Source organism: Vicia villosa, linkage group LG1 (genome assembly GCF_029867415.1).
Source record: "Vicia villosa cultivar HV-30 ecotype Madison, WI linkage group LG1, Vvil1.0, whole genome shotgun sequence".
NCBI lineage: Eukaryota > Viridiplantae > Streptophyta > Magnoliopsida > Fabales > Fabaceae > Vicia > Vicia villosa.
In genome coordinates, this window is record NC_081180.1 from 42,403,402 (window position 1) to 42,465,374 (window position 61,973).

Genomic DNA, 61,973 nt, shown 5'->3' on the forward strand with positions numbered 1-61,973 from the left:
TAGTTAGTTTTAGACTTCTGCTAAGAGGAGTAACTAAAATACCTGGGACCATGTATTCTTTAGCTTCCTAAGATAAAAATATGAATAAAGAAACTTCAAACTGTCGCAAATGTCATTTTCACTTAATGAATGCAACCGATTCAGACACTTATAGTAACATGTATTATATTATTTAGAGTATAGTATAAAATGAATTCTCACATTTTTATTTTGACCATCTTTTTGAAGTCTAAGTTTTTTTTTTAAAACAAATGCTGTGCAGATATCTTTTGTATGGAGACATAACTACTAAGGCAGCTCACATGCTATCACTCCCTAAGGTATTTCTAACCAAATATATATTGTTTGCATATTAGTTTATTAAGCTTTATAAGATAAGATATTATGAAGTCTGTTTACAATAGGACCTAGGAGCTATTTATTATCCATGTTTTTCTCTTATTTCACTGGAACTGTTCATAATTTATTCTGCATGACCCTCAGGTTACAGATTTCTTTGCAAAGCTAATCCAGAGAGTTTCTCCAAAGAGTTATCAGCAGGCTTTTTCTGAAGTTTTTGTGACACAAAAGTTTCTAGAGAATTTCTGCGGAGATCAGGTACATCAAAACTAGGTTTGCCATTGTTAAATGAGTAATATCCTAATTACAAATCTATCATTCTCTGAGAGGTTTCCCCGTAAAATTATAAAGCTCATATCATTCTTTTGTCGATTTCTCCTTTGTCATTTATTCATTTCAACAAATCTTTGGCAGGTTCGCTTCCTGGCTAGGTCTTTTTCAGTACCTGGAAATCATCTTGGACAGCAAAGTCATGGTTTTCGTTGGCCATATGGTCCGGTAAGGATTGTGTTTTTTTTTTTTAATTTTAATTTCCATAACCTATTCTGAAGGGTGAAATAGTAGTCTTTGTTATTCTCTCATCACTTATACCTTTGCTCCAAAATTATCAACTATGTTGAGATTAGTTTACAGAAGTAATTGATTTGAGCTCACTTTTATTATATTTAATTTGACCCTGTAAGAGATAAAAAAAATGAAAAATTAAATTTAAGAGCAAGGTTTTCAAAATAAAACCTTGTAACAAGTAATAATTCTGCGGCTCTGATTCAGTATTAAGGTGGGCATAATACAACTGTTTGATATGCCAATTCAGTTCAATATGTATATCAAGACAACATATTAATGACCTTGGTCAGAGTATAAAATTTCCTTTGTGGTTATTAAAAAAAGATTGTACCCCAAAAATAAAAGATAAAGAAATACTTCCAGAGGTTTCAGATAGTTTCATATGATGGAAGCGTAAAATTGCATGTTGATTTTGATGTTCTTGCTTACAAGAGCTCAGTCTTTATAACATAAATGTTTTCTTTGATGTTTTATGAAGAGAAATGTGTGTGTGTGTGTGTGTGTGTGTGTGTGTGTGTGTGTGTGTGTGTGTGTGTGCGACTGCGCGCGCACGTGTGTGAGCGGGTGGGTGGCTGGTGTTAAATTGTTTCTGATGTGGTTTAGAGTAGCGGTGCCATATATGTAGTTATTCAATGAGTGTCTCTTTGTGTAGTTTATAAAGTGAATCTTTAAATATTTTCACACACTATTGCCGTTGACCTTTCCGCCCTTGTGTATTGTAATCTCATAGGTGAAAGTTTGTTTTGCAGGTGGCAATTATTACTCCTTTTAATTTCCCCCTAGAGATTCCAGTCCTTCAACTAATGGGTGCACTTTATATGGGCAACAAGCCAGTCCTTAAAGTCGATAGCAAGGTAACTTTTGGCTTTGATTTGAGGACTTATACGAAATTATAATAAAATATTGATACAAGAGGATTGGCTATCTTCTAGACTACATGATATGTTGACTGCTAATACCTTGGTGAAAATAGTTTTGATGCAATGGTTTGTCTTCTTTGGGATGAGGGAGACTTTGCATCCCCAATGCAAGAGTACCTGAATTGGTAGATTTTTTTATTCGGTTTTAAAATCCATTGTGTCTATTGCTATTATGCATTCTTATTTTGCTTTGCTTCTATTGAATTTTGAAAATAATAATACTAGCCTTTAAAAAAATTAAACATTTCTGCAGTATAGTTTTGAACCATTAACTCAATCTATTGTTGTAGGTGAGCATTGTTATGGAACAAATGCTGCGCCTTCTTCATTCCTGTGGCTTACCTACAGAAGATGTAGACTTCATAAATTGTGATGGAAAGACAATGAACAAGCTGCTGCTAGAGGTTGGCTGTTTGATACTTTTTTTCTCATTCAAACGTTGATTCTGAGAAGCTGATATATTGCTGAAATATTACCAATTTACTTTATGATTATTTCATGATAATCTCAATTTTCAACTCATACTGTAATTTTATTGGGTCTTATTGTCTTTTGAGCTCCTTTGTTTTGCAATTAACATATATCTATACCTGTATGTGGCTTACATGTTCCTTTTATATTGATGTTTGATCATGAAATGATATTATATTTACAGGGAAATCCAAGAATGACCCTTTTCACTGGTAGTTCAAGAGTGGCAGAGAAGTTGGCTGGTGACTTGAAGGGCCGTGTTAAATTAGAAGATGCTGGGTTTGACTGGAAAATATTGGGCCCTGATGTTCATCAGGTTTCTTACAATATTTTGTGTATTCCAGAATTACACTGATTCGGTTTTCAGTTGTATAATATTTTCTCTATTGTTTCTTGATTGCAGGAAGATTACATTGCATGGGTATGTGACCAGGATGCATATGCATGCAGTGGTCAAAAGTGCTCAGCACAATCGTTGTTAATTATGCACGAGGTTAGTCACCTAGGTTTTTGTTTTGTTCTTTATTCAAGGTTGAATGTTCTCAAGAACTAGAGTAAAATTGTAACTTTGATATGCCTTATGTACTGTGTCTTTACTAACTCTAGGGTTTCAATTTCCTTTGTTCAGAACTGGTCCAAGACTTCCTTGGTATCTAAGTTGAAAGAACTTGCTGAGCGAAGAAAGCTAGCAGACTTGACAATTGGCCCAGTCCTTACTGTAAGTATTGATGTAGTATTTTAGTATTTTACATTTAAATTAAGTTTATGTAATTCTTCTTTTTAAAGTACTGAAAGCCAAAACAACTAATATCTCTTAAACTTTATTATATGAAAGAATTCTAGTGTAATTGTGATAAGTTAGATAAATTAGTTATATATCTTTATTTATTATTTGATTTGATGACGAGTCAAAATCAAAGTTTGTCTTAGCTGATATAGATTTCTGCATTATGTTTTTGACATTCTCAGTGACGAACCCTTGACATCCGCAACTGGACTAATTTGTTTATAAACCATTTCTTCCAGTTTCGAATTTGGCAGAATATTTATCTGCTTTATTTATGTAACTATACTTCATTTAAATTTCTTATGGGTATTTACTCAATTGTTGCAGTTTACAACTGATGCATTGCTAGAGCACACAAAAAATTTACTTGCGATACCAGGATCAAAGCTGCTCTTTGGTGGTCAGCCTTTGGAGGACCATTCAATTCCACAAATTTATGGTGCTATTAAACCAACTGCAGTTTATGTTCCTCTTGAGGAAATTGTGAAGGATAAGAATTATGATCTTGTGACAAAGGAAATATTTGGTCCTTTTCAGGTGTGAAAAGAGAGATTTAGAACCTGAAAAAATATAGCTATTCTGAAGCCTTTATTATCAAAATATAATGCAAGTGTTTCTTCACAAGATAAAACCTTTTTTTTCTTCTTATTTCCAGGTTGTTACTGACTACAAAAACCATCAACTACCTATTGTGTTGGAGGCTTTGGAAAAAATGCACGCACACTTAACTGCCGCTGTAGTTTCAAACGATCCCCTATTCTTACAAGTAAGATCTTTATTACACAAATTTATTTTGGTATGTTATATGTCTCGAAGTTAGTAGGACTCCTGTCATATCCGACATGATTATTTATGGGTAAATTTTGTTTTGCAGGAAGTGATTGGGAATACAGTAAATGGCACTACTTACGCAGGTCTAAGAGCAAGAACAACTGGAGCTCCACAAAACCATTGGTAAGTAGATTTCTTTCAAGTGATTTATTTGTTGTTTGGAACCAAAAACATATACTCATGTGTCAATTTATGAAAAACAATGAATGTATTATGCAGGTTTGGACCTGCTGGTGACCCTAGAGGTGCAGGAATTGGAACACCTGAGGCTATAAAACTTGTATGGTCTTGCCATAGAGAAGTGATTTATGATTATGGACCAGTATCAAAGGGTTGGGAAATTCCTTCTTCAACATGAAGAGTCCTATGTAAGAGACTACTAAGTTAGATGGCTGATATTAGTATTTAGAATAAATTTTAGGGAATCCGGCTTTAGAATAAATTTTAGGGAACCCGGCTTTGATTAGCAGTAGAAAATGAGGTGATATTTCCTATCACAGTTTTATATTTATATGTATTTTAGAATAAACTTAAGTACATTGAATGTTTATTTAGCTCAAATTAGTATTTTCCTTTCATTTACACATCTGACTATCATGATAAAAATAAGTTTTTTTTTTTCTTAATTAAGAATATTAAACTGATTAACGACAAAAATAAGAAAACCAAGGGAACTTCTTCTATACTCTTTTTTTTAGTTTTTAAAAATTAAAAACTTGTTTGTATTTTTTTTTATAAAGGCAAGTATATTCTAAAAGAGAGATTGATACATAAAGGAACTAAGGAAGTAGAAGTCTCGAATGTATTAGAAAAAAATGGTGCAACTATCGTCATCGGTGAAATGATAAAAGTCATTCTAATCTAATGCATGCTTCGCCATCTATCTGCTATTCCTTGAGGCCATGTTGGCCATGTTTGGGAGCTTAGAAGGGAGAGAAAGTGAGGGCTTTGAAAATTGATTTTTTTTTAAAAATATAGAATTTTTTTTAACATTTTATGAATTTTTTTTAGAATAATAGAATAATATTTATCATGTATATTTACCTTTTGAAATACTATAATAAAAATTATATTTGAATATTTTGTCTAAGTCTTCCAAAATCCTCTTTTAATATAAATTTTGAGTTTTCTCAAATTAGGGGGGTTTTGGTTAGGGGTGCTCAAAACCAAACCAACCCAATAGAAAACCGCAAACCAAACCAAATCAAACCAAAACCGCAAAAAACCGCATTTGGTTCGGATTAGTTTGGGTCATTTTTTAACAAAACCGCACGGTTCGGTTTGCGGTTTGTATTTTGTAAACCGAACCAAACCGAATCAAATCGCATTATGTTACGATCTAAATTTTACTTAACTCACATCCAACCCAAAATTAAACCTATTATACATTAGCTTTATGAATACGAACAATTTTCTCATCCTTACACATATAATTTGAGTCCCGATCTTCTCAAATCTCTAATAACATTATTTCACCTTCTTTGCCACATACATCTTCCCTCTTCTTCTATAATCTTTACTCTTCTATATTCTTTCTTTTTCACCTTCTCATTATTATGTAAATGTTCCGTATTTCAGTTTCATTTTTATCGCACTTCTTCTTCTCTAATCTCTCAACACTTTTTCTTTTTCTTTTTCACCTTCACTAATCTTTCGTCTCTTCTATTTTTTTGTTTCATTATAATAATTTTATATTTTTTATGCTATTATTTTATGTTTAATATTCCACTTTTGTCTAATTTAATTTTTACATATTACATGGAAAATAAAACCCAAAATATGACGAGTTTTGTTGTTATTTGTTAGTATATGAATGTCTAAATATAAAATTATGTTGTCATATATATGTGTATGTATGGCTCAATAAAATATTTGTAAAAAACCGAACCAACCGAACCGAACCAAACCGCATTAGTTTGGTTTGGTTCGAATTTTTTTTAAAAGTCAACCAAACCAAACCGCACTATTTTTTCTCTTGCGGTTCGGATGATTTTTTTCGTCAAAACCGCCCAAACCGCACCGCGAGCACCCCTAGTTTTGGTGTTATGAAGAAAATTAAATCCTCCAAGACCCTCCTCCAAACTAAATTTTTTTTTATTTTTTCTCCCGATCCTTTCTATTTTTCAAAGCTCTCCCCCTCTAAAATCCCAAACATAGCCTAAGACTTTGTTTGGGAATTTGAAAGGAAGGGAAGATGAAGGTTTTCGAAAATGAAATTTTAAGAAAATATTCTACATTTAAAAAAAATGATTTTGTTTAGAGAGATAAAAGAGTCATTATCATTATATTTGAAAAACTTATGTAAGCTTTGGAAAACTTATGTAAGCCTTTCAAAACTCTCATTCAATATAATTTTCGAGTTTTTCCATATTATAGTGTTTTTAGTGTTATAAATAAAATGAAACTCTCATATTCAAAATCTTTCTATTCTTTTAACTCAATCCTTTCTATTTTTTAAAGTCCTCCCTTTCTTTTTCCTCAAAGATTTTGTTTGGGAGTTTGAAAGGAAAGAGAGTGGTGAATTTTGAAAAATGTGAAGGATTGAGTGGAAAGAATTAAAGAATGGGTTTTGGAGGGTGTGTTTTTATTCATAACACCAAAAATCTTCTAGTTTGGGAGAACTCAAAATTTGTATTGAAGAAGGACTTTGGAGGGTTTACATAAATTTTTCGAGTATCTTTTATGTTGTTATAGCATTCTGAAAACTAAAATACAATAATGAAAAACACTATTTTATCATTTTATACAAAATCATTTTTTCAAAAAATGTCAAATATTTTTCAATACTTTTTTAAAAATTCAAAATTTTTTCTTTTTCCTCCCCTCCAAACTCGCAAACAAAGTCTAATTGTCAAGACATTAAATTAGAATTGGCATTAGCAAAAATCTTGACAACTAAAGAATATTTTGATTTCATCCTTTGTCTTTAGTTATCTCAATCAATTTTAAAACACTACAAAATTCAACTAAAAGTGGGACTCCAACAATACTCCAATTTCATCCTTTGTCTTTTGTTATCTCTATTGATTTCAAAACACTTCAAAATTCAACCAAAAGTGGGACTCAAATATGGACTAGATGTTATATACACTATCAACATTGCTCTTGGTCAAATCTAAATAAGGGGGACTCCAAATCACTTATACTAATTGAAGGGGCCTTTGGAGGTTCGGCTGTTGTATTGAATGCTTTAAGAATGACAAAATTCACCATAGAGGATATAAAAGTTAAAATAGATTTGCTAACTGTTAACTTAATTGAGCCAAGATTTTCGTGCAAATCAAATGATTTTTGAAAATTGCATTGTTCCTAGTATCCCAAACTGCATCGATGATAAATATCATGGCAGCTTTTAAAGTGATAGCACATTGAGGGAATCTATCGTTAGTACTGAAGTTCCCAAGGTCCTCCGTAGAATTAAAGTGTAGATTACGCATAACTGTTTTGCTAAGCCAAAGGCAAATCTTGATAGCAAAGTTGAAGAACATGTACTGATTGGAATTAATGTGATTTTTGTAAAGACAACATATGGAAGAGAATGAAAAACATCTTGATAAAAGCATCTCATGAATAGGCATTTTATTATGCATTAATCTCCAAACACTAAATCATTTAGAAGGTGGAATGTAAAGTGCCCAAAGGGAATTTCTTATTCCACCCCATGTCTAAAAGAAAGACCCTACGCAATTTCTAAAATGCTCTTATGAAATCGGAAGTATATTTTTGGTACGCACATTTTATAAGTTGCACTTACGTAAAATCAAAAATGCACTTCCAGTATAACAAGCTCATGTTTGTAAAGTATTGAAAGAAATGTGTCATGGAAATCCGAAACAGTTTCTTCAATAGCAATTTGTTGTGGCAGATAACTAGAACTAAACCTAATTTTTCCAGCCTAAAGAGAAAATATGAATTTGATTTGTTTTCCAAAATCAAGAGCCCTAGAATTGAATAAAATCAAAAGGTATTGTTGATTTATGAACAAGGAAACAAAAAGATTGAATTTTTAAGACAATCAAGCTTTAACAGTAACATCTTTGATCTGAACATGAAAGCTGATGAAGAACAAGAAGAAGAGGTTGAAGATAGCCCTATTTCAAGTGATTTAACTGTAAATGATATATTGAACTCAAAATAGTTTCTTGATCCAATTGAGAACAAGTTTGACTTCAACACAAACTCAGACAAAGACAGAGAAAAGATAAAAAAATTCTGTCTAGGATCAAAGGGTCATTTGAAGAGGTTAGTGGTAAGAACAATGTGGTGAATTTTAGTATAGATGAGAAAGTGATTGAAAACATGTGCGTTAGGTGTTGTTTTCCGATTTTCAGGGTCTTTTTGAAATTTCGCATAGTGCGCTAGAAAAGCATGAGATGAAATAAGAAATCCCCGTGCCCAAATTGCTTTAGCCCAAAGAGTGCCCAAATTGATTTAGCCCAAAGAATGTTTGGATAATCACGAGTTTACCTAATGGAGCATTTTACCTGCCACTTCCACACTTATATCTAGCACCCCCATTTTTTGGCGTTTTTGTGTTAATGCCATTACTGGATGACTGTTTTTTTTTAAAATTTACTGGTAAATATCAAAAGTTTCGTAAAATACCAGAAATTTCAATAATGTTACTGTTTTTTTACCGTGGGAGCTAACGAAAATTTAAATAATCGATATCGGAAATTTCAAATTTTCGGTGAGTAGTTAAAATATATCAGGAATTTACCATTTCCAATAATACTGATGTTTATGTTTTTTCTTCTTTTTTAATTAATTTTTCTTGAAAAATAAAATCGGAAAAATAATTACCCGATATAATATATATGTGATCAATGTATGGATGTATGAAAGCAGGAAACTATGACAAGTAAATATCTCTTAAAGATTTGGTGGAATGTTGGCTACCAATAGGCTGTTGACTTGTTGCTGGTTTTGTGCATGATCTCTTCGTAGTCTACTACCTTACGAAGCCTTAACATACTCCCACTGGCTAGTATCATGATGTACATCACTCTCTTGACCCTTTCTACTCTTCTGAACTCCTCTTATGGGCTTGTGCTTCAACACCCTTTGACATACAATATCTAAAATACTGAAATATCTCTTCACACTCTTCTTCCAAATTCCACTTTTTACTACTCTCATCATGACTGGACTCATGATCTACAATGTGCAATTTCATCCAGAATATATGAATTGAGTCTAAAGGAATAGGGTTACCTAGATTTTGGAAACCTGCACGCTAAGACGCATACGGTAACCCATGAGTTGTTCTAATGAAGCAACCACATCTCTATTTGGTTGAATCAACAAAATTTACCCTTTCTAGTTCCTTTCCAATGAGTTGTATACATTGTCTTGAGACAAAACTGTGCAACCGAGCATATAATAGAGTGTTACACCGATGTTCAATGTTGACAATATTTTTTTTGAAACGACACTTTGATGGAACCAAGCTGTAACTTCAATATGGTGTCCAGCGGCTTCCATGAGCTTGTCGAAAATGTAACTGATGCTTTAAAAGTCGTGCATACGGATGCGAAGAAGAAACATTGCAAGGCTTTGTATTGCATTCAATCAGCGGTATATTCAGTAAATTTCGATAGGATCTCTCATGTTGAATTGACGAAGGAGGCAATATATATTCTTGTTAAGTATTATGAAAGGAGTGAGAACGTCAAAGTTTTTAAATTGTAGACTTTGTGAAGACAATATGAAATGTTTTTTATGGGAGAAAACGAAAAGATTGCAGGCTATGTGTCGAAGGTTCAGAAACTCGTCCATCTTATGAAAGGTTATGGTGAAACCCTAATTAATAAGATGATAGTTGAGAAGGCAATGCGTACGCTGACCTCTCACTTTGATCAGGTTATCGTAGGTATTCAAGAATCCAATAATCATGGGTTACCGTATGCGTCTTAGCGTTGCCGACCACAAGGATAGTTGATTATGGCATTTGAGATTTGACTATTTAAATTTTCGGTCACTCAATTAACTAATTATTCACGAGATGGTAAATAACATACCAAGTCTTATGATGCACGATAAACTCTGTGAAGGTTGTTTAGTTGGAAAGCAATCTAAAAATTCTTTCATTTCAACTATGTGAATGAGTAGGGGGTGTTCGCTGGCTGATTTGGTTTGGTTTTGAGGAAATCTGATACTCAAACCGATTAAAATTATATGGATTGGATTTGCAAATATTTTCGATATAGTCCAAGTCGAACCGAGAAACAACGAGTTGGTTTAGGTTGAATTGATCGTGTAGATTAAAATATTGCAAAAATATTTATAAAAAAAACTTATTTATGTAAATTAATTTTTCATAATAATATAAATAAATATAGTATTAATAGTGTTCAATTATAAATACTACACTAACAACTTTTCCATAATAGATTCAAAAATATATAACAAGAAAAACATCTTATATAAATACTTTTGAATCTACAATTAGTCACTTAAATTAGTATGATAATAAATGTGTGTTGTAGCTCAGTTAACACAATACACTAAAAATTTCCTAATGACAAATTAAAATAGTATAACTTGTCCACATACGTCTTTTATCTTTTTTTTCTTCTTGAAGTTGAATGCTTGATAGTAATTTTCATGACAGCTAATTATGGTTGGTTCGGGTAGAGGGGTTTGTGGGTAGAAAATTAAAAATCCGATGCCCGAACCAATTGTCAACAGATTTCGTTGGTTTGGTTCTTGTACGAACTGAAAAAATGCCCGATCCAAACAATATGGTTTGATTTGGATTCCAATTTAGTTTGGGTTTTCCCAAATCAATGAACACCCATACCAATGAGACCCTCTTGCATACTCGAAGTTGTACATTCATATGTATGTGGACCTCTCGAGGAGCATACTATTGGTGGAAACATGTATTTTGTTTCTTTTATCGATAAGTATGGTTCAAAACTCTGGATCTATGTGATTAAGCGAAAATGCGAAGTGTTTGAAATATTTAAGAGATACAAAAAGCTTGTCGAAAATTAGAGTGAGAAGAAGATCAAATTTCAACGAACAGATGGAAGTGGCGAATACACATCAAAGATATTTGAAGAATTTTATGCAGAACATATGGTGTCGATCATGAGGTAACTACTCCCTGTACGCCTCAACATAATGGAATAACAGAAAAAAGAAACATAACCATATTGGATGTGGCGAGATGCATGCTGAAGTGGAAGAATTTGCCAAAATCTTTATAAGATGAAGTCGTTTTCACTGCTGTTTATATTTTGAACAGGCGCCCTATCAAAAAGTTGAAGAACAAGATTTCAGAAGAAGTATGAAGTGGAAAACGACCATCAATGAGTCATATGAAGGTGTTTGGATCTATTTGTTACAAACATGTTTCTGATGCGAGAAGGAAGCTTGATGACAAGATTGAACATATGATTCTCGTAGGATATCATAAAACAGGTGCATACAGTCTATTCAATTAAAGAGAAGATCACGATGAGTCAAGATATTTTAATTGATGAAAATTCTGCCTGGGATTAGAATTCTAGCGATGCAATTAACAAGCCATTGATTAGCCATGTCTTCGACGAAAAAACTGATGAAGTCAAAGTCGACGAAATTGCAGATATTCTAGTCGAAGTCGAAGCAGTTCTTAACATTCTCGTCACATTCAAAGTCAAAAAGGGTGTGGTTGGTACAAGACAAAAGACCTTAAAGAACTAGAGCTCGTTCATCAAGACTTCAAGACTATGAAGTGACTGGTGATAATGAAGTAACACTAGAGGAAGAATTTGTTCATTTTATTTTACATGTAGGTGCTGAACCAATTAACTATAACGAGGATTTAAAGAATAAACAATGAAAGTCTAGTATGGTCGAAGAGTTACAAACAATCGAAAGAAATGACACACGGGAGTTAGTTAAATTGCCAGCACATACAAAAGCTATCAAAATAAAGTGAGTGTTCAAGTTGAAGCACAATGTTGATGTGTCAATAACAAGACATTAAGAGAGATTGCTAGCTCGAGGATTTCTTCAGAGAGCAGGACTCAACTACTATGACGTATTTTCACATGTCACAAGATTGAAGACAGTCATATTGGTTGTCGTCTTGGTATGCAAGCAAGGCTGGTCGACATTTCACTCAGATGTGAAATTAATATTTTTGAATGGACCCTTAAACGAAGAAGTCTATGTCACACAACCTCTAGGGTTTGTGATTCAGGAGGAAGCATGTAAGGTATATGTTGCACAAAGCGCTCTATGGCCTCAAACAGACACCTAGGGCATGGAACAAGAAGATCGACTTATACTTAGTCGAATTGGGAATTGTCAAATGTAAAATTGAGTATGGTGTTTATGTCCAGGTTGTGGCACAAGATATAAAAATCATTTACCTGTATGTCGATGACTTCCTGGTAACTAGAAATAGTTTCGAAAACTTGTCGAAGTTCAAAGAGCTAATGGAATTTCAAATGTCAGATATGAGAAATGTGTCGTATTTCCTAGACACGAAATTTCAAATGTCGAAGCAAGGTATGATGCTATATCAAATAGAGTATGTCAAAAAGATACTCAAGAGATTTATAATGGATGAGTCGAATCCTGCATTCTCACTAGTCGAACCAAATTTGAAGTTGGAGAAGCATGGAGAGAAAGTCAGAGTCGAAAAGTTTTAAAAAAATAATGACTGAAACTATATGTTTAAAAATTTTGTAAAGACTAAAATATGTCATTTTTTTTCTTAAAGACTTAACAATAAAATTTGAGATATTTATTAAAACCAATTTTTTTTACCTTATGCTTTTTAATTTTTTAATGCATAGTTTTAAAAACCGGACCGGACCGGCCGGTTGAACCGGGAACCGGACCAGTAACCGGTCTGATTCGAAAGCTTGACCGGGATTGACGCAAAACCGGTGGAAAAACGAAAAAACCGGGTTGGACCGGATAAAACCGGTGGTTTCCGTAAACCGGCGGTCCAATGGCTGACTTTTTTTAAAAAAAAAAATTTTCTTCTCAAAACGACGTCGTTTTGAGTTTTAGAATTAAAAAAAAAATCTGATTTTTAGTTTTTCTGTTCCATCGTATTGACGAAAGAAAAAGGAACTCAGATTCAGAACTCAACCTAGCTTATATTCCCACCACTGCGCTGTCGCTTCCTTCCAGCTGCATCACCGTCACTTTCCAGGTTCAATATTCCTTCTTTTTCCATTCATCTTTGATCTATATTGTCATATATGTGTTAAAGATTAGGTTAGTTTAAGTTTTAGGGTTAGTTTAATTTTTAGGATGTTTTTTGTTTCCTTAGTTTCCATTCATCTTTCATCTGCAATTAAGTGTTTGTTTGCTGGAAATATAAATCCTTCAAAGCAATGCAGATTGCAGCCCCTTTCCCTGTTTCACGGTTCACGCCTTGCTGACAAACTCTTTCTAATTCTATCATTCTTTTTTTTTTACTATCTTGATATACAAATAATTTATGTACACAAATCTAAGCATTAGATAAATTAGTTTAATATGGTAGGGATGTCACGGTTCACGCCTTGCTGATATGGATTCTGTGGAATTTTTGTTGTGTTGCTCATGAATGGATTCTGTGGAAGTTGTTCATGCCTACGCCACACATGAATTCAACACTATGAGTCAATGTACAAATGTCTCGGCACCAACAAGTGAGGAAGTTACTAGTGGCAAAATTGATTTCATCAACCAATTAAAACATCTTTTCTATATTGCAGATTCTTTTCCTATGCCTTGATAATAATTGTTATGGTAGAAAGAAATGTAAATAGAAAGAATGAAAAAACGGTTAGAAGTTTAAGTTTCAGACCCAATTACTAACAAATGTGAATCTTTTTCAATTATTTAATTTCAATAGTTATCATATATATTACATTCAATCAGCACAGGATCCAAATAGTTACTAATCTTATGCTAAATATTATTACTAAATGACTCTATATTATTACTAGCATGCTGTTACTAAATGACTCTATATTGAATTGCTTCTAATAAGTATTATAATGAACTATTTTATTTTTATAGGAAAATGACATCTTCTGAAACACCATCATAAAAAATTACCAAATACATATATAATTATTGTTTTGCATTGTATTTGATGAGACAACATACAGGTGGAAGAGAAATACTCCGTCCCGCTCCAACCCGCTTTGCTACTAATTTCATTGCATTGCAAAGTATTCTGTCTCATAAAGATGCACTAAGAGCCATGGTAACATCCAAAGAGTGGACAACCACAACTTATTCCAAAGATGTCAAGGCAAAGCAATTTGTGGAACAAGTCTTAGACTCAAGATTTTGGTCTAAATGTGCTGACATAGTGAAAATTACAGAACCTCTTGTACGTGTGTTGCGCATTGTTGATAGTGAAGATAAACCGGCTATGGGATATCTCTACCGAGCTATGTATAAAGCAAGAGAGGAGATTGAGAAGAGGTTTAGAAGAAATAAGTTGAAAGTATAGCCTTATTTGAAGATCTTGGATAACCGTTGGGATGCACAACTTCGCAAAAATCTTCATGCGGCTGGTTATTGGTTAAATCCATCTGGTAGATTCAATCCAGAATATGAAAAAAACAAGTCCACCACTGAAGGCCTTTTGGATGTCATTGAAAAGTATGCTTATGATAGCAAGGACTTGCGATCTAAATTAACTGCTGAGATGACTTCATTCAAAAATTGTGAAGGTAGTTTTGGAAGGACAACAACTGTAGAAAACCGAGATGAAGTTTTGCCAGATAAAATTATATGATAACCTTTATGTATTTTTGTACAATGTCATTGATATGTATTTTAAAATGTTTTGTAATTTTTTCACATGCATTATTCTAGATCAATGGTGGGATACTTATGGAACCGAAGCGCCTAATTTGCAAAAACTGGCTATTCGAAATTTGAGTCAAACTTGTAGTGCATCTGGTTGTGAGCGAAATTGGAGTGTGTTTGAACACATTCATTCAAAAAAGAGAAATAGGTTGGAGCATCAATAACTTAATGATCTTGTTTATGTCCGTTACAACTTACGGCTACAAAATAGGTATTGCTCTTATTATGTTTTATATGCTATGGTTCTATAGTTAAGAATATATGATATTGTTTGTTTTATTAAGAAAAATATATGGTTCTATACTTAAGAATATGTGATATTTCTTGGTTTGTTAAGACTGTATATTATTGTTTGACTCCTTAATGATTTATAGGACCAAGAAGAAACAAAATTATGACCCTATCAATTTTGAAACACTTGGTGATCATTCTAATTGGGTGTTGGAGGATTCACCACCATTCTTGACCATTGAGGAGGTGGAAGCACTACGCAAAGATCTTGCTAGTATGACAATCCAACCTATTTCAAATGATATTGGTATGATATTAATTTTTGTGATTACGATTATGTTATTTTAGTTTCTTAAAATATATCAATTTCTAAACTCTTTAAATTGATGTTGTTATAGATGAATTAAATTTGGATGAAGTTGATGTTGAGGGAGATGCACCACTTAACTCCGGAGAAAACAACCAAAATAATGATATCATTGATGGGGAAGATGTTGCAAATGCGATTGATTTTGTGGGAGATGATTTTGATATTGAAGGAGATCCAAACATTGAGATAATTTTACCTCCTTGGAACTAAATTTAATAGATATTTGAGTGTTTTTATTCTAAAGTACTTAATTAGTTTATGTTGCAATTTGATCTTTGTAATTTGTACAACTTTGTTTTGAGTAATATTTATGTTTAAATTTGAACTAAAATTGTGATTTTTAAGTGTTGAGCAAACTATATTTGTGCTTTTTAAGAGCCTTAAATTATATGAATTATTAGTATTTTCAGCACCTAATACACACTTCTGAATTTGTGATTTTTAAGAGCCTTATTTATAGATTATGCTGTTAATGGATCAACTTTTAAGTGCTAGTTATACTTTTTTTAGAGATTGAATGATCCGGTTCGACCGGTTTTATACCCATATAGTTTTATTATAATGACAGGTTTAATAAGGTTTAATCCGGTTTGGTCATGCGGTTCGACCAGTGACCCAGTGATTCGACCGATGAACCAGTAACCCAGTACCCTCACCAGTTTAATGACCGGTCCGATTTTTAAAACATTGTTTTAATGAAAACTATGTTATCCTTGGTGAACCATGAGAGAGCATCTTGAATTCTTGATCTAAGTACGTAAATACAGCACACACACAGAACGCGCTTTTTCTCCGTCGGCTTATTATTCAAAGTCACTTCAGTAGGGTTCCAACTTCCATCTCAATCTCCGAAGAATCTCCTCAATGGATCGTCAATGGCGTCCCAATCCCACACCAATCCAATACCAAAACAATCTCTGCCCTAATTGCTTAACCCAACATTTCCCTTTTTGCCCTTCCCCCTCCCCTAATTGGCCACCACCACCACCACCGCCACCTAACCCTAGCACCACCTACGACGCCGATTTCGATAGAACCTTCAAAAAACCTAGAATTCAAGATGACGAACGAAGATTGAAGCTAATTCGCGATCACGGTTTCAATCCACCTCCGTTTCAACATCCTCACCACGCTTACGTCACACCCCCACCGCCACCCCCACCACCACCACCACCACCACCGCAGCATCACTGTGACGCATTCCCTCCTCCACCACCACCGCCGCCGCCACATCTTCACAACGCTTCTACTCCGATTTATCATCCTCCACCACACCACACCGAGATCAATGCACCTTACCACGATCACAATTTCCACTTTCAAGCTCAACAAGCGAATCATCATCATAATCATAATGGTAATAATTATCATAACCTGAACGTAAGAGAATTGCACCATCCTTATCCCTATCCATATCAAAATCATCAACCTAGTGTTAGTAACATCAGTTTTTCTGAGAATACCGGTCAAATGGAAGCTTCTAGATTCTTCAGGAACATGCCTCCTCTCCCTACTTCTCCGCCGCCACCTCTTCCTGTGGATCCACCCAATAATCAGATCAAAACCTACTTTTCTCCACCCAACAAACCGCCTTCGCTTTTTCCTGTTACTTCTTCAGTTGCTCATGAGCCTCATCCGTTTCCCCAACCTTATTTTCTCAGTAATAAACCCCACCATCCAGAATTTTCCACTGGCTTTCCTATGGAGGTATACTAATGCTTATGCTTCTTGTCATTGTTTGATGTTGCTGCTGCTAGCTATTTGTTACTGAGTGTTTACTCTTATTTTCTGCCAGGAACCTTCGAAACAGTATGTGGGAGATGCTCAAGCTTTTCCACTGAATCAATCGTCTGCTGAGAAGCCTAAGTTTGTTGATGCTTCCCAGTTATTCCGGAAGCAACATCGAACTTCACGTCCTGACCATTTTGTGATCATACTTCGTGGGTTACCAGGTGCACTTTTCGTTGCTGTGTTATTTATTGCTAATTTGCTATTGTTGGTCCAGAGTTGTGATGGTAAATTGTTATTGTTATGCAAGTTGACTTTTAATGATTATTTACTAGGTCATAGGCCATTTGTTTGTTTTGATAAAGGGGGTAGGTATAGTCAGTGGCGAAGCTTGGTAGATTTCTAGATTTCTTTGACGGGTGTGGTGGTATATCGATTTGAATCCAACCTATACCATTTATCCGCACTCTAAAATGCAAAAATATAGTCTATTGGGGAATCAATCTTGTGTCCTCTGAGTAGCAAAACAAGGTCTTAACACTACACTATCGGATTAACGCTGATTCTATTTGGAACAAAATAGTATATAGAACTATTATACTAATCTTATAATATATGTATACAAACGGAAAATGGTAAATATTTGAAGCGGCCTAGGCCTCATCCGCCACTGGGTATAGTGTGGAGCAAATTCATCAATAATATGAATAGGGAATTTTACATGTTTGTGTCCTTTTCAGGTAGTGGTAAGAGTTACTTGGCAAAGATGTTGCGTGATCTAGAAGTTGAGAGTGGTGGCGATGCTCCGCGAATTCATTCTATGGATGATTATTTTATGACCGAGGTTGAAAAGGTTGTTGAATATCATGCTGGCTTTATAATTTTGACAAAGCATTCTTATCTTGGCATATATGAGGTTTTGATTGATTATGTGGAAGTTCTGGTGGTTGCTGTGTTAATATTTGTATTTTTGGTTGAAAAGGTTGATGATAATGATGGATCAAAATCTTCAAGTTCAGGAAGAAACAAGAGGCCTGTAACAAAGAAGGTCATGGAGTATTGTTATGAACCTGAAATGGAGGAGGTAACTGCTATTTGCATTGTGATGTGTAATTTTTCCATATTTTTTATTTAGTTTATATTTTAAGTGCCTGCTCTCATTTGTTTTGATATGTAGTATGAAATTTATGATGTCCTTGTAATTTTCCTGCTGCTCCGGAAAGAAAAAGAAAGGGGAAGGGAGGGTGGGGATTGTTGTCAGAATCGCGATCAGAATCGTGAAATCCATGGATTTTGCGATTTTGTTCACCCTATACGATGTGAATCGTGAGTAGAATCCTAATTCAGATTAAAATCCCAATAAAATCGCACAAAATCGCTAAATCGGCGATCTCATATGGATTTCACCGATTTTGGTTTTTTTTTTGGGTAATTTTAGATTTAAGATTTGAAACTTGGTTGTTTTATGATTTTAAACTTTGAGTACTTGCACTTTATAATATATATATTTACTATTATGAGTTGAATCTATTGATTTTGGTTGCGATTTTCGATTATGCGATCTTGATTTCCCCTTTCGATTCAACAAAACGATTTGAGTAGAATCTACCGATTTTGGTTACGATTTACGATTTTTCGATCTTACTATCCTCTTTCGATTCAAAGTAAACTCTCGATTTTGACAACCTCGGTGGGGGTGTGTGCAATGATTGCATTGGATATGTCTTCTATAAATAAGTTTTCTTTTAAAAGGCATACTGGAAAATTTCAGCATTCTATGCTCTAATATGTTATACACACAGAAGAATCACAATGCGTTTTTTTTTGCACTCCCGCTATTGCAGGCTTATCGGTCAAGCATGTTGAAAGCATTCAAGAAAACTGTTGATGAGGGAGCTTTTACCTTTATTATAGGTATGCATCACGAAATGTGTTGGCTAAATTATTCTTATAAGTTAAGACAGACGAATTCCACTATTTTGGATATTTGACATAGTTTTGAGGTTGCAGTTTTGCTCTGGATGAAAAATCTTGCATTTTGTCATGAGTTCCATACCCACTAGTGTGGCACTGTTATTTGATTTATTGGTAATAGAAACAAACTTAGTACTCAATCATAGGCTTAATCCCCTCTGACAGATGTGATCATGTGAAATTAATTATAGTTAATTCAGAGACTGAAAAGTGAAAATTTTGTTTCTTGGGTTAATTAAAAGAACTTAAGCATAAAAATAGAGAGTGATTGGAGAGCTATGAACCGACTTGCTATGAAATATAATAAATTCAAATGTGTAGTTTCCTATAGATTAAGTGGTGATGCAGTGCCCATGCACCACCTATATGTTCACTAACTACAGATGCAGTTTTGTTCGGCAATTGACCCTTTTCTTGGTGGTATTTGTTCCTCGTCTTAGTGGATGACCGCAATCTGCGGGTAGCTGATTTTGATCAATTTTGGGCAACTGCAAAGGTATACCATTAATTCTTTTTTTGCTAGCAACCTCTGCCATGTATGCTCAAGACGACTCACAATATCTTTGTAAAACTCTCTCCATTCACCCTCATAAATAGTTTTAGACATGTTTCACTTGCCTTCTATTAGTTTTGTTCTGTAAAACAGTAAAAATATGCATTTCTGTTTCTTATCTTGATTATATATAGAAAAGTAGAAAAGAGGGTAGACAATCAGTGGTAATAAAATATTTGAAGTTAATAATTGCATATATCTGAGCTGATGAGCCACTGAATATTATCTATATTTTTTATGCTTCCTCGCAGTCTTTCTTGTTGAACTTTGGGTCAGTCTTGTTGAATTTAGGACTTGCTATAAATAATCCAAATGATGCACAAGGATGTCAATGAAAAATGAATATCAAAGCGTTATTTTAACTAGTGATACGGTTGCTACTTCCTGTTCCACTGCTTTATGTGAAAGAGCTGCCTCCTACTGAAGTTCTAGTTTTCTTATGTTTGAATTTAAAGATGATTTCATTTGAAGTTAATGCATGAATGCCAGTGGCATCTGTACTATTATAATCATCAATATTCATGTCATAGCTAAATGTACCTATGAATTGAAGAGTAGTCCCACAAGATATATTTATTCAACACTTCCTTTGCTGACGAATATTCTTCTTCCTTTCAGAGGTCGGGTTACGAAGTTTACATTTTAGAAGCTACTTACAAGGACCCAGTGGTATGTTTATTGATTTCCACCGAGCAACATGGAGCCTCATTTTGTTTTTCTTTTAGAATAATACCAATTAATTATCGTTATTGGTCTGTGCAAAAGTAAATAAACTTTCTTTAATGACAATCCAAAATATTTGATTGCATGATGATAGAGAATCTTTTCATATTACTTTATTATTTCACTTATTGGATTAGATGTTTGTTTTTTCGATTGTAAGCACTTTCTTGTTTTGGTCACGATCAATGACTAAGTTATCTTATATTATTAAATGTCAGTGTTATGTAGGTTTAACTTTTTTTCTTTATTCAGGGTTGTGCTGCTAGGAATGTACATGGATTTACACAGCAAGACATAGAGAGAATGGCTGAGCAATGGGAAGATTCTCCATCCTTGTATCTGCAGCTTGATGCGAAGGTTTGCTGTAAATTTGGTATTACTTGTGTAAAAATGGCAATTTTCAGGCTGTAAAATTTGTATAACTTCTATAGTAATGGCTTTTTATATATATTTTCACCGAGTCTCTTTTACTGACATTACAGTCATTATTTCGTGGAGATGATCTAAAAGAAAACAGAATACAGGAGGTAATTGTAACTTTTGAATATCTCTTTTCATATGAGCCTTCGTGTGCAATTTGAGTATTAGGGACCAACTTTTAAATACTCCTGTGGTTTTGGGGTTAAAGACGGAATTTTTTAGTGAGGAATAGAACATAAACAAAGTAGTTAAAATCATGATTTTACTCCGAATCGGGGAGAGGAAATAAAAGTGTAAATCGTGGTATCATAACATGAATCGCAAGTTACAACTAAATTCATATATCAATGTATTTAAAATAACATAAATAAGAGAAATGATCTCCAAGGACCTCGGGCCAAAGTGAAAGTACCAAGACTTTTTGATTTCTTCGAAGTACAATAAGTTTAGGTCATTTAGCTCTAGGCTTCCACTAGCTAAAAACTTAAAAAAAGTATTGGGTATGTGGGAGGAAGCAGAACAAGAGAAAAAGTTGCTTCAGTCACATGGTTTGCAATTTTCTCTGGTACATGGTACGGGTTTGGGTATGCTATACTTGGCTCTTGAAATATTGGGTACGTGGGGGTATACATAAGATTCCACTATTTTGTGATTTCCCCCCGTGATTGTCGTATTTAACGCAAAAATCAATTTCGCATTGGAATTGCACATGCCAAAATAAATCCCTCCAAATCACAAATTTGACTACCTTTGGGCACGTCTTAGGGAGGGCAATATGCAAAAGTCCAACAAAGAAAAAGTTAAGTGCCAACCAGCTGCAAAATGCGAAGTTGTCCAACCATTTTGTACATGGAAAAATTAATCTTCCTTGAAGGTGCCTCAATTAGAATACGAAACACAAGCAATATAAACAATCTTATAGCGATGCTGTTGTGGATGTAGGCATTATGCTCTAACCAAATATGATAAAGAACAGCTTAAACTTCTTTCAGTCACCCAAATTTAATTTCTTTGTTCTGGCAAAAGCCTTTATGTTATTTCCAATTATCCATAGAAACTATATCAAATTGTGACTAAATTAAATGTCATGAATATTTCCAAGAAAGGAAATTTATAACTCCGTAACTATTGATATTTGTAGACATTCTAGTGACCATTTTTAGTTTAGCAACTGCATTATATTTTTAAAACTTGTATTAAATTATTTATAATAACTTCAACATTTAATACCCAAAGATGTTTGAATGAGATGACACAAGTCTTGCATTTGAATCCAAGGTTGGGTATGTTGAACGTTAAAACTCTTAGGTAGAACTTGCTGCCCATTTTGGGTCCCCAATACTCAAGAAATCATCTCTACATTTGTTGTGCATGGTGATACCCTGTTTATACCTAAAACGCTTAACATATTTGAAGGTAAAATATAACATATTTGGAATAGTTTTAGTAAAATGTAATAGATATAAAAAGCTTAACATATTTAAAGATATAAAACATAGTGTATTTGTATTAGTTTCAGTAAAATATAATATGGGGCTAGGATACCTGGTTTATACAAAAAAGGGCATATTTAAAGGTATAAAGTATAACATGAAGCTATTATTTAAGTTTCATTGGTTTTTTTTTTGTTTTTTGTATTTATTATTCTAATGGTCATATAGCTGCAATAACTAGTCTTAATTTGAAGCTACCTATGGCTGTGAACTTGACTTCCATGTTTTCCAGGTTGACATGGATATGGAGGATGATCTTGATGATGCTTTACTTGCAGCGCAAGACAGAGAAGCTGACAAAGCTGTTGACCCTCCTGTCAGGGATGATGAAGGTAATTTGCTCTAACCAATTAGTATGTCTGGCTGTATCTATCCTGTTAATGTCATTTTTTTGGCTACATATTATTCTGATCAGTGTTATAAAAGAGGCTATAGCGTAGCAAAGTTTTAGCACATCGCTATTATTCTGCGATACATTATTTAATATAAAATATGGTCAAACAACAGTCAACAGCTATAGTGGCGATATATCACTAATGTGTAGCGGAAATTGAATAAACCACCGTTCTCTGATCAGCAATTGACAACACTGCATCTTATCAGTGATGCCCAATTGTAAAATAGTACTAGTGCATCTTATTTTTCTTTATAATATTGGATGAGGTCAGATTGACATAGGTTTATAAGTTTATAACCAATGAGATGATTGACCTGGCCAAACATTGGAAAATAAGTATCCAGTCTAATATTGGAAGTATGGGTCTATCTAGATATGTTATTTCATCTCTTCTCCTCCTCCCTCATGCTATTCATTTTTCAACCCTTTTTCTGGTCGGAAGAAGATAAAAAATTAGGGAATAGCACATGGTTAGAAGCAATGTTGGTAAGCTTGCAAGTATACCCGTGGGATTGCACGATCCTGCAATCCGGACACCCTTGTTTGTCTGCGCTGCGGGATACACATCTTAGTCCACTGGCGACTGCAGCTGTGACGCCTCCTTGTCCAACAGTTACACAGTATCATCTCTGGATAATAATCCGGTTGAATATTTTAGGTTGGCTTTATTTCTGTCTTTCATGTCTCTTTACTGTGGTTAGCCTATTGCAATATAGGCTCCATAAAGGATGGGAGGAGATGGGATGCTGAAGAGGAACATCCAACAGAAGTCAGAGAACTGGGTAAAAGCAAATGGTCAGAAGATTTTGGTGAAGATGACCTCTGCCAAACTGAAGGTATGAAGGGCAATATTAATGCTCTGTCTGGGTTAATTCATCAATATGGCAAGGAAAGAAAATCTGTACATTGGGGCGATCAGGTATACCATGTATTTGATGTTATTGTCTGAAAGCTTAGAGAGTAGAATTTGAAGTTTTCAACCTTAGTATTATTGGTAGCAAAAATTTATTTTCTTGCTTAAATTCTTTTGGGTCACATGGGAGGTGTAGAAAGGGGGTAAGGAAATACCGGTACAACCTGTTTTTGTTGCTTATATTATGGATTTAAATCATCTGTCCCTTCTTTGTCCCTTCAATTAGATAATGATATATCACAAAATTTTTCTCTCTTTTAAATAGTGTAAAATTTTCTCATCTAGTTTTTTGCTAGGCATTATTTTAATTAAATGAACTAGAAAAAAGGACATACAAAGGGGACAGTTGATTTGATTCCTTTTATTATAGGCATTTTCTTAATGTCAGCACCCCTTGCCCTCGTTCTTTGCAACCCTCCTTTCAGGTTAGCAAAACAGGATTTTCAATAGGGACTGCAAGGAAGGTAACCACATTGTCTTTAGTGATTGGGCCTGGTGCTGGATACAACCTGGTTAGTTATTTTGGCTTCATCACTTCATATTGCTTAAATTTTAGAAATAACATTTACTATTATTTAGTTGGCCTCTATTTTTTGGGTGATAAGTTGATAATAATCTGTCTTATCTGATGTTTAGGGCTGGTTTGGTAAAGTTAAGCATAGTTAAAAATCTAACTTACATAGCTGATGTCTGATAGATGAATAGTTAGTTGATTGAAATTTAAGTGTTTTTGATAAAATCATCTTTTAAAGTGACTGGTAAATTATAAAATGACACACAAGTACAACAATGAAACCTTATCCAAGTAAGTGAGGTCGGCTGGCTACATAGATCAAACTATGCCATGATGTTTACTTTTTATAAATTATAGTATTTACTAACTTTTTTTAACTTATTATATTTATTTTTATTATTTTAATTTATTCCAAAATATTTTCCTCTTTTTATAATAACCAGTATTTTTCATCTTATTTTTTTCTTTGTAATTTGATGGTAAGCTAATTCAATAAGCTTTAAGTAGGGGTGTGCAAAATATCCGGTTTTGATGTCCAAATCCATAACCAAACCTAAACCACTTTTAAATATCCGGATATAATTGAATGGTTATTAACCGGTTTAGTTATTAATGGTTTGGTTATCCATTCATATAATCCGGATATAATTAAATGGTTATCAACCGGTTAAATTATTTTGGATTCGGTTATAATCTGGTTATTATCCAAATCCAAATATTTTAATTCTCAAAATATTAATTTTATTTTGAAAAAAAATATTTTCGGAAAAAGTAATTTTCAAAATTGGATTTTTTTAAAAAACCGGTTATATAATCATAACCAAATTTATAACCGGTTTTATAACCAGTTTTGATTAAAATATGGTTATGGTTATAAATCCAAACCATTTAAATGGTTTTAAAATGGTTATGGTTTGGTTTTTGAAAATAACTAACCCTGCACACCCCTAGCTAGCTCTAGCTAGCTTATTGACATTAGCAAACAAAGCCTTGTGGAATCTAATGTGTTGTACTTTTATTTATTAAGCATTCTGTTGGCTCATTTTTGACAAACTCATGTTTTTGGATTTTAAAGAAGGGTGTAAAATTCAGCCTATGTTTTCAAATGGAAGACATTTTATGAAACCATTGTATCATGTTTTTATTATACGCAGATAACTAACCCTGCACACCCCTAGCTAGCTCTAGCTAGCTTATTGACATTAGCAAACAAAGCCTTGTGGAATCTAATGTGTTGTACTTTTATTTATTAAGCATTCTGTTGGCTCATTTTTGACAAACTCATGTTTTTGGATTTTAAAGAAGGGTGTAAAATTCAGCCTATGTTTTCAAATGGAAGACATTTTATGAAACCATTGTATCATGTTTTTATTATACGCAGAAGTCAAATCCGTTATCTGAAGAGGAAAGTCCAACCCAAAACAGTGAGGAACCAAAGAAGCATGGCACATTTCAGGAACGAATCAGGGCTGAACGCGAATCATTCAAAGCTGTCTTTGACGGGAGACGTCCTCGGATTTGACTTGTAGAGAACTGAATCAGAAATTTGGTTTACTGTGATTAATGTATTAGACTAGTTAAGTAAAAGAAAGTTGAGTTGTTTAGTTGGCTCCAAAGAAGCAAGGCACATTTCAGGAACGAATCAGGCTGAACGCTAATCATGCAAAGCTGTCTTTGACGGAAGACATCCACGGATTTGACTTGTAGAGAACTGAATCAGAAATTTGGTTAACTGTGTGATTAATGTATTAGACTAGTTAAGTAAAAGAAAGTTGAGTTGTTTAGTTGGCTGGAAATGAAAAACACATGTCCCCAGCCAAGTTTTGTGAAATTATGTAAAATTTTATCAAAAGTTAATGCGAACGTTATAATCCCGATTTGGTAAGGGCAAGTTGGTGACCGTATTTGTGCGTTTTTGTCGCAGTAGACTAACACTCTTATGTTGATTTTTTTGATACAATTGGACTGATGACTTTTTTGATACAATTGGACTGATGACTTCTTATGTCATACATAGTCAGTGTGGGATATAGCAATTTCTATTTGGGGGGACGATTATTTCGCCTAAAGAAAATTATTACGATTTTTTACTTTATAGTACTAACGAAATTTCTGTTTGAATGTATTTATTTAAAAGTGAGTTAAAAAAAATTATAAAATATAATTATTTTTTTATGTTAGAATTAATTTTGCCCACAAATTCAATTTTATTTGTGATCAATCAAACATGTCTGATTAATTTTATATATCTTGTCAATTCTAGATGTTCCAAATTTAAAGCAAAACATACAATTGGAAGAAGATGATGTATCTTAATTGAGAAGTTAAGGTAAATACATATAAGTGTAAATTAATGGACTCAGTTTTATGGGGACAAGAAAAAATATAATAGTATAAATGAAAGACATTTTTTATTTTAATGTGGAGGTCTCTAAGTATTTTGTCTTGCATCCACCTGGCCATAGTACAATATGCTTGTTCTTTTACTTTATATTTAAGTATATTTACATCTGAGATTAAAAAGATGTAAAATAAAATCTAAAAAGGAGAAATTGAGATGAAAAATATATAATAGTAGTATAAATCAAAGAAAATTTTCTATCTTCCCACAAGTATTTCTCTTGCATCTGCCTAGCAATAGTAGAATATGCTTGTTCTTTTACATTATATTTACATCTGAGTTACTCTACTCTCTTGCCCTTGATATTTACATCATAGTTACAATAGCTAGCTAAGGTTTTGGGTCTGATCCTACAATCTAGATTAACCTCAGGTTTGAGATTCTAATAAGTTGTATTTGGTAATCAACATGGCTTGTTTGGTACACATTTTATAGAACCTGCATATTTAGTAAGGTCTGCTGCAAAACTCCCATGCTTTGGCCGGATATCGTCATTCGGCATTGCAACCTTTTTTCCAGACTGTTTAAAAAAGGCTCCATTCATCATCAAGTCATTCTCTGATATCCAATTCCAATTCTTCCACACACTTTCAGGTGAATAATCCCTCTTTGTCACCTCTTTTGCATTTGGGTTTACAGGAGCAATAAACCTGTTACCCTGGCTGAGTATGGTAGGATGTGTGCTACCACCAATGGCATACATAAGCCAATGAGTGTAGTCATTGTTAACAATGTGAAAGAAACCCCATCTACACCTTGGCATTCTTTGTATCAATCCTTTCCCAAAATGGTTGAAAGCTACTGTTATTTGCATTATTTGATCTCCTGAGAACCCATCACTTGCTCCAAATAACATAACCTAAACCAAAACATCAAAAATAAAAACATAAATAACATAATCTGCATGCATGCATGCATGCAAACAAAAGAAAGTTGACGTTGTGTTATTTAGTTACATGGTCTTGATGTGTCATATGACAGTTGGAAATGGTTACAGCGGTTGATCCCGCTACGACGTCAATCAAACCATCAAAACAGTTCCACATTGAAATGTGATCTATCCAAATATGACTAGCTCCAAACAGTGATATTCCATCACCATCACTCGTCGAACGTTGTCCAAAGTGACTCATCGAGTCTCTCATCAGTCCACCACTAACTGGTTTATTATCATGGACGTGTAACCCATGAATGATGATGTTTTTCACATATTGCAATGTTATTTGAGCACCTCCACAAATATGAACATTTGCACCACGTGCATCTATGGTCTTGTGATCTGTTAGTAGAAGCTCCGCTTTCAATTTGATGGTCATGCTATGTTTAAAAATGATCCATAACGGCTCCTTTTGAATGGCTGCGTGTCGCAATGTCCCTGGTTTCGGGTTAACAAGCTCGTTGTCGGACGGATCAGTGACAACATAGATTCTACCATCTTTGCCTCCTGTCGTGCCGCGGCCAAAACCAAGAGCACAATCGGCTAGCTTCTTGCGATTCTTTTCCCAATTAGGATCACATCTCCAGCAACTATCGATGGGATTTGTCGCTTTGCATGGACCTTTGTTTGGGTGTTTTCTAGTCAAACCCCTCCTTGAACCATTGAAACCACTGAACATCCTGCATCATACATGAAATTTCATTTCATAAAGTTATTCATATTCATGAATGTGAAAGCAAAGAAAACATAAACAAAAAATGATATACCCGTGGACATCGTTGTTGAAAGAAGCAGCAACACCATGAGGGTTTAACTGGTAAGCCTTATGTGCAGCTTTTGTGGCTTCATGAGATCGTCTTTGCCAGTGTTGGTCGAAGTGAATTATTTTAGCTTCAAAGATAGGGAATATAGCAAGATAAAATACATAGAAAAAAAGCAATCTAAGCTTGTTGGTTTCCATTCCAACAATGTTTTGTTTAATCCTTATCAAGTTTTTTGTGTGTGTCTTGTTTCTTTTATTGTGTTTGAAATCCTCTTTCCTGATTTTGTGATAGGTCCTATGTACACGGTATTATTAGATCCTCTTAGTACTATATTTGTATGGAAAAATAGTAAAATATCAACCGAAATGCATGCTTTGATTCTGCTTCATATGCTATATATTTGGGTGTGATTTCAAGCCTTTATAGACCTTAAATTTGTTTGCTTTTTAAAAAATGAAATACTATAATATGGGGAAGAGTATCTAGCCTTAAATCTCAATGAATGAATATAGGCAAAGCCTTTATTTGGATGGTTGATATTTAGTCTATTTGCTTAATTTGTTTCTCCAATTTGGACTACGTTGCATGTCAATTATTTGTATGAGTTGATAATTTGTGTATTGTCATTAATGACATACAAGAGTGAGTAGCTTGAAGTAATGAGAAGTAATATGAGAAAATAATATTTACACCAACATGGTATTGTTTTCACATTGCACATTACCATTAAAATGTGGAACCATACATATACATATATTTAGCTATAAAATGGATAAGGAAAACGATAAACATCATAGTAATATGTTTTCAATGTTAATATTTGAGTGAAGAGTTATGATTTTTAGTTCTCATTGACTCGGAAAATGCACATCATAGAGTGCTTTGTGTAATTTAGTGAAAAGTTTTACAGAAGAAAGAAGTTATGGTTGTTTATATTCCAACTATTCAAAATATGTACGACGGAGCATTGACTAGTGTGAGGACGTAACGTGAAAAGGCAATCAATTTTTCCATAATAATAGGATTGCACAAATGTTCAATCCTAATTCCGCGCCTTTTTATTTTATTTTTTGACGTACTTATATAACACATTCTAGAGTTAAAAATGCAAATGATATAGTTCTACTTGAAGAATTAAAAGAGAATTTAATTGAGAGATTGAAAACGAAGTAACACATAATACATGGAATGCATGTTTAGAAAAAGAGGAAGCGTTTATAACCTAGAGATAAAAGTTGGAGATCATATCTTACTACAAGTTATACTGTTAAAATTAATTCGATCCATAGTACTAAATAGAGGAGAGACAAATCATTAAATTTAAGTTGAGTAGTTGAAATGAAGGAGAGACTTAGGTGTTTTATGTGACTCGAAAGTACTGCTCAAACTAATTTTTTTATCTGACAATTGTAAGACCAACGATGTTATACAACACAATATTGGGTGGTAATAAAAATCAACACAAAAAATAAACTAAGTGTAATTGAGATAATGTTGCGTTGAATGTGTGGTTATATTTTAAGTTGTTCTACTCTCCTACGATTTGCTGCTAAGGGTTTTGCTGTCTATCTTATTCGTAATCATTTATGTTATTGCTTTATTAATTGGATCAAGAAACTCATGAATGCACACTTCCAATAAGATTAACTCTCGATTCAATCATGAGCACCTCTTTTTTCTTTAAAAATAAATCAATTTTAGAAATGTGATTTGAATTATAGTTATGCATAATTCGAATCATGAAATAAACAGAAATTATGATTTTCTTATGTTAGTGAAATTTAAATCACATGCTTTCCTGATTCGAATTAAGTAAGAGCTTGATTCGAATCACATGAAAGGCTGATTTGAATCTTTATTGAGATTCAATTTTCGGATTTATCTTTTGCTTGTGTCATTCAAATCATAGAATTCTTTGTCTCGAATCACTAACTCAAATCAAAGGTGTAAAATTTGGGTTTTAGGCGCTTGATTCAAATCATTCTCTCATTTATCTTGAATCATAAGCTTTGCTCTTGACTCGAATCTTAAGATCCATTTTAATGCATTATCTCCAACACATAAATACAATTTTCTCTCTCTAGTTCACAACTTTGAAAAAAATCTGAAAAATCTTTAAAACTTTGAATCTTTAGAAATCCATTTTCACACAACATTTGTTCACAATTTTAGATTGCATCTGAAATCACCTTCAATCTCTAGCAAGACTATCAGACTTGGTTGTGCTTCTTGTTGTGAAAACGATGCCAAGAACAGAGTATAATAGGGAACACAATGGGAAGCAAGAAGAACAACAAAGATTGGTTATAACTTCTATTCTTTACCTTCTCTTTGAAACAATATTGCAAGTGTTACAAGAATAACGAATAACCCTCTCACCCTAAATTATTATTTGTAGTATGTAATGATGAGAGACTAGTATGCTATTTATAATAAACCTAATATACTAAACTAATGAGATTTTTCACAAATACCCATTACAAGCTAACTTAAATAATTGGACATAACAAACAAGCCCAATTCAAAATACTAACAACCCTAGCATTTTGATCCCCACATACTAGAACACTATTGTAGGTCTTCGACACAAGCATGTGAACATACTTCGATGACATGCATAAATCCTATAGAAATAAAAGCTACCCTTCGAGCTGCTAGAGTTCGATCAAATATCTCACAAATCTCCACCTTGGAACAAACTCTAATATCAAAGAACAAACTAGCTTTCTTCATGCAGCTTTATCAACTCCATACAGTGGAAAAACTTGAAACTCGACAATGTCTTGGTAATCATATCAGCAACATTATGATCTGTTGAAACCTCCAGTACTTGGACTTCTCCACGCTCGATTATTCCTCTGACGAAATGCAACCTTATATCGATGTGTTTGGTTCACACATGATATGCTGAGTTCTTCGACAAGTGTAAGCACTTTGACTATCACATTTAACAGTGATACCTTAACCTTGAAGTTTCAGCTCCTTTGCAACACCTTCAAGCCACAATGCTACTTTCACAGCTTCAACTAAGGCAATATACTCTACCTCAGTGGTTGATAAAGCAACAACCTTTTGAAGTGTAGCTTTCCAACTAATTGCTATGCCAAACATAGTGAAAACATATTCAAAAATAGATTTTCTGGAATCCATACAACCTGCATAATCAGAATCGACATATCCTTCCATTACTGCTTTACTATCTTCACCCAAGGCTCCACCATAAATTAGGACTCTATTGAGAGACTCATTTATGTACCTTAGAATCCACTTAAATGCTTGCTAGTGAGCCTTTCCAGGATTCACTACGTACCTGCTTACAAGACTTACAACATATGCTATGTCAGGTCTAGTACATACCATAACATACATCAAAGAACCTACTATATTAGCATATGGAATGCTATTCATGTATGCTCTTTCGATATCAGTACTGGGACACTAATCAATACTCAGCTTGAATTGAGGGTTTGTTAGAGTCACAACAAGTTTCGAATTCGACATACCAAACTTTTTGAGAATCTTTCGTAGGTATGCCTCTTGTTATAAACATAATTTGACTGCTTTCTATCTCTTTGAATGTCAATCCCAAAAATCCTGGATACAACTCCAATATCCTTCATATCGAACTCCTTATTGAGTTCAACCTTTACCCTCATTACATATTCAACATTGTTGTTTGCTATGAGAATATCATCCACATAAAGCAACAAAATAACAAATCAATTACCAGGTCAAAATCGGAAGTAAATACAATGGTCAAACTGACTTCTAACGAAACATATGCATGCCATGAGCTTGTCGAATCTCCTATTCCACTGTCGAGGAGATTGTTTCAGTCCATATAAAGATCTTTTTAGCTTGCACACATAATCTTACTTCCTCTTTTCGACATACCCTTCAGGTTGCCTCATCAGGATTGTTTTGTCTAGATCACCATACAAGAACACAATCTTCACATCCTTCTGTTCCTGTTCAAGATCGACCTGTGCCACCTTGGAAAGAAACATTCGAACGGACCTATGTTTCCCAATAGGAGAAAACACATCATTGAAGTTAACACCTTCTTTCTGAGTGAAACCCTTTGCGACCAACCTTGCCTTGTATATTTTAGATTCCACTCCTTCGATTCCTTCCTTAACTTTGAAAATCCATTTATAGCTTACTAAACTTGCTCCTGCAGGTTTCTTGACCAGTTCCCAAGTGTGATTATCATGAAGATATTTCATCTCATAATTCATGGCCTTCAGCCATTCAGTCTTATTTCGACTTCTCATAACTTCCTTATGGTCTCTAGGTTCTTCATCTAGAACCTCACTAGCAAAGATTAAGGCATAAACTATAAGATCTGCATACTCAAGTCTATGAGGTGACTTGATGACACTTCTTGACCTATCTCTTGACAATAAATAGTAATCGACAATTTCCTCAACTTCCTTAGCATCTTCTGCTTCTTCGACTTCATTTGGGGTATGTAATTCAGCATCAACATGCTCCACCTCAACATGAATCTCTACCTCTTCTAGCTTTTCGTCAGATATTTCGGCACCTCGACAAATATCATCAATTTTCTTAAAAGTCATTTTAGCTTCATTGAAAACTACATCTCGACTGGTGATACTCCTCCTGTGACCTGGCTTTGTGCACCATAGCCTATAAGCTTTGACTCCTTCAGGGTATCCCATGAACATGCATTTCAGAGTTCTAGGTTTGACCTTGTCTGGCCTAATATGAGCATAGGCTACACAGCCAAATAATCTCAGTTTGTCGAGATCTGGTGGATGTTCTGACCAAACTTAGTCAGGTGTTTTCATATCTAACGGAGTCAAAAGACATCTGTTTATTAGATATGTTGCTGTCGAAATAGCCTCAACCCAAAACACCTTCTTTAACCCAACACTAGTCAACATGCATCTAACTCTCTCTAAAATAGTTCGATTAAACCTTTCAGCCATATGCCTAGCAATACTAGAGGCAACATAAAATCTGTCGAATGCCTCTTTGCAAAATTCAAGGCCATTATCGGTTCTCAACCTCTTGACCTTTCTTCCAGTCCGATTTTGTTTCCCTAATTTTACCAGACCATTCTCAATGACATGACCCAATCTCAAGTGCCAAACCTCTGTCTTCGACAAAGGTTTCATGGATGCAACATTTGTCAAACCACTTACAATTTCAGCCTCAAGGGTATACAAGTCTTGTTTCTTCATGCCTCTCAAGACTTCCTTCAACCCCTTCATGACTTTTAGGATACTTTTCTCTCCTTGGAAAACATATCCTTTCTTGTCGAATTCAACAAGAGAAATCAAATTTCTCTTCAAATCAAGTACATACCTGACTTCAGTCAACAACCTCATTGACTTGTCATGAAGCTTGAATCTCACAAATCCAACACCTACAATCTTGCAAGCTTTGTTGTTTCCCAGCAATAAATATCCACCATCTTAATCACATAATTCCTCGAACAAGTATTTTTTTTGAGTCATGTGCCAAGTGCAACCTGAATCCATAATCCAGTCCGTACTCGAGTCACTGCTTGAAACCATAAGAACATCAGATGATTCAAAATCATCTTAAACAATGGTTGGGTTGACATTATCCTTACCTCAATGATCTTTCAGGCGTTCAAGGCATACCTTTCTTATGTGACCCTCCTTCTTACTATGATAACATCGAATACCATATGCTTCGCTACTGTGACTACTTTTACCTTTCTTCTTGTCGAACTTACCATCCTCTTGCAAGAGTTTTCCCTTAAAGGCCAAAGCTTCACCAATCGTCGAAGGTTTATGCTCCTTTTGTTCGTTCAAGTCCTTAGAATACATAGCTGATTGAACTTCTTCGAAGGTCAAGGACTCCCTTCCATACAAGAGAGTTTCTTTGAAGTGCGCATGTGTTCTAGGAAAAGCGCACAACAACAACAACACTTGATCTTCATCATCGATCTTCACATCAATATTTTCAAGATCGAGAATCAACTTGGTGGACATATCCAACTGCTCAGCCAACACTTTGTCTTCAATCATGTTGAATAAATACAAAGCTTACTTCGGGTAGAGTCGATTTACCAGTGATTTAGTCATCTACAAACTTTCAAGTTTCACCCATAACCCTGATGTCGTCGTCTCCTTTGATACTTGTCAAAGAACCTTATCACCAAGGCTCAGCAAAATTGTGATGTGGGATTTCTCTATCACGGTCTTCTTTTATTTTTCCGTTAACGCAACATCTATAGCCGCCACTCCCTTCAACACTTCCAAACAACGTTGTTAGACCAATATGGATTTCATCTTCAAGTGCGACAGACCTAAATAGTTCACTTCGATGCACTTTTCAATCTCATACTTTGTTGAAGGCATCTTCTCCATGCTCACTGCACCAATTTGTTGTGAAAATAATGCCAAGAACAGAGTATAATAGGGAACACAATGGAAGCAAGAAGAACAATAAGGATTGGTTATAACTGCTATTCTTTAGTTTCTCTTTGAAACAAGATTACAAGTGTTACAAGAATAATAAATAACCTTCTCACCCTAAATAAGGATTTGTAGTATGAAATGATGAGAGACTAGTATGCTATTTATAATTAATCTAACATACTAAACTAATGGGTTTTTTCACATACTTAATTAAAAGCTAACTTAGGATACAAGCTAACTTAAACAGTTGGACATAACAAACAGGCCCAATTCGAAATACTAACAACCCTAGCATTTTGACCCCACATACTAGAACACTCTTCGATTACAGTATGTAGGTATTCGACACTAGCAATTGAACATACTTTGACAACATGCATAAATCCTGTAGAAACAGAAGCTACCCTTCGACCCATTAGAGTTCGGTCCAATATCTCACACTTCTCAACTCTGAGTGAGTGTGAGATCTAGTGATAGGAGGTTCATTAGGTGTTAATGTTTGTGTAGTTTTTGTTTTAAATCAAGAATCAAGTTGTGATGGTGTAGCCAAGATTGACAATCCAACAAAAAGAAAAAGGAAGAGTCTATTATCTATTTAAGACTTTGGTAGAACTGAGTGAAGGTTTTTACAGACAAAGTTTGGAGTTTCTGTAACTTCAGATTAAACCAAGAGCTCGGACAAGGGATTTTTGGTTGGGTATAATTAAGATCGAGTGAATATTCAAGATCGAGTGAATATCTTGTGGAATTTACCTTGTGAGCTAAATATATCAGAAGAAGCAATATTCAGATTGTAGTTGCTTAGTTGTTATTTTAATTTTCAACATTATATAGTTTCTTGATTGTATTAAAACACACATTGTAAAAATTGTAAAATAATGGAAGACTAAGCATTTTAAAAGGTTTACTGTTGGAGAATGGATTAGATGCAAAGCAAGGACGAACGCCCTGTAGAAATATAAATAGTAGTGCATTCTTCTCTATTCCTCTCTTTAATTTTCAATATAGTTTTACACAATTAGATTTTATCGCTTTTCTTGAATCGCATATTGCTATGTTTTTATTTCCTTATAATGATTTATGTATAAGCGTATTTCTAGGATAGATACAGTCATGTAAATATTTGTTTTACATGTGATTGAGAATTTTTTGTATACAACATGTTAAGTAAGATGTTCTAATGTTACGTGAGACATTTTGTCTCGAGGTGCTTCAGGGTGCAATTATTGTAGACAACATGTTAAGCATGTTATTCTAACTTTATGTGATACATCTTGTTTCAAGCTTCCTACTTGACTCACATGTTTTAATGGATTGAATTTCACTCTAAAATAATTTGTTTTCATTTTGATTCAATTAAAGATCTGATTTAAAGGTTTGTTCTCATATGAAAAATATCAAGGTAATCATAATCGAATAGGACTTTGGACTGGTATAGACATTGATTTGGAATTTTAAGGTTTATCATGTCATATTATTTTATTATAATATTTTATTAAAAAAATCATATAATAGATAGTTATTGTCTATAACCCTTTTAAATAATATAATAGATAGTTAAATAAAAATCATATTAAAAAATTAACATATTTATGCAATGCAATTATTTTTCTTTAAATCTTTTATTCATAATCTTTGTTTTAAAAAAGAATGATCAATCCCATTGTAATACGGTGAACTGCCTTTTATTGAAATGTTGCGGTAAGCAAGAGTCGCCACCGACTTTTATTTTATCCAAATTAATCAGAAAGGCTAAAAGAACAGGAAAAACCTTTTAAATAAAAACTGAGTTCGGGGGGTAATTATGCAAAGGGAAGGTGTAAGACACCCTTTGCATCCATGGTTTTCCATGGGCTCTTAATTGCTTTGCTCTTTGAGTTCAGAAATGTAGAAGAAGAGAATACGGACTTTAGCTCGTAAATGAGCGTAGCCTTTTTGAAGGTTTATGAAAAATGGAGTAGAAAAAGATTTTAGCCAGAGCAAGGCAATTAGGAGCAATTGCCTTAACGTTTATAGAAGAGTTCTTTTAGCCTTTCAGGGCTATCCCTGCCATAGGAGGGCAAGGAAGTCCTTTAATTTGGAGGTTGAAGGGTCATCGAAGTTATCGTTCGCCATAAAACTGTCCCTGCCATAAAGAGGGCAGGTAGTCTAAGGGAAAGATCAGAATAGCCTTTTTCGTTTAGGCAACCAGAGGATACCTCAGCCCTTCGTAGCCAACTTACGAGGGACGAGATCATATTTAGTGTATCGAAGGCAACATCATTAGGGACTTATGATCTTTGCATTAGTCGAGGCAACATGGCTGAGGTATCCTCGTATTCGAGGGACAAGGCTATTCTGCAAAAAACACAAGGCAACAGGCAACAAGAGGGGTACCGTAAAAGGTGCGTGGATGCAACAATCACGTGATCAGATTCAATTATATTATCTTGTAATTAGGTGATTCTAATTTGATTAACAGGCTTGCACTCCCTAGGATTACTAACCACACAATAATATGAGGAGGGGAAAAAGAAACCAGCGGATCTGACTCAAGTAATAATTAAAGGCAGAGAAGTAAAAGAGGTTAGATTTTAGGGTTACCGACTATCGAGCTTTGGCGGTTGGCAAACCCTGCAAATTAGGAAAAAAGAAATAAACAGAGAGTAGTTAGTGTTGGCTAATTCAATGACAGTCAAGGCTAACCCTAATTAAAAAAGCGAAATAAAATAGAATGAACATTTAAATAAATAAGATGTAAGACTTAGCTTTTGATTTGATCTGATATGTTTTGTAGTCGAGAGTAGCCTCGAGGTTAAGCCTGAAAAATTGGCAGAGGCAAACAGAAAAGGAGGTGAGTGTAAGCAGAGTTCATTATATTTTGAAGGCAAACCCTTAATAACAAATATTTAAATAAGGGTTAAATCGGGACTTAGCTTCGTAATAGGCGTGGCGCACAGTCGGGAGAAACCTTGTTGCTAACCCTGAAAAAATGCACAAAGAAATATTTTCTCAGTGTAGGGAATGATCGTCGTAAACCCTGATTAGGGTACGAATAAAATAGAATTAACAGAATAAATGAAATCAATTTAATAAATCGGTAAAAATCAGATTTCGATTAAATATCTAACCATAATATTTATTTTTATTAATTAATGAAATTTTTTTATGACTAATTAAGCTATTTAAAACTATTTTAAATTTATTAATAAACAAATCAAATTAATTATCATAAAATAAATATTTTTAAAATAAAGATTTTTATGAAAAAGGAAAATTTAAAAGAAATTTGTTTTAAAGAACTAATAAATAAACAATTAAAAATAACTAGACAAAATAAATAAATAAGTGAAAACTATATGATTAAAAATAAAAAAAATAAAAAAAAGACTAGAAGCTTAGCTGATGATTGGGTGTGACTGCCTCCTTGAGGGTCCATGATACGCGTGCATTCTGGGTCGTCAGATGTAACCTCGGTGGAGATCTAAGGGTTATCCTTGAGGGTGCATAGTAGGAACGCGCAGGATCCGCCGCGGAGGATATGAAAGCAATGTTACCATAAAATTAGTGAAAAAATAGAAAGGAGAGAAGCTGGGGCTCGAACCCAGGTCTTGTTGATGACAAGTCTTTCGCCTTGGCCAGTTGAACCAGTCTCATTCGCTACTAATGTCACCCACACAAATCATAATATACGAAATTAAAACGAATAAAATTTGAAAACAAATTGGCGCGCCCTAGTTGCTTCTTCTTCTTTGCAACCTTAGAGATTGCAGAGACCTTTTGCTACGATTTTGCAGCGCTTTTACTACGTATCAATTCGTAGCTATGTCCTGCAAAAATCAAACTATAGAAACATGGCAAATAAATTACATACTCGGATGCGAATCGATTATAATTTCCCTTTTGAATCCATTGGTGCCCTCAATTTGGACTGGTTTCACTTCTAATTGAAAGCCCCCAATTCAGAACTCGTAAACCCTAGCCATAGTGTCACGCTATTTACGCACTTAAACTCAAATCAAGCGATCCAGAAACATTGTACAGGTCCTCACGATTATGAATCTATATTCAAAACATGTTCATGATGCTTACATAACAAAATCGAAACTCAAAAATAAATGACAAACCGTGAGTTATAGGACTCTGTTCTTGTCTTGTTGATCGAGGGTGATGATTGGGATAGCTACAAGAGTGGTCCAGGAGCGTGTTAGGAAGCTTTGATCTGCTTGAATCGAGCTCCACCTCTTAAACTGATTTCCAGCCTTTTTGAAAATTCTCGACCTTTTTAACGTGTTCACTTGGCTGCCAATCCTTGTCCACCTCTCCTTTTTTCGTCTGACCTCCCTCCTTATATAATAAATCTCCCTTAGGGTTATAAGCTTTCAAGAAATATATTGCATTCAATGGGAGATATTTGATTGAAAAATCAAAACTCAAACTTTCCAAAATTGCTCAAACTTCAATCATCCCTTTTCATGTGAATTGGTCAGCTTGTTATAACTTACTTGGGCTTCAAGGCATCTAACTGACAAGCCCATATGCTTTGCATCAATTAATTTGGTTTTTTAGTATTTTATTTTAATTAAAATCGGATTTAAATGAATAAATTCCAAAATAAATAAAATAAAATAGAAGGAGGCGTGCAATTGGTCTTGGAGGTCATGGAAATCTTTAAGAACAAGTTTGGATCACAAAAACTTATGCCCATTTAGAAAAAAATTGACTTTGCTAAATATTTCTCTTCATGCACTTCTTCAAAATTGTCAAACTTGCACAACTTGTATCTTGCTCACCCTTCAACACTTTGCAGTGTTTTTTAAGATTTTTAGAAAGCTCAAGGTGTCCTTTAAACACTCCTTTTGGTTTCATCTTAATTGAGTTTACCATGTTCGAGTTATGAGCTCTTGAAAAAGATGACTTTTTGTTGACCTTCTGGAGGGACCTATAACGTCTTGGCTCATATTTCTCAAATGGTGCGTTTCCAGCCTTGGCTTGTGAGAGACAAAATTGTAGAGAATTCAATTTTCTTCCAAATGAGGTTTGTATGGGAAATTTTTGATGTTCCATGTGGAAGTTATGACTGGTCAAAGTTCAGTTGACTTTCTCCTATGAAAACCCTAATTTAGAAACTTTTGAATTTGTTGATTTCTGATCTTTCCTTGATGAACCATGATCAATTCTTGATCAAATGGTGAATGATACTTCAATATGAAGATGTTGACAAAAAATCAGGAGTCTTGACTGTACTTTGACCACAGTTGACTTTTAGGTCAACCCAGTCGACTGTTGACTTTCTGAGCAATTGAGTAATCAATCTTTTTGAATTGAGACCTGAAATTTGTCATGGAGGTAGTGTGGAGTATCATAGACCATATGGGATGCCTTGGAGCCTTTGGTTCATTAATTTTCCCTCAGAACAACAAAACCCTAATCCTTGCTTAGGAGAGGTGTCTTTGAACATTGTACCTTGATTGGAATTTGAACAAGAGAAATAGTATGGGCAAATTTTGGGGTATGACACCCATTATGCCAAAACCGTCTAAAAAAATACGGGAATCTCTTCATACACCCATATAGGGTGAAAACACCCATGAAAACCCCAAAATACCCTTCAGATATGCATATCCGAACACACTTTTTTCATATTTTCAAGATGTTTCGGATATGCACATCCGAAATGACCTTTTTCAAACGTTTTATTATTTAAACGTTGGATTAAAAATATCAGGGGTATTTTCGGATACGAATATCCAAAAAGACCCAAGCTATACATTGTTACCACTATCACTATTTTATTAATTTTCTTTCACTCAAAAACCAAAACCCTCTCCAAAACCTCAGTCATTTTAAATCCATTTTTCATCTCCAAACCAAGTTTCAAGTGGTTGATCATAGCAAAGAGAGCATAGAAAGCTACAATTTGAGGTAAAGTGTCCTAATTTCATCTCTCATTTGCCTGCATTCATTCTTATTTGTTGTAGAAGAAAACCGCGTCACTTCGGATATGCACTTCCGAAATCCACCAAACTTATTTCGGATGTGCATATTCGGAAACATCTCTGTTACAGAATTTAGAAAACAGTTTTAACAAAATTCCTATTTTCTGCACGTGTTAGGTATGGTGCACCCCGACAACATTTCCAGAGATGGTGTAAATTTTCCGGAGGAGCTCAATGAAGATGCTAGGCCAAATGATGGGAATGACGATGTTAAAACGATTTTCGTAGCGATAGATGTTCGACAAGAATTTAAAAATTAAATGACTTTCACTTCTCGTCAACATTTGCTTGAGTGAATTCGAATTGAAGCTAGTAAATTTGGATTTGGTGTTGTGATAGCAAGGCCCGATAATGACACTAGTAGAAGGCAAGCATTTGTTGTGATGATATGCGAGAGGGGTGGGAAATATGTTTCAAAAACTTGGAAGTTAAAACATGATAATACAGGATCGAGAAAATGTACCTGTCTGTTTAAATTGTTTAAATTGCGTGTACCTTGTAAGGTTGATGGTTTGTGGAGTTTTAGTGTCGTTTGCGGTATTCATAATCATGCATTAGACACCAAGCTACAAGGGCATCCAATTGTGTGCTGGCTTAAGCTGGAAGAGAAGGAATCTATTTCAGAATTATCGATAATTAAAGTTGCAATGAGAAACATACTTGCTGATTTGAAACGAAAAAGACTAGAAAGTGTTTCAAACATCACACAAATATACAATGAATGTTATAAACTGAACATCGTGAAAAAAGGTCCGAGGTCAGAAATGCAACAACTTTTGAAACTTTTAGATGAAAACCAATACGTTTCAAGGTACAGATCTTGTGAGGACAACGTTACTATTCATAACATATTTTAGACTCATCCCGAAAGTATCAGGTTGTTCAACACAGTTCCAACCATCCTTATAATTAATTCTACGTACAAGACCAACAATTATATGCTTCCGCTTCTAGAAATTGTTGGTGTGACCACTACGGACACGACAGTTTCGGTTGGATTTGGTTTTCTAGAATCTGAGAAAAAGGATAACGTTAAATGGGCATTAGGAATATGCAAGACTTTGTTGATTGATCCAAAAGTTATGCCAAGTGTCATTGTTACCGACCGAGATAATGCCCTTATGAATGCGGTTGATACCATGTTTTAGACATCAACCGCATTGCTTTGTCGGTATCAACTAACAAAAAATGTGAGATCTAAGCTCAAACCTTCAGTTGGCACCAAAGATAAACATGATGCAGACGGAAACATCATCAAACCTGATGTTGTGGTCGAGAAGATAATGACTACATGGACGAATATTTTAAATTCATATTTCGAAGAGTTGTATACCGAGAATGTGGTACACTTCAGGACCTTGTGTGTCAGATATCATGATTTTCTGAAATACGTTGAATCTACTATCCTTGAATAGGTGAAAGATAAAGTTGTATGCGCATGGACGTACCATGTTAGACATTTGGAATATCTAAAAAATCGGAATGTGGTCAGACTTGAGTATTGTTCATCTTCACTTGACGCCGAAGGAAAAGTAAAGTTCACCCCATTTGAGCTCATGGACGACGACGATTTAGAGGTTATTGAAGGTGGAGAAAAACACAAGAAAGGGGGGATTGAATTGTGTTCTTTATCTATTAAAGATTCCCTTTCTTTAAATTCTTTCATTTCTTCTTTCTGTATCTCTTCTTCTGGATATGATTTTGTGTTGCGGAAGCATGCTTGGAATGTAGTTGCATAACCAATGAGATGTTCATTTAAACTTCTTATGTTTTATTAGAACTTTTGACTTGCTCAGTACAGTTCTGAATATGTTTACACGACTTGAACGGAGTTAAATGAATTGTACAGAAAGTAAAGACACATTTATTTTTATCCTGGTTCACCTTCTACCTAAGGCTACCTCTAGTCCACCTTCTTCAGGTGATTTGCCTCTCAACAGAGATCTTAATCCATTATAACCAATTCACGATTACAACTGCACGAACCTCCATCGTGACTAACTATCCTGCACAGCCAACTGTTGTGACTAACCCTGCATAAGCTACCCGCGAGTGACTAACCCCTAGATGACTGAACTGTTCAGTGATCCGTTCTAGATATAATGTTCATCAATCTAGTAACCTTCACAACAACGCGTTGTGACTAACTCCCTGCACAGCTACCTGTTGTGACTGACTGCAATGGACTGTTCAGTGATCTCCACGAGATATAACATCTATTGACTCATGGACTCCTGACCCTCACATGGTCTCCAAGAGGTTTCCACAATGACCACCATCATTGTATTCTCAAACTTCTGACCTTTACTTGGTCGCTCAAGGCATCATCACCAAATTAAATTGGTTTCAATACAATGCTTCTTAATAAGCAGATATTCTAAGTACAATCGTTTTGATACAATGACAAGTAATCACTTCAAGTGAATGAATAATCTTTGGATTCTTCTTGTCTACATCTTCTAAACGAGATCTTTGCTTCTTGGTGGTAAGCAGAATAAGAGCATCAGCTCCTTATGTTGAGTGCTTCTTCAAGCTAATCTTCGTTTTCAAATCTTCTTAAGCCGATTTAGAGCAACATCTCTATTGTAAGTTGCTTCTGATTTGATCTTCATTTCTTCTATAAGCAGGTTTAGAGAAACAACTCTATTGTAAGTTGCTTCTGATTTGATCTTCATTTTTTCTACAAGAAGGTTCAGAGCAACAACTCTGCTTTGAGTTGCTTCTTGAATTGATCTTCATCTTCAACTGTTGATCATGATTCTCTTGAAAAGCAAATAACAGTTTAATAATCTCAGACATCATTATTACACTGTTGAGCATCAACTCAGTGTACATAATTGTTCTAAGTCAATCTGATGTAGAGTGAATTATGATTTAATATTTGCATTCTTTTTCACTCACTGCTCCCTTTAAATGAATCTGCATTGCATGCATAATTTTCTTTTGATGGAGTCTTTTCTTAACATAGGCTTATGATTCGAGTATGACAACTTTGCTGTATATTTCATCACATACTGAGTATGTGTTGCCTCTTGTGTATCTTCTGGAGTATGATCTTTCTTTTTCTTGCACGCTTTCCTCACTCCATATCTTTCAAGTTTGATGTTTGCTCTCTTTATACAGCTTTGATGTGTTACTGTTGGAACCTAGCCGTTGAAATTTGTTTTAAGTTTTGCATTGAATATTTGTCTCGATTGGATCAGGAATTGCATGTGTTCACGGCATGATCTTATCTCTAGTGTGATGATGACAGATGGTCGCGTGTTTCCTTAGTTAAAGTTATTTTTCCAACGCGCTACATGTGGGTTGCTTCTTTAGTCAACTTTGGGAGTTGTTCCATTTAATTGTTGCAACCGTTTTGCTAATGATGATGTTTCTAACGGCTTCCCATTTGATTCTAAGCTTTGTATTTCCTTTAATTTGTATGCTGAGCTGTAGATTCTTCATTGGTTCACAGGTGACTTCTGTTGTTGTTTGCGTTTTATATGTCACTGCGTTACTCTATCAGAACTTCTGATCTTCTGTTCATGTGATTTTCTTACTGTAACGGATCTTGATGTATCTTGATATTTCTTGATTCTTCTGATGTACTTTCTGATTCTTTGCTTGTTGTATGTGAGCTTTGATATTGCTGTTTAACTCTTTGAAGATTGTCTTGTTGAATTCTAGCTTCTTGTGATACTGTTGTTGTTGCATATTCTTCTGAATGGTCTTGTTCTTCATTGTTGTTTCTTTACTTCTGATTTGGTGATCTTGGCTTGTTTGACGTATTCTTAATCAGAACATCTGATGGATGATGTTTAGCTTCGTCAATCTTCTGGATGTTTGATTTCATATCTGAGCCAGTTTCTGATGTAGTCATTGTACTCTTTTTTTGATGAATCCTGTATAAGGCTTATAGCATAATATCTGCATACTAAGTGAAACCATTAGTAATAAAATTGTTACTCACAAAATATATGCTTGTTATCATCAAAACCAGATTCTGAACATAGATTCTCAATCTTGTTCTAACAGTTATGTGGACAACTTTTCAACAATATTCTTCAAAGGGTCCGATCTAGTTGGATACGAAGCTTCAAAGATCGAGAAAAGATGTTATCAAAATGTTGCGCCGTCCTCAACTACCAATTTATAACAATATGTAATGTTAAATTTTTGTTGAACTATCTATGTAATTTCGATTATTTATGTTAAATTTATGCTTTGTTGCTTTGTTGATATGGATTATGTCCCAGACATATTTTCGGAAATGCACATCCGAAATCACCCTATTTCTTAAAAAAAGTGATTTCGGAGATACATATGCGAAGTCATATTTTTTGAAAAAAAAAATGAGTTCGAATATGCATATCCAAAATCTAGAAATTTTTACGAGAGGTCTCTAATAAGGTATGTGTGTAAAGAGATTTCCAATAAAAATACACATGGGCTCTTTTATAAGTCCAAATCATGATGAAACTCTAGATGATAACTATGAAACCTAAACTAAAAGCAATCATCCGCTCTTCACTTTTTCTCACCCCAGTCTCACGTGTCTCATACTTCTTTTTCACCATGTTCTTCTTAACATTGCATATCGTCTGTAAAATTTGTTTTCACATGTATTAGATTCACCATCTTTTATTAACCAAATACAAAATGGATTTGGTTTGGTGAAGCTTTTTCTAACAAGGATCCACTCACATGTTTCACTTTCCAAGTTCAAATAAAGGGTATTTGCAATGATAATTGACAAAACAATATTTTTTCAAAAATAAGCCAAAACACGGTTAGACCTTTAAAAATCTACCTGAACCGTCGATTTCTCCAGTTTTTATCAATTTTTGGTTGGATTTCCGATTCTTCATCTGATTTTATGCACCAGCGGTTTTGTTTACCAAATAAACCTGACAATGGTCTAGTTTCTATTTGAATTGGTTGGTCCAGTCCGATTTTTATTACCTTGAAAAATATTTCATTATGAATTTTTTTCTAGCAAAATTAGATTTGCTATAAAATATTTCATTATGAATTTTTTTCTAGCAAAATTAGATTTGCTATAAAATATTTCATTATGAATTTTTTTCTAGCAAAATTAGATTTGCTATTTATATCATTGATATTTAATTAGATTTATTTTGATCATGATTCAAAATTGATATTAGGGGTGGGAATAAGACATGTCAATTAACAGGGGCCTACGGCTTAGTCTACACAGGTTCGGACCAAACTTTTTTAAAGTAGAAAAAGGCTTAGGCTTTTTTTTATTATGCCTATTTAGCTAAAAATGTTAGACCAAAGCGATAAAAATATACTTTAAGCCTATCAGACCTACCTATTTAAGTAAGCGTGATTAATTTATTATTATTATTATATTGTATTTTGCACTTTGAACTAGAATATGAAAATAAAGCTTAGTTATCTTGAAGAATTTATGAAAATAAGTTGAAAAAAATCTTATGAACAATGTCATAAATTGTTGTCATTAGATGTTTTCATAAGTTCTCTCAAATAAATAGTATCACAAAACTTATGCTAATAGGTAAACTCGAATGAGTCAATGAAGAAAAATATTTAGTCCCGTTAATCTTATAATTTTTTTTGTTTACTTAACATTAGTTGAATTGCTTATTTATAAATGGTCAAATGAAGTAGGCTAGTAGGCCAATCAGACATCCGAAAAAGCTAGACTCAGGCCTAAAAATGAGTATATGATAGGCTACAGGTCAGACTTAGACTTTGAATTTTTTTACAGGATAGACTCAGGCTTGACAAATGCTAACTCGACCCAACCTATTCCCATCACTAATTGGCATTATGAATGATCTTCCTTGCACTTTTTGAAATCCAACCATTTAACTATTTAAGGTGGCGTTCTACCTCATGTAAAGATTCAAAACTTGTATTTTGAAGCTCAATGTTTTTATTTTTATTGAGTCTTTTGTTTTGAATTTGTAATACTTTATTAAGGAGTCATCTTAGTTATCTTTTTAAGTTATGAAGATAGCGTATGTATTTCTATTGTAATTTGTAAATGATTCAACTCTTCCTTTACTTGTGTAATTGTACAAACATTTAAGAGACTGTTTGAGTGAAAGTGAGAGCGGTCTTAGATTTAGTGGGAGCCTGAATCGAAGTTCAGGGGTAGTATTAAAAAAAACATCGAATTGGGAAAATTTAGATGAGACTTGTGTACTATTGACTACTAAGAGTGGATTTCTTTTCATTGGGCTGATGCCCTCCATACATAAATGACTTTGCACCGAACTGAGTTAACAATTACTTTTGTTATTTATTTTACGCCTTTATTACTTTTGTTATGACATCTTGTTGTCATACATATTATTTCAAAATTGTGTTTGACATCCTATCATCAATCAAATAGAATTTCAATTGGAATCAACATACATTCATTGACAAATATCATGTTCAATTAATGAAGGGATCTAGATAAACTAATAATTGTTATATACGGTGTCTTAAAGAGAAGAATCAACCCTAATCATGTATGATCTCCAAGATTGATTAACCTAAGTTGTGGCATATGGAACTTGGCCTCTTAAATCTCATAAGTATGAGAAATATTGTCTCTGAAAAGGTCATTATTGGTCTTCTTGATCTCAAGACTGAAAAAGTAAGAATGACTAGTTTTTTAAATAAAAGTAGTTTGCATGATCGACTTAAGCATGGTTGTCAAGATCTATAGTAAAATCGTGAGATCTTAAGATCTTACGAGTTTCAGTAAGGTTTCCGCGGCGGAGCGCAACTGAGATCGTTGGAGGAGGCGGAGCGACTGGAGTGCCGTGCAAGATCGTAAAATCGTGATATCGTAGATCTATTGCGACCCACTTCGCTCATCTTTGACCCAGTTCGACCAGACCCAATCCAACTTGAAAGTGACTCGTTCAGCTTAAATTCCAGCCTTGTGCATTTATAACCAAAATCCATTCCCCTTTCTCCAAGGCTAATTTTTTGGGAACGTTAGGATTTTCAATATGGAAAATATCAGTCCATTAATTAATTTAATCATACCTTTTATTCCCCTCTTCAATTCTTTTTACATATTATTTTCATTCCTTATTCATCTCTCATCAATCTCACGATTTATTCTCTTCTTTATTTATTCTATTTTAGGGTTTCTACCTTTCTTTTTTTCAATGTTTCTACCTTTCTTTTTTTCAATGTCTTCCATTCCAATTCATGCCTCCTCATCTGCCTATTCCAGTTCATGTTTTAATGATTTGTTAAATTAATTTATGTTAATGTTTGTTTAGAAATTATAAATTATGCTAAATTAGTTTATGTTATGTTTGAAATTTTGGATTATATTAATATTTATTTATTTTAGTTATTTTTATAATTTTGTTGATTTTGTGGGATCTTATGATCTGATTCACAATCTTACGATCCATGCTTTTTTCATGCCCCAACGATCTTGAGTGAATTCCCGATTTTCACAACCATGAGCTTAAGATAAAATAATATTTATATACTGATTTTACTTTTATAAACTTAGCTGAAAGACAGGTTTAAAAATATGCAAAGGAAAACGTTTGATGAACATCTAAGAGTATATACATTGAGAAAAAAAATATAAAAAATGGCGTGATAGATGTATTTTATTAGTTATATGATAGAAAGAGAAAGATAAATATATAAACTAAGATGTTTAATGAATTTTAAAGAATATGAAGTGTCCAAGTAACACAAAGAAAGCAAGGAATAGTATACTCTTGTACATGTTATATTACAAAACTATATACATTACTATACGTTCATGCAGCTCAAGTTTGGAATAATTGGAAATGATCAAACAAGTAAAGCAACCCAACTATAGAGCTTGATCATGAGGAAAACATGGAAACCACGTCACGCAATTATACAAGCAAATTATATATAGCTTCCGCATGCAGATTGCATTCAAATTGTGCAAATTATAACAGGGTCTATCACATTTCTTTAATACCAATTTCTTACAATCTTAAGTTTTCTATTAGTTGAGTTTGTTCGTCCTTAATGGCCAATGCTGGAGGTACACCAAGACTTAGAGTAACAAGAGCTGCAGCACGCACTGCACTTGTTGAAGAGATTGTACCTAGTTCTGGATGGTCAGAGGACTCTACCGGCCATTATCTTATAGTGGATCTTTCTGGTATGTATTGGAAAAATATGACTAACTTATTAAGTAATTATAATATGAATTGAGTAAAATTAACCCCATACATAAACCAAAAGATATACTGGTATACTACTTACTAGGCTTATGTAATTATTTGTTTCATGTGAGAATAATCTAATGAAGAAAAACTCATGAACTACTTAGTAGATATATTTACAAGGATTTCTTGTACAATTACCAACAACGATTGATGCCATGAAAACAAGAATAGCACATTAAACTTTTTTCTTCGTATTGCTTCTGTATAGAATTCAAGAAGGAAGATGTGAAGCTTCAGGTTGATAGCAGTGGCCGTATTGTTGTTAAGGGAGAGAGGCAAGCAAGTGAGCTGAAACGTGTTCGTTTTCATCTGAGTTTTCCTGCACCATCGAATTCTGAGGTCGATAAAATAGCTGGAAAATTTGATGGGGGGATACTTTACGTGACTCTCCCCAAGCAAATTGTACAGGAGAACAAGGAGAGTGACCATGAGGAAGCAGGGAATGACAGTGTTGAAAGAGCAGAAGAAAATGATAGCCATACAACCAATGCAAATGATGAGGGGAGAGATCTTAATCAACACTTCGGCCATGCTCATGACGAGGGGAGAGATTTTAGTCAACACGTCGGTCATGCTCATGATGAGGGGAGAGATTTTAATCAACACGTCAACCATGCTCATGATGAGAGGAGAGATTTTAATCAACTCGGCCATGCTCATGGTGAGGGGAGAGATTTTAATCAACAGGTCGGCCATGCTCATGGTGAGGGGAGAGATTTTAATCAACAGGTCGGCCATGCTCATGGTGAGGGGAGAGATTTTACTCAACAGGTCGGCCATGCTCATGAAGAACACAAAGAAGAAAGAAAAGAAAATGTACACATGGGGAACTTTTCTGGACAAGTAATAAGGAAGTGGGATCAAGAAACCATGTTAAGAGGTGCAATGGATGTTTTATGGAAAAACAGAGAAATTGTGGTAACTGCTGTTATAGCCTTCTCCTTTGGGATGTATGTATCTAGTAAATTCCAATCTTCAGAAGCACTATAAGAAGTCCTTTGACCTGCATCCAGTATTGCATATCCACCATTAAGTGCCTTTCATATGTATCTATAGAACTAAGTATCATGAAGATATTCAAACATTAAACATATATCTAATGTATCCTTCTTTGTTTCCAATCTTAACATCTACTTCTGTTATATGATATAATTTTATAGGTTAGACACAGAAGTCTTACCTAAATTAATTATTTATGGTCCTCATCAAATAGCATAATATCATTTTTTTCATCGGTTAATGATAATCTGATCAAGTCAAGTATACCGTATTAAACCAAATACAAATTTCTTAACCTCTGCATCCTCAGCTTCTAACTATGTAAGAAGTGAGAATCAAAAGAAAGAGGTTTAAACATACATATTACAGGTTCATCTAATGAAAGATGTCTTAGACAAGATACAATCACAATAAGGATCTGTAATCTTCCTAAAAGTTGAATAGTAAACCTCCAACTTTCCCTATAGTTTCTATCCAATAATTGTATGCTGGCTTCTATCTTTTGATGAAAAAAATCTCAAAAAAAAAAAAAATCCAAACCAGATGACATCATCTCTTCTTTTTCAAAACCTCCTTTGCATATGATTCTATAAACAATATTCTCCACTGACCTAAATCACCTAATCCAGTACCATGATCCCCCAAATATGCTAAATCAGAAAACCACTATGTCAAAATTTACTTTTATCTTAAAGGATCAGATTCCACAAGTAGTCCACCAATTTAAAAAGAGCAGAACGGCACAGGATGCTGATGCCAGAAAGAGAAGCTTCTTCCTGAGCTTAAGTTGTTTGTCTGCTTCTTCTGCCTAAACTATTTTCCTTCCTATACCTGCTTTTCTTTTATGGTAAATTAGTAAAATACTTAATGAATAACCTCCCCAAAAAAAGTTTGGCCGGCGCTGCCACGCCTCATAGCAGTGATTCATCCTTGGCTGAATCTCAGTTAAAAAAATGAATAAGCTCCAAGAAAATTTCAAATTTCTTAAATAATAATAACACAATACATCATGTGCTAGTGTAAATACTGAAAAATCAAGAGCTTGTTGAATACAATTGGGATATAATGGAATAGTGTCTCAAGGAGCTTCCTGAACACTAATATATAAATCAATAGACAATATATAGTTTGCTTGAAACAAGAAAGGTGCTTGGAGTTTTTGATGTTGACAAGCGATGCATGGGAAAGAATAAGGGAACCAAAGGGGTAGGGAAGGATGGATAAAGGTGATGCTTTGTCCTAAAACTTTATTCAAAATGTAGATGCTTTTTTGACAAAAAAAAAAAAAAGGATGGGCCCACGGTTGGGACGCGGAATCATGTGCCTTCCTACTCAGGCTTTTAGCTTTCATTGAAAACTTAAGCCTGGATATGGACATTTTCCATGCCTCTGTTCAAACAATATCATCAAGAGATATGGGCATGTACACAATTTTACTAGTCCTACTACATATGGATATTGGTACACATACTTTTTATTAACATCACAATCTCATGTATACTCCATCTTACAAATTAATATATTACTCTTGAATTTTAAAATTGAATATCACATATAAAATAAAGTAACAATTTCTATTTTATTAAACTAATCAAATTAAATCAACAGTAGAAACAAGTGTGACAAAAAACTGTGTTAAAAAATAAAGCTTATCTGCCACTCTCCTTATTGAAGGGTAAGACAAACAAGCGTGTGACACAAAGATATTACTAAATCCAAATTCGATTTTTATAGCACAAAAACTCTTCTCAAACTAAATCTTATGATTGCTTTTAAAAAAAAATAAAAATTATGATGACCAAAAAATGCACATGTGCATTCAGGAGTTGATGTTACATATAGGAAATTTTAGAATTAGAATCAGGACTTTTTGTCTGTGACTAGGAGATTAATGAATAGAAAAAGTGAGATGCTTGCTTGGGCCATTCATTCTCACTCCACAGCCATTAAAATAAGTAAATAATATAAATAAATAAAAACATTCATAACTTAATCTTAAAATATTCTCATAGAAAAATAACCAAGAATAAAAATAAAGGTGAGGTGGATAACTAACCGGTAGTGGAGGGAATTGAAAAAAGCTGGAAAGAAATCCTTCGCGTGAGAGCATGGAATCCAACTTCACAACAAACCTTCTTCCCTAAATAACCGGAAATAATATTAAAAATTTAAATAATAAAAAAACAACTCACAACACAAAACGAAAAACGAGTGTTTGTTTTTTTCTGCTCTCGAGGAAATCAATCATACACTCACCAGAGATATCACAATCAACGCTGCTATGAGACTATGAACTCAATGACGACGCCGTTTCAACATGGGCCGCCGCAAACGGTGAGGAGATTGGTGGTGGAAGTTGTGGACGCGCGCAACCTGCTACCCAAAGATGGTCAAGGAAGTTCAAGCCCTTATGTTGTGGGGGACTTCGATGGTCAGAGAAAACGAACCACCACCAGGTTCAAGGAGCTGAACCCAGTTTGGAACGAAACCCTTGAGTTTATTGTTTCAGACCCGGAGAATATGGAGTTTGAGGAGCTTGAAGTTGAGGTTTACAATGATAAAAAGTTTGGAAATGGTAGTGGACGGAAGAATCATTTTCTGGGTAGGGTTAAGCTTTATGGAACGCAGTTTTCAGGTAGAGGAGAAGAGGCTCTGGTTTACTATACGCTAGAGAAGAAGAGTGTTTTCAGTTGGATAAGAGGTGAAATCGGTCTCAAGATTTATTACTACGATGAACTGTTGCAGCAACAAGAGCAGCAACAACAACAGCAACAGGAGCAGCCACCACCACAGGAGGAGGAGAGACCTTCCGGAATGGAGCAAGAGAGAAACAGACCTCAGATGATGGTTGAGGAGGGAAGGGTTTTTCAGGTTAATGGTAATGGACCGATGGAGCATTGTGTTCCACTTCCAGATGGTCCTCCTTCGCCGCGTGTTGTGGTTGTTGAGGAATCACCATCTCCGGTTGTTCGTGTTCAACAGGATCCACCTTTGCCGGAGATGTATGGTCATCCGGAACCGGAAATGCAGTATCACCAGCCGGAAGTGAGAAAAATGCAAGCAATAAGAAATGATAGAGTGAAGATTATGAAGAGACCAAACGGCGACTACGCGCCGAAAGATATCTCCGGCAAGAAACCAAACGGTGAGTCTGAGAGGATTCATCCCTATGATCTAGTGGAGCCAATGCAGTATCTGTTTGTCAGAATCGTCAAGGTTCGTGGTCTTAATCCTCCAACTGAAAGCCCATTCGTGAAGGTTCGAACCTCCAGTCACTACGTGAGATCAAAGCCTGCAAGTTATCGTCCGAACGAGCCAAACGACTCACCGGAGTGGAACCAGGTTTTTGCCCTAGGTTACAACAAGACCGACGCAGCTAGTGCCACGTTAGAGATTTCAGTTTGGGATTCACCTACAGAGCAATTTCTCGGTGGCGTTTGCTTTGATCTTTCTGATGTACCTATCCGAGACTCTCCTGATAGTCCTCTTGCTCCACAATGGTACCGTCTCGAAGGAGGTGCCGCCGAACAAAACACTGGCAGAGTCTCCGGTGATGTTCAGTTATCCGTTTGGATCGGAACTCAATCTGACGATGCATTTCCAGAAGCATGGAGCTCAGATGCACCGTACGTGGCACACACTCGCTCCAAGGTTTACCAATCACCTAAGCTATGGTACCTTCGTGTTACAGTAATGGAAGCACAAGACCTGAATCTGACTCCAAATCTACCTCCATTAACAACACCGGAGATCAGAGTTAAGGTGCAATTAGGGTTTCAATCACAGAGAACGAGACGAGGCTCAATGAACCACCACAGCATGTCGTTTCACTGGCACGAAGACCTTCTCTTCGTCGCCGGTGAGCCTCTAGAAGATTCCATGGTTCTTCTGGTGGAGGATCGAACCACCAAGGAAGCGGCACTCCTCGGCCACGTGGTGATTCCTCTTACTTCAATTGAACAGCGAATAGATGACCGCCACGTGCCAGCCAAATGGTTCCCACTGGAAGGTGGATCCTACTGCGGACGAGTCCACCTCCGCCTCAACCTCGAAGGTGGATATCACGTGCTTGACGAAGCGGCGCACGTGTGCAGCGATTTCCGTCCCACAGCAAAATCTCTCTGGAAACCTCCCGTTGGGATTCTTGAACTTGGAATCCTAGGCGCTCGTGGTCTTCTCCCAATGAAATCCAAGGGTCCAGGAAAAGGGTCCACGGATGCTTACTGTGTAGCCAAGTATGGGAAAAAATGGGTCCGAACCCGTACCGTAACGGATAGCTTCGACCCACGCTGGAACGAACAGTATACATGGCAGGTTTATGACCCATGCACCGTTTTGACCGTTGGTGTTTTTGACAACTGGCGTATGTTTGCTGACGCGTCAGAAGAAAAACCTGATTGCCGTATCGGAAAAGTTCGTATTCGGGTTTCCACTCTAGAAAGCAACAAAATCTACACAAGTTCATATCCATTACTGGTTCTAACTCGAACCGGTTTAAAGAAAATGGGTGAAATCGAATTAGCGGTTCGGTTCGCATGCCCTTCGTTTCTTCCCGACATGTGTGCAGTTTACGGCCAACCATTACTTCCAAAAATGCACTACATCCGCCCCCTAGGGGTAGCTCAACAGGAAGCTCTCCGTGGCGCTGCCACCAAAATGGTGGCTCAGTGGCTGGCACGGTCTGAGCCACCAATGGGACACGAGGTTGTTCGTTACATGTTGGACGCTGACTCACACGCTTGGAGCATGAGGAAAAGTAAAGCGAATTGGTTTAGAATTGTGGCAGTCTTAGCCTGGGCCGTTGGATTAGCTAAATGGTTAGATGATATCAGAAGATGGAAAAATCCAGTTACAACGGTTTTGCTTCATATACTCTACTTAGTACTTGTTTGGTATCCAGATTTAATTGTTCCAACCGGGTTTTTATACGTGGTTTTAATTGGGATATGGTATTACCGTTTTAGACCCAAAATACCTGCTGGTATGGATACACGATTATCACAATCCGAAGCTGTTGATCCGGATGAACTAGACGAAGAATTTGACACCATGCCTAGCTCCAAACCACCTGATATGGTTCGGATTCGTTATGACAGGTTAAGGATGTTGGCTGCGAGGGTGCAAACGGTTTTAGGTGATTTTGCAACACAAGGGGAAAGGGTTCAAGCATTGGTTAGTTGGAGGGACCCAAGAGCTACCAAATTGTTCATTGGAGTGTGTTTTGTTATTGCTATTATACTCTATTCTGTGCCTCCTAAAATGGTTGCTGTGGCTTTGGGATTCTATTACCTCCGTCATCCGATGTTTCGGAACCCAATGCCGCCGGCTAGTTTGAACTTTTTCCGGCGACTTCCTAGCTTGTCTGATCGGTTGATGTAGAATATTCATAATTTTAAAAAAAGTAGTTTTTTTATTTTTTTTAATTTTATTCTTACAGCTTATTTTTTCAAGTGATGGCAATTTTTTTTAGAAATGATAATTGATTTGTTTGTACTATAGGGCGAGGAAAGGACAATCACTGGTAGTAGCTGTTGTCCTCAAATAAAATTTATTGTAAGGAGTGAAAAGGGGTGGGAAAGTGGCTAGTTGTCATGATTTATTTTTCAAATTGATTGACTGTGGTCACTGTAGGAAACTCGAAATAAGAGAAAAGTGAAGTTGGTTGCAGAAAGAGACAAATGTGGTTGGAGAAATTTTGGGCCAACATGTTTGTGAACCTCTCTGATATCTTTCTGATATTTTAAAAATATATTGCATCAATTGCTGCATTACTGTTTGTATGTATGTTAAGCAATTTTCATAGTTAGTTCTTGACTTTCCTGATTTTTGGATTTATGTAAGGGTCATGCTAACATGTGCCCTAAAGGCACATGTTAATGATACTATAATTAGAAATAGTTAAATATAATTAAATGCATTAAAGTCACATTTAAAGTTTCAATACATTGAATGCACGCATTACAAGAAAAAATTTCTATAAATGTCTCATTAACTTGTGCCCTTGGGGCACATGTTAGCTTTTCCCTTTATGTAATGCAACTTTACCGTTAGACTTTATTATAAGTCTCGTGTATTTTAAAAATCAAAGTGAAGAAAACCGTTAAAATATATACGTTATTGTTCAATTCAATCGATTCAATTGAGATTGAACCGTATATTAAATTTAACCTAAGAAAATAAATAAATATATTATCAAATATTCTAATAAAATTAATTTATATTATAATTTGTAAAATAAAATTCTTAAATAAATACGATACTAATAAATAAGTTTACAAAATAAAAAGAATGAAATCTATGATCCTATAACAAATCATAAAATTAGTTAAAGACCAATATTTATATATTTGTCTTAATTGCTTAACTCAAAGCCATAAGTTCTTCATCAGTATAATTTTTCAATCTCTTCCAAAATCAACATCAGTTATCCCGTGTCCACAAACATTACATTATTTCTTATCTTTCTATTTACATTTACATTGTCTCGTGTCTTTCAATTTACATTTAACATAAAAAAATTATCTTTGATTTTTTGAACCGTCTTGTTCACAAAAACTGAATCCGATTTTACAGTTATTTTGATTTTTTGCACTTGAAACAATTTTATCTCAATTTTATAGCCCTAACGGTTTATTGGTCCAAATCGAACCGAATTAGATAACGGTTCAAGGTTGAACCGGTTCAATCCAGTTTTTAAAACATTGCCTACGACATAATAGACCAAGCGATTTTCTTTATGCACCCATATGCATACTCACATACCTGCGGTGAAAACCCCAAAATATCTCTATATTTCGGATATGCATTTTCGAACAAACCTTTTTCTTAAAAAAAGGGGGTTATTTCGGAGATGCATCTCCGAAACATTTTTTTTTTAAAAAAGGTGTCTTCGGATTTAGAAAAAAAGTGTTTTCGAAGATGCATCTTCGAAATATTTTTGGATTTTACTAAAACGCAAACAATCACCACCACTTCTCACATTTTGTTCAAAACTTAATTTTCCTTCTTCAAACCCATTGCTACCAAGTCCCAGTTAAGGCACATTTTTCATTCAAGCTCCAATCCAAAGCTTTAAGCTCCATTCAAGTGGTACTCAAAGCTTCCAAAAATTGTAAGTTTCCAACACTTTCAACTCTAGCTTGAAATGTTATTAGGGTTGTTAGAAATTAGGTTAATGGTGTTTAATGAAGTTATTGATGCTCAATGATATTTTCCATTCGCGAAAAATTTTTGAGACGTTTAAACCATAAGCTTAGTGGTTTAATGATGTTGTAGCTGGATATAGGTTTGGCGGGTTATGCATGACTGAATATAGTACCATTAGCCGTGGCATGCAGGGGCATTTGTCGAGAGGTGGCACAAGGAGACGTCGTCATTCCACTTTTCTGTTAGGGAGTTGACGATCACCCTCTACGATGTGGCATGTCTGTTTCACCTGCCGATCAGAGGGAGGTTATTGGACCATTCCCGGATATAGCGAGTTGAGGTCATCGAGTGGATGGTGGATTATCTGGGTATGGACCCATATATGGCTGATTTTGAGTGTAGAGCGACGAATAGGGTACATAACTGGTTCTCCATCCTGAAAGAGATTTATGAGAACCATTTGGTGGCGGCAGCGAAGTCCGAGGCGGAGGGGAATGGTGTTTTTGTTGAGTATCACAGAGCTCGCGCCTTGCGGTGTTGGTTCATGTTCCTGGTCAGCACGTCCCTATTTGTGGACAAAAGTGCCACCTACATGGACATGATATACCTCAGATATTTTATTGATTTGACTACAGTTCATGAGTGGAACTGGGGGACCGCCATTCTGGTATACCAGTACCAGAAGCTGAATGAAGCGTGGAACTGGAGGACCAGACAGTTGACTGGCTCTTGCACATTCCTTGCAGTACATTTATTTTTAATTATATCACATTTTAAGCTCTTATTTGTGTTTGTGTTTGTGTTTGTGTTTTAACATATTATCGTATTTGTGTTTCAGAGCTGGATTATCTCTTACTTCCACCGCATCCACGACTACGATCCTGATCCATTGTACACTGACGCCATGCCCAGGGCTGCATGCTACGTACTCCAAAGGGGAAATCAGAAAGTGGGGCCATATCATGTATACCTCGACCGCACTGCTCACGATGACATCAACTAGACACCCTTCAATGGTTACGATGATGTTGTCCCATTCGACCGCATCGCATTATACTCCGGATGGTTGGCATGTAGGGCCTACACCATCGTGAGATGTCTGCCAAAGCGGTGCATGAGACAGTTTGGGCGTGTGCAGATGATACTGGGATCTCCATTTAAGGCTGCTCCCGACACTGTTACCCGCCGAGAGCTCACTGCTATATTTGAGGATTGGGCGCATCATCTAGATGGGTACGTGACATGGTTTTATCAGGTATCACATCCTATCATGACACCCGATGCTAGGATGTCCACCTAGTCCAGCGCACGGGGAGCTCTTGGAGAACCAGCAGGCTATGGATGACCATGCCAGTGATCTCCTGCCGATATGCCAGTGGATACAATTGATTGGGCAGGAGGCATATGAGAGAGGGATCATTGAGCAGGGCGGTTCAGAGGCGGTTGCCATAGTGCAGAGGATGGTCAGTGAGGTGTTTGGTGCGACGATGTATACGAGGCAGAGGAGGTCGCATGAAGTTCGCATTAGGCATACTTAGTAGTAGTTGCTTATTTATGTTTTATTTATGACTTTTTTCAGTGTTGTAAAATTTTGACAATTTGCACTAGTCCGAACAACTATTTTTATTTATATTTTGAAATTTCGGTGTTTTATTCTAGTCTACGTTTTTGTATTTTCGTTACAGTTTGTCGGTCTATAAGAGGTATTTATTTCCATTACGATGCTCTGATGTGGTGTAATCGCAAGTATACGAATCACGTCAAAGTAATACAAAAGATTATCTTTCCCACAGAGACCAATCGTCAATCTATCGACTTCTATTGTTAAGGTGCTTATTTAAGGCGAATCGATTTAGTTGTTTGAGAGCATACATTGCAAGGAAGTAAAGGAATAATGTAAATTTAGATAAAAGACAGGCTCGAATGTAATTCACATCATTCAGATAATATTCCAATTGTTTCTGAATAAAACTACTTATGGGGCAATATTTTATACTCTTGAAAAGAAACAATTTAACGGGAACTTGTCGCTTTCGCGGACTAAGAACTGAGTATACCCTCTAACCAATTCCTTCTATTGTCACTTATAAAAAGTGCTTTTAGCATTAAAAAAGTAAACCTATTTTTAAGAAATTGGTTCCTTGACTTAGTAAAAAAGTGGTTTTGACTTGAAATATTTAACTTAAGAGAGATTCATGGCTTTCGCTCAAGAATCGGATTTCAAACCCATAAACGCGTCCGAAAACAGTTTCAAAATCATTTTCTAAAAGCGTCAAATATTCTTAATTAAATAGACAAAACACTTTAGCTCTTTTTGAATGGTTAAAAACTAACCAAGTTCAACTTTGTAAATTGGACGACTTTCGATCTTATCCAAAACAATTAAGTACAGAAAACTTGTGTTAAAAGTTAAAACAACCCGTAAAGTGTTTCTACAGATATAATATATGGAACGTTATCATGACGACGATCCTTACATTCAAACCTTTAAAGATTTAGCCAGACATGGAAATGAAAGTAAGCATATTAAAGTTGATCATGTTAAAATAACAATAAAGACAAGCAAGATAGTAAATCAATTGAAGCAAGTGCAAGACATAAACGATTAAATAAAAGTAAGACTTTAAATAAGGAACCTGCTCCGAACGGAAACTTGAATCTTGTACAAATGAAAGTAAATTCGACTGGAATAAAAATGGCGACAAGATTAAAAAGGTGCTCCAACCTAATCAACAACTAAATGTGCAACGACCCGTCGATGTGACAAATTATTGCTTTTACAGATGGTAAGTATAAGCTTAATGTTGTGAACTAAGTTGGATAAACAACAAATGAAACGAAAAACTCCTATTTATAGAAGTTCTTCGAGTCTTATATTTACAAAGTTTATGGTGCTAAATCGATGTCGATTTTTCAAAAAGAATCCCCAAGTCAAACACATATTACCTTGAACCTGTCTTATAACTCAAATTTTTAAATACATTGTCTTCTCTAACACAATTTTTTTTGGTATGGCTTAAAGTGGTGGGGAAATAAGGGTACACTACACAAAATGACTCATCAAGCACATGATTTTATTTAAAACCACAAATTAAGCAACAAAAGAAAATACTAGAAAGCAATAAATAAAGGAAAAACAAAATGAAAGCGATAAAAATCTCCTCCCACACTTAAACCGGACATTGTCCCCAATGTTCCAATAAAAGTTAGGTCGAAGGAACCTGGACGAAGCTAGCGCAGGCCATTAGTACCCTCGCCATCCTGGGTGGGATGCCCTGGGTGACGACTCTTGCTACGACGACGACCTTCTCGATAGAGCTCAAGTCGCTCAACTCTAGAAGATAGTGCATTGTGTCCTTCCTGCAGCTGTCTAGAGCGGCCAAGTAGGGAGCCTTAAGTGGGTTCCATCAAAGTGAAATTCCGTTGAAAATAGGCCTCATGATGCTGCTGAGCAGATGCGATTGCATGCTGTGACTCCATGATAGTACGCAAGGAGCTGGTATTTTGTGTCTGAGACGCCTGCATTTAAGCCATGTTGTCCTCTATCTGTCTCTGCATGGAGGCAAGGAGAGTATCTTGCCTCTCCTCTCGAGCCAGATGGTCTCGCCACATATCCTCCGTGATATAGAATCCGGGAGCGGCACCTGCAGAAGGGTTAGAAGAAGAGGATGCAGTGTGTGCAGGTGGTACATCATGAACAGGTGACTGCTCGTGCAAGTCATACTCATCATTAGTGTTGTTACGCTCCTACAAAGGAACATTTGGGGGTAACGGACCAGTAAAAGGTGGAGCACTCAAATCATAAGTCCAGTTACACTCAAACCGCACATCAATATGCCGAGTGAAGGGAATAACAACACTGGGTACAATACTACCATGAACCATGAGGTGAAAACCTCTTTCCTTCCCCACCTTGCACAATCGCATATCTTTCAAAAATTTCAAATTTATTGTGCGGGGAGGAAGTGACTCAAGTATAGCAAGCTCAATGTCCAAACCTAAGGCACGAGCAATAGAAGTAACTAATCCACCAAAAGAAAATGCCCCCCCTTTTTCAAAACAGAACTCATATGGGTGATCATAAAAGGGAAGAGGTTAATTCTAGTGTTTGTGAGACACCCCTGCATAAAAATAACTTCTTTGGCATTCACTTTGTTTGGATTCTCCCGGACAAAAATAGTGCATGCCAAAAGGTAACGGAAGACACGTATTGCCGGGTTGTGGATACTCGAGGCTAAAAGGCCTTCAAAAGAACTAGTAGTTTGTTTTGACAATTTAAACCAAAAAGCATAAGCCTCAAGTATCCAATCCGAATCCAAGAGTGCCTTACAAATGGCACCTTCCCCATGAGGCATCCCCAATATTTATGGTAGCTTGTTGGTTGAGTACTCGTATTCAATATTAAACAGTCTAAATTTTACTCCGCCCACGATTCTAGTACTGTTGGGACTGACATTGTAAATTAAAGAACTTAAAAAATCATGAGTCATCCTCTCATAGGTAGGTTCCTTGCGAGCAAAAATTTCATGTAAATCTACTCTATCTAATAAATGGAAAACAATATGATATATCCCTAAAGTGTACAGACAGTCTTCGTCGATATCCCTGGTAGAGTAAATCTCCTTCGTCTGTAACTTCTCAAGCAGCTTCTTTTGCCTCTCTCCCGGTTTTTCTTTGCGAAGAATATACCCATTGAACTCCATTGTTGTTGCTTTTGAAGGTAGAAGATGGAAATGAATTTAGCCCATGAATCTTTTTCTTTTTTGAACCATCAAATAGCCTATAAATAAAGGTCTTCCCTTTCAGATTTTCACATTCAGAAACTTGAGATATCCCACCTCTCTCTCTCTCTCTCTCTCTCTCTCTCTCTCTCTCTCTCTCCCAATCTCTCTAAAAAATATTTCTTGGTTCTCTTACCTAAATTTGACCATAGTGCTTTGAGAAAGGTTTCGCGTTTAAGTGAGGAAGTTGTTCTGAAAGGGGTAATATTGTAAATTCACCAAAAGTTCTTTTTCTCTTGAGTGAATCTTTCTTTCTTAGGAAATGTTTGCTTGATTTTGGAGCTGGACTCATTAAAAT

The 61,973-nt window shown here is 35.1% G+C and overlaps 6 protein-coding genes across 7 annotated transcripts in view; 5 read left to right on the forward strand and 1 right to left on the reverse strand.

Moving 5' to 3' along the window:
- LOC131635515 (delta-1-pyrroline-5-carboxylate dehydrogenase 12A1, mitochondrial) overlaps positions 1–4,497 on the forward strand; it is a 6,350-nt gene extending 1,853 nt beyond the window's left edge. The window contains exons 5-16 of the mRNA XM_058906143.1: positions 263–320; positions 484–597; positions 754–837; positions 1,656–1,760; positions 2,117–2,230; positions 2,482–2,613; positions 2,701–2,790; positions 2,926–3,015; positions 3,412–3,621; positions 3,740–3,850; positions 3,959–4,038; positions 4,135–4,497. Of these exons, the coding sequence (XP_058762126.1) occupies positions 263–320; positions 484–597; positions 754–837; positions 1,656–1,760; positions 2,117–2,230; positions 2,482–2,613; positions 2,701–2,790; positions 2,926–3,015; positions 3,412–3,621; positions 3,740–3,850; positions 3,959–4,038; positions 4,135–4,273 (1,327 nt within the window). The 3' untranslated portion in view covers positions 4,274–4,497. The remainder of the gene's footprint in view (positions 1–262; positions 321–483; positions 598–753; positions 838–1,655; positions 1,761–2,116; positions 2,231–2,481; positions 2,614–2,700; positions 2,791–2,925; positions 3,016–3,411; positions 3,622–3,739; positions 3,851–3,958; positions 4,039–4,134) is intronic.
- A 9,622-nt stretch (positions 4,498–14,119) lies between these two features.
- Positions 14,120–15,547, forward strand: LOC131622210 (uncharacterized). The gene is made up of 5 exons (XM_058893264.1): positions 14,120–14,346; positions 14,464–14,597; positions 14,743–14,884; positions 15,111–15,274; positions 15,366–15,547. Exons 1-5 carry the CDS (start codon positions 14,120–14,122, stop codon positions 15,545–15,547), a joined length of 849 nt encoding a protein of 282 aa, XP_058749247.1.
- A 507-nt stretch (positions 15,548–16,054) lies between these two features.
- LOC131635526 (uncharacterized) lies at positions 16,055–25,937 on the forward strand. Its single transcript, XM_058906151.1, has 13 exons — positions 16,055–17,044; positions 17,133–17,289; positions 17,806–17,918; positions 18,048–18,149; positions 18,910–18,979; positions 19,480–19,535; positions 20,211–20,261; positions 20,568–20,672; positions 20,798–20,842; positions 22,461–22,560; positions 23,342–23,544; positions 23,964–24,050; positions 25,434–25,937. The coding sequence occupies exons 1-13, from the start codon at positions 16,202–16,204 to the stop codon at positions 25,572–25,574; spliced, it is 2,073 nt and encodes a 690-aa protein (XP_058762134.1). The 5' UTR covers positions 16,055–16,201; the 3' UTR covers positions 25,575–25,937.
- Positions 25,938–26,610: 673 nt separating this feature from the next.
- LOC131635533 (pectate lyase-like) lies at positions 26,611–28,400 on the reverse strand. The gene is made up of 3 exons (XM_058906159.1): positions 28,158–28,400; positions 27,410–28,070; positions 26,611–27,312 (listed from the first exon to the last, which is right to left on the reverse strand). The coding sequence occupies exons 1-3, from the start codon at positions 28,349–28,351 to the stop codon at positions 26,857–26,859; spliced, it is 1,311 nt and encodes a 436-aa protein (XP_058762142.1). The 5' UTR covers positions 28,352–28,400; the 3' UTR covers positions 26,611–26,856.
- A 19,825-nt stretch (positions 28,401–48,225) lies between these two features.
- Positions 48,226–49,893, forward strand: LOC131635551 (uncharacterized). 2 transcript variants are annotated; one of them, XM_058906185.1, is made up of 3 exons: positions 48,226–48,682; positions 48,958–49,478; positions 49,521–49,893. In XM_058906185.1, the coding sequence occupies exons 1-3, from the start codon at positions 48,547–48,549 to the stop codon at positions 49,737–49,739; spliced, it is 876 nt and encodes a 291-aa protein (XP_058762168.1). In that variant the 5' UTR covers positions 48,226–48,546; the 3' UTR covers positions 49,740–49,893. The 2 variants fall into 2 exon arrangements, with proteins under 2 accessions (XP_058762168.1, XP_058762163.1); XM_058906180.1 differs by having other exon boundaries at positions 48,229–48,682; positions 48,958–49,893.
- Positions 49,894–51,807: 1,914 nt separating this feature from the next.
- On the forward strand, positions 51,808–55,171 carry LOC131635542 (protein QUIRKY). Its single transcript, XM_058906169.1, has one exon. It carries the CDS (start codon positions 52,038–52,040, stop codon positions 55,125–55,127), a length of 3,090 nt encoding a protein of 1,029 aa, XP_058762152.1. The 5' UTR covers positions 51,808–52,037; the 3' UTR covers positions 55,128–55,171.
- The last annotated feature ends 6,802 nt before the right edge of the window (positions 55,172–61,973 follow it).

Excerpts from the sequence above, each read along its gene's own strand:
- LOC131635533 (XM_058906159.1), bottom strand. The coding sequence starts at position 28,351 with ATGGAAACCAACAAGCTTAGATTGCTTTTTTTCTATGTATTTTATCTT. Across the intron at positions 28,071-28,157 it reads TTCAACAACGATGTCCACGG|GATGTTCAGTGGTTTCAATG; the intron begins GTATATCATTTT and ends TGTATGATGCAG. Across the intron at positions 27,313-27,409 it reads ATATGACACATCAAGACCAT|GTTATGTTATTTGGAGCAAG; the intron begins GTAACTAAATAA and ends GTTTTGGTTTAG.
- LOC131635526 (XM_058906151.1), top strand. The coding sequence starts at position 16,202 with ATGGATCGTCAATGGCGTCCCAATCCCACACCAATCCAATACCAAAAC. Across the intron at positions 23,545-23,963 it reads CTGTACATTGGGGCGATCAG|GTTAGCAAAACAGGATTTTC; the intron begins GTATACCATGTA and ends CCCTCCTTTCAG. Across the intron at positions 24,051-25,433 it reads CTGGTGCTGGATACAACCTG|AAGTCAAATCCGTTATCTGA; the intron begins GTTAGTTATTTT and ends TATTATACGCAG.
- LOC131635551 (XM_058906180.1), top strand. The coding sequence starts at position 48,547 with ATGGCCAATGCTGGAGGTACACCAAGACTTAGAGTAACAAGAGCTGCA. Across the intron at positions 48,683-48,957 it reads TCTTATAGTGGATCTTTCTG|AATTCAAGAAGGAAGATGTG; the intron begins GTATGTATTGGA and ends GCTTCTGTATAG.
- LOC131622210 (XM_058893264.1), top strand. The coding sequence starts at position 14,120 with ATGGTAACATCCAAAGAGTGGACAACCACAACTTATTCCAAAGATGTC. Across the intron at positions 14,347-14,463 it reads AGAGAGGAGATTGAGAAGAG|ATTCAATCCAGAATATGAAA; the intron begins GTTTAGAAGAAA and ends TCCATCTGGTAG. Across the intron at positions 14,885-15,110 it reads CATTCAAAAAAGAGAAATAG|GACCAAGAAGAAACAAAATT; the intron begins GTTGGAGCATCA and ends AATGATTTATAG.
- LOC131635542 (XM_058906169.1), top strand. The coding sequence starts at position 52,038 with ATGAACTCAATGACGACGCCGTTTCAACATGGGCCGCCGCAAACGGTG.